At 51.4% G+C, this 52,588-nt stretch overlaps 1 protein-coding gene across 2 annotated transcripts; it reads left to right on the forward strand.

Annotated features, from left to right (window-relative positions):
* The first annotated feature begins 4,006 nt into the window (after positions 1-4,006).
* On the forward strand, positions 4,007-51,621 carry MAN1C1 (mannosidase alpha class 1C member 1). 2 transcript variants are annotated; one of them, XM_041463131.1, is made up of 13 exons: positions 4,007-4,343; positions 16,796-16,892; positions 34,143-34,258; positions 35,826-35,906; positions 37,775-37,869; positions 41,937-42,060; positions 44,014-44,107; positions 47,037-47,152; positions 47,329-47,548; positions 48,066-48,132; positions 49,001-49,173; positions 49,744-49,859; positions 50,257-51,621. In XM_041463131.1, exons 1-13 carry the CDS (start codon positions 4,299-4,301, stop codon positions 50,278-50,280), a joined length of 1,368 nt encoding a protein of 455 aa, XP_041319065.1. In that variant the 5' UTR covers positions 4,007-4,298; the 3' UTR covers positions 50,281-51,621. The 2 variants fall into 2 exon arrangements, with proteins under 2 accessions (XP_041319065.1, XP_041319064.1); XM_041463130.1 differs by lacking the exon at positions 48,066-48,132 and having other exon boundaries at positions 4,029-4,343.
* The last annotated feature ends 967 nt before the right edge of the window (positions 51,622-52,588 follow it).

Raw genomic sequence — 52,588 nt, forward strand, 5'->3', positions numbered from 1 at the left:
GTGTGTCCCCTCAGTCCTCACCTGCCATCGGCGGCCACATCTCCCCCTCAGTCAGTCCTTGCCTCCCCTCACAGCCACATTGCCCTCAGCAACCCTTGTCCCCTCTCATGGCCATGACGCTCCCCAGTTTTTGGGTCCATGTCCACTTCAGCCCTCACAGCCATGTCCCCCCTCAATCCGCTGTCACCTCCCCTCACAGCCGTGTCCCCCCTCAATCCGCTGTCACCTCCCCTCACAGCCATGTCCCCCCTCGTTGCTCCCACCCCTCACCTCCCCAGCCTCGCCCCCATTTCTCACACGAGCTCCCTTGCTCTTTTCCCAAGGAGGGTGGCAGGAATTGGGGTGTCCCTTTCCGGGGGACTGTCCCTGTCACTGAGCACACACCTCCACTCGCCCGGCGTGACTGAAATTTACGAAATTTAAATTTCAGCTTGGTTGTTTGGGGAGGAAAAAAGGGTTGTGGGGGGAAGAAATTTGCTTGGTGGGAAATGTCTTCGGTTGTGCAAAAGTCTGCATCTCTGAGGGGGCAGATTTGCACAAAAACCGGGAGATGACAGAACTTGGCTGGTCCAGGGGATGGAGGGACAGGATGCAGGAGTGGGAGGCTCTGTCCCTGCACGGGAATTGTCACCCGCTGCTGGGAGCTGACCCCTCTGACCGGGGTAGCCCCTCTGGGGGGCTGCCAGGGCGAGGGGAGGGTTTGGCCCCGTTCCTGCAGCTGGTGGAAGCCTGGCAGCCCCAGACACACGGAGCAGGCTGTGACCCACTTAACCAGGTTGGTGTGGGCTGCCATGGTGGCTGTCGGATCCCTCGCCGTGATGGATAACCAACTTGGAGGGAATTCTGCTCTCGCAAGAGGTGCCAATAAGTAAAAAGCACAGATTTAATTAAGCAGAGTATAAATTTCCTGGTCTGTGCTCTCGCAGAGGTGCAGGCATCCAGCGACGATGCTGCCCCGGATTGAAGAGAGAATCAAGTCAGGGAACAACACACCGAGGGCTTTCATCCTCTCCAACCTGCATCTGAAAAGCAGTTTTTAAAGCTCCCCTCCCGCTAGCTTTGTCAGGCACTAAAACAAAGGCTGCCCCGCTGGTGAAATTCCAATTCCTCTGCCAGGCAGCCGGGCACAGCACACCCAGGAGTGCTGGGTTCCTTTGTGACCCCGGGGGGATCCAGCCATCCTGTCCTGCTGCAGGGTGTTCGGAATGTTCCAGTGCCCAGCCCTCACGTGTGCCTGGCTCTCTGCAGATTCCCACCTCCAAGGTGTGCCAGGGAGCACGACACACCCGGGAATAACCCAGCTTCCACTCTGTGCAAACAAACCAAATTGAAAAATCAAATTTAGGGGGAGCGAGTGGCATTCAGTCCTTCATTTGGAGTTAATTATTTTTTAAATATAGCATTATTTCAAGCTGTATGGATTCAGCCCCATCTGTTTCTAACAGCCATAATCAGTGCTGGGTAGCAGAGTTAGAGTTTTCAAGGATGAGAATCCATAAATATTAGTTTTATGCTGACAGCTAATTACTCTTCAAACAGAGCCCTTATTTCTTAAAAGTGCCTACGCTTCTATTTATTCAGAGAGAAAGAAACAAATATGGTGCTGAGATATGAGGCTGAACACGCAAAACAAGGGAGGGTGGTGCAGCCAGGGGAAGAGATAAGGTGTGTCTCTTTTTGTTCCTCAAAAAGACAAGAGGAAAACAAACCAGGAAGGTTAGAAGACAAATGCTGCATAAAAAGAAACAGATGGAGAAAAAAAGAATTGCAAGGAAGAAGTGATGATACAGCCTTTGGATTAGCAAATATTGCTCGCATGATGTGAGATGCCAGCAGGGCAGGTGGTGGCTGCTCTGAGTTGCTTTTCCCTCCTTCCTCCAGAGCTTTCATTGCTAGAAGGAGTCCCCAGCTGTCCTTGCACTGGCAGTTTTGTTCTTTTCTCTGCCTTCCCCTCTGTAACAGCGAGGATGGGTGTGGATGGCATTTGTGGATCTTTTTCCCCCACCTGCCTGCCAGATGAAAGCCAGGAGTTAAAACTGGTGCATGACCAAAGATGCCCAGAGGTGATGCCCAGCCTAGAGAAAACTTTCTGTATCTAGAAATCTTTCTGTTTTCCCCAGGACCCTCCAGTCTGAGGAATTCCAGCCAGGTGTCCATTCTTTCCCACCACCTCTGAGCTGCCTGATCTTCAGCTGAAGAAGAGACAGTGCCATGGCTTTCCTGGCAGCCCATGTAGCCCTGCTAGACCTTTCCTACTTAAAAAACAGAGTTTAGAGTGGGAAGCCCCACGGCCTCTCCCATTTTATTGCTGTTTGGGAAAGCCTTTGGGGCGTGAGGAGCACTGGGGCTGTTTGCAGAGTGAGGAGCCAGGCTGGGCTGGACCTGCTGGGCTGATGTGTGTGTGCAGGCACCTTCACCTATAAAGACAAGTCCAGGGTCACTTAACAGTTGTTTTCTTGGAAATAAAAAAAAAAGAGAGCAGCTGTATTGCACAAATTTTGCTGCTAAAGGTCGTTGGAGAACAGTCTGGGAGCCACTGCTGTGTGTTCCTGTGGGCAGCCCAGGGCTGGGGCACTCTGACCTTTCCAGGAAAGCTGCAGGAAGCCAAATAAGAAATGTCCCCATGCTGCAGGTTGGGAAATTTTGGAAGGGATTATTCATCTCTTAATATGACCTCTGGAAAAGGTATTAGTTGTGTAATTGATCAGTCAGGCATGGCTTTGGGGATTAGCTGATTTTTTACATGTGCCAAATACAAATCAGTGATGCTCAGGATAAAAAAAGACAACTGGTTGTAGCTGGAGAGTGACTGCAGAAATTCCACGGTGGGATTCCATATTTATTTGCTCTCAACAATTTTCAGATCAAATTGGCTCAGGGAAAAGTCAAAATTATTTCCCCTCTAACTGCTGCCTCTGCAAACTCAGCCTCAGATCTGAGGAAATCAGACCGTGTGGTTCCTGCCTTCTGCATCATAACCAGTAATAAAGATTTTGCTGGTGGAGCTGAGCTGACAGTTTTGCTGATGATGGATAGAGCCAAACAGGCACTCCTGGATCTCAGGTGGGGGAGCACTGGGGAGACAGGGAAGAGCATTTCTTTAAAGTATTTTTATACCAACCACTGCTTAAAGACAACCACTGGAACCAGCCAGAGCAGAAAGTTCATCATTAAATACTTCCAGCTCAGTCACGGGATGTGAGGAAAATGTGAACAGAGGGAGAGATTTATTAATTTTTCTTCTCTTTTTTTGGGTGCAAAAGCACGTTTCCATGCCTGAGGTGTGGGAATGCCTGGTGCCTGAACCTGGCAGTGCCTTTTGTCCCTTTCAAATGAGGGAATGTGTCAAATCCAGGCAGGGATTGTCCCCTTGGGTCTGACACCTGCATTCATTTCCTCTGGATTAATGATACCAAAGCCTGTTTGTTTCACAGTGCAGTTCTCTTCATCCTGGCTTTTCCTCCCATCTCCACCTCCACCTGTCTGTCCCCTGTCCTCTTCTAACACAGCTCTAAAGATGTATTTGCTCTCAAAAATCAGCCCCTGGGGGGATGGAGGCACCAACTCACGCAGTTATCCTGCATCACTCTGCACATCGGCAGGTGGATCCGTCTTTGGAACACAAATATCTTGACAGTTTATCACTAAAAGATAATTAGGAAGAGACAGGAATGTTATCAGGAGCTCAGCCTCTGCTGAAAGCCCCTTGCTGAAGGTTGCTGAGTTCCCTTTGTGTGGTTTTTGACTGTTGTGACTGCAGTGAAAAAACTGCCCATTTTTGGGGCAGGGCTGGGGAAATGCTGCAGGTTCTCCTGATTATATATATATTTTTTTTTTTTTTTTTTGCCACAGCTCTGACCCCTGCCAGGAGAAGTCTCAGCTCTGGTGCTGGTTGCCTGTGGTACAGCTGTGTGGGTTTGGGTGTTCTGGAGCTCTCGGGTGCCCTGGGGGTGAGCTGTGATCACCACTTTGCCACAAGCAAGGCTCAGAGCAGCTCTCAGGCTGAGCCGGGCTGTGAATCCCATCATTGTTCATTTCTGACCATCTCCTTTCCACATCCAGCAGGGAAAAATTTGTCAGCCCTCTCCCTTTGCCTGCACTGTGCAACTTTCTGTCCGTACATTTGGAGCAGATGCCTTCCAGTGCTGTGATGTGGGGCCGAGCAGCACTCCGCGCTGTAATCCATCCGCGGTGCTGTACGTGAGGAGCACCACGCACGGTTCAGCTGGAGATGCTCCTCCCGAGCACATCTCCTCACTGAGGCACGTGGGGAGGGTCTGATCCTGTGTGCTGGGCAGATGGAAGCCCAGGGACTTCCAACAGACTTGCTCTGGCTGCTGGGGGTAAGGAAACCAGTTCTCTGTAAAATATTTACTACGGTGAAGCGGAATTGTGATCTCAAACCAGTCAGATGTGCTGTGATTGTAATTCTTTCTCTGGGGTAGAAATACCTCTGCAAGAGAGAATTTCTCTGCAGTTTGAAGCACGGGCTGGCTCCAGCCTTGCTGGAATTTTCCTTTGCTCCACACTCCTCATGCATTTATTTACTGAACCTGTGAAAGGGGTACTGTAGTGTAAATCCCACACATGGTACATGCAGTGAGTTTTTTGCTTCAGCAGCCTCCGGTGGATTCATGCAAACAGAATTTAGACCTGACCTCCAGCCTGTTTTAGCTGTGGGGGATACAGTTAATTGACTAAAAATGTATTTGTTCTGTTGGTGGAGTGCAGAGGCACAGGAATGTGAGCGTGCTGTGATCAGTGCTGCAGAGCTGTGTGCCTCAGCTCGCTCTGACCCAGCTCTCCCGAGCTGAGGGCACTCTGGAATTTGGGAGTGCTCTGCAATTTGCAGTCATTTGCTCTTCTCTCCCCAAGTCTAGCAGTGAAAGCACTTGTTCCACAACAACTAAATTTGATGCTAGACTGGTTTCTGAACTGCCACTTAGAGCCAGCACACGGCTCCAGCTCTGCAGAGCTGTTGGCTGCGGGTGATGAGTGACTGCGAGTGCTGGGCGTGGGGAAATGACTTTCTAGGATGCCCACAGATGTGCTGAAGGCCCTGCACTCTCCTGAATCACTTCAGGAAATGCACATCAGCTCCTTGAAATTCTTTGGACGGGCAGAGGGGGTTAGGGCAGGGGGATAGAGCCTGGCTGTGAGCTGTCAGTAATCCTGCTGTAACCTCCCTGCTCCTCCATCAGTCTGGGGCATGTGCACTTCCAGCTCTTCAAATATTTACTAAAAAGCAGTCACCTGCGTTAAGATTTCATCTTCCCAGCCAAAATTTTTATGGACTCATGATTAACTTTTAATCAATGATTAAATCTGCCCCTTAATGGGAGAAAGATTTTCGTGCTGAGTGTTCTTTCCTTTGGTTCTATATGCAAGGCTTTGCCAGATGAGGCTAATCCATCATGTTTGGTTTACTCTGTGATTCTGTTATTGTACAGATTGTTTATCATTTTGATGTTTTTGAATATGTTCTCCAGTATTGAAAACAATTGAGATTTTAGATGGGGCAGCTGAGAGGGAGAAAGGGAAATGTACCTTAGTACTAAATGAAAGACTGACCTGAATATAAAACTGACGTGGAGCTGTCAGAAGGAGAAGGCAGGAAGGAAAATTCACTCCAGTGGTGGCAAGAGGAGCTGGGAGCATTCTGATTTTTAAACTTAAGGAAGAGACTACATTTACATTCCCCAGAAAAATGCTTTTCAGTGGATGCTGTGAGTGGATTTGGCATGAGGAGCACACGCTGCCATGATTGCCGTCTTTACTCTCGCTCCCCTGGCACTTGAGTTCATCATCTGACACCACATTTTGGAAGGGCTCCAGAGGAGCTGTCGTGGGCAGTGGTGTCTGTGAGCTGCACATAATGTGAGGGCTTTGTGCACGATGCACTCAGAGCATGGCAGGAGGCAGAGCACACTGGGAGCTGTGCTGGAGCACTGGATAATCAACATCCCCTCGTTATGGGACAGGAGGGCACGCATTGGTACCCTGGCTAACGGGGCACAGCACCCTCTGGTAATTAAAGCAGGACACTTTGTGTCCTGTTCCTGAGGGCAGATCCATCGTGGCACCTCTGTGAAATGGGCACACGCTGCTTGAGCCCTAATCCAGCAGGAAAATGTGCAGCAGAGCTGTTCCTCCTGGGCACTCCAGCACTCCCCGGGAGGACGCTGGAGCGTGGGTAAAGCACGAGGCTGCACTAACCTGAAGTGACTGCTGTGCTTGCCTTCTGCATCTCCTGCTGCTGACAGCAGGGCTGCAGGGTCCCCTGTGTGAGTGAAGTCCAAGGAGGGATCTCCAGCGGGTTTGGAAAGGGGAATTGTGTTCCTGAGGCTTCATCCCTGGGCTGAAAGGTAACGGAGTGCAGCTTTCTAGGAATGGGAGCCCTGTGTGCTGGAACCTGCTGAGGGCCATCAGGCAGCCTGGGGGTTCCCATCCTTGTGTCCCTCTGTGTCCCCCAGCCCTGCCCAGTGTCCCCTGTGTGGGGCACAGGCCCCCATCGTGACCCCAGTGCCTGTTCCTCAGTGGAGCAGCAGGAACCCTGCACTGGCCCCCTTCGTGGGGCACCCTGGGGGTCTCCCATGCTGGCAGCTTGCACTGAACTTTGGTTTCTCTGTGACCTCTCCCCTCTGTCAAAGCCAATTGCAGTTTTCCAGCTCAGGAGGTACCGGGGAGGACGGGCAGGCGACAGCGGAGCTGAAAACGGTTCCTGGGTTTATTTGAGCTAATTGTTCTAAAGGCTGGGATTGAGTGGGAGCCAGGAGCTCATTAGTTCTAATCTGGCCTCCAACACTTGCCTTGCGTGGCCCTAGAGCTGTTGTTAGATTTCCTCTCTTAGATATTGCAAGAATAAGGCTGCAAAGAATATTAAATGCAAGAGATGGAGAAATCCTGCAGCATCTCGTGCCAGCAGCACTAGCACAGGATGATGATATACAGTGAGTGTTCCTCCTAGAGAGTGTCCCTTCCCTTCAGAGGGACTCGGTGACAGAGCTCCTGCTGATTTATGGAGCAGGATGGCTCTGCAGACTGTCTGTGCTGAGAATTGGAGCCGTGTTAGCAAGGTCCGAGCAGCCGTGTTTAAAGCAGGGCTCTTGCTCTAATTGTGTTAGCATGATTTCCCTGGGCAGGGAGGGAAGTGCAGAACCGTGTACTTTGAGAAGTAACAAAGGATAATTATAAAATAATCGCGTTTCATCCATCCTGAAACCCTCCTGCTGCCTGCGTTAGCCAGCAGGATAAAATACAAATAAAATACTTCCAGTGGAAAAGGGATGTTTCTGGCTCTCCTTCCATCTGAGCCTCATTTTTCTCTGGAGTTTTCTAGGAAGGACACGTTTTTATGTTGGAATTCAGCGCTGATGAACCCAAACAAGCCCTTGGCTGATTTCTGGTGCTGTTTTGGCTTTCCTGAAGGCCTTTCTCCAGCACCAAGACCGTGTCAGGATTGCTGAACCACCGTGGCTGGGTCTGATTATCTTATCTCTCAAAGGTTTGTGCTGCTGAGCCCAAACAACCAGAACACTGTTGTTGCTGGCTGTGGCTCTGCCCACCCTCACTGGTGGCTGCACAGCAAAATAATTCAAAAGGCTGATTTCAGCTCTGGCTGGCAGAGGACAAAGCCATAGGCAGCTCTCTTCTCTTGGTTCTTTCATTTCTGCCTTTCAAAGGCTCAAATCAAGTTCTGAGTTGAGTGTTAGGGTGGGATTTGGCGAGTGGAGGCTCGTTCCTTGGGCCTGAGCAGCTCTGTGGGTGCCACTTGTGCATGACGTGGGGTCTGTGAGCAAGGAGCTGCTCCTGCCTCTAATTTTGATGAACCTTTATGGCTGTTTTCTGTAGTTTATTACCCAGATCCCCAAGGCTGCCATTCCCTGCTTTTCTCTGTCAGCAGTCCGTTAGTCAGTGCTGGTGATGGCAGTGCTGGAGCAGTGCCAGGGCCCAGCCTTGATCCCTCTGGGGCTGGGAGGTCAGGCCAGGGAGAGCCAGGCCCCTCATCCTGCCAGCTGAACCCTGACATTGTTCTCACATCCACCCCTCCAACCTCATTTTCATCAGAGATCCGGTGTTTGTAACCTGCTTTGTAATGATTTATTGTGGGCTCTGGGACTCTTGGAAGGGTTTATCAGCCTCTGGCTAATAAATTTGCTACTGTGGTCCAAGAATTTCTTGCACCACTTTTGTAAGGTGACAGCTCTGACACGTGGCTCTAGGAAGGCTCTGAGTGAGTTTCTCGTGTCTTTTATTAGCTATTACCTGTGATAAATTATTGGACTAATCTCAGCTGACTACTTAATACTTGAGAATTGCTCTGTTCCTCTCTTCAGAAGTTCCAATCACGAGGAACTCTGGAAAAGGGAGAGGACAGCAGTGCTCCAATCTGTCCCTCTGAGCAAGGACTACAAAGACAGATGGGGAGCAGGTGAACCAGCAAGAAATCATTAAACTAAACTCATCCTCCCAGATCTCTCCTGCTAAGCCATCCAAGTGTGAGATGAAGCACAAGGTGTGCTGGCAGTCCTCAGCCTCCCTCTTTCTCCTGTTCCAGCATTTGGACTGAGACAAAACCAGTTTCCAAACAGATGTTTCTCCTGCTCCCTAAATCCGTTCTCACGGTGCAGAACAGGAGTGATGCAGGATGACTCTTGGCCTGTATTTACATTTTTTTCCTTCCCTTCTTCCTTTCCTTCAGCTCTCCCATCTGCTTCTGCTGTGTTTTGGGCCCCTGAGCCATCCATGTGTCAGAAGCAATTCACACCTTGTGGGTGCTGGGGGAGAGGCAGCTCAGCTGCTGGGCCTGCACTGGGGGAGTGAGGCTGGAAGGGGGAGAGGCAGAGCGAGCTGAGCATCTGGGGGAGCCTGGCACGGGGCTGTTCCTTTTGTCTCTGGCAGATGTGGTGGGTGTGAGGCTGATCCTCACTTCGTGTCTCTGAGAATGCTTTGGAAACGTTCCCTTGGCTGAACGGAAGCTCTTGGCTGTGCAGCCTGGGCTGCTGGGGTGGGAGCCCCCCAGAAGCTCTGGTGCACCCATCCTGATCGCCATCCCACCCAGGACAGGCAGGGAGCTCCTGCTCTGGGCAGGGAGGCTCTGCTGCCTCGGGATGGCAGATCTGCACACAGATCTGCTCTGGAGCCTGTTTAACTCTTCCCAGCCCACTGAGGATTCCTGCCATGCTCGGGAGTACAAAGCCTCCTCTCCTCTCCTCTCCTCTCCTCTCCTCTTTTTGTTTCTTTTCATTATTGATCTGTTTGACATTTGTCCTACAGGCTGTCAAACAGACAGGCCCAATACATTCTAGAGACTTTTTCTTTTTTTTTATTTTCCTTGATAAAGAAAAGCAAAATATTTCCACACCTTTTCCTTTCCTTCCTTCTCCTTGCAGCATTTTGGTTTACTTATGGCTACAGCTCCTTTTGAGCATCCCCTTGGGCTGTGGCTCTCCAGAAATGAGAATTCTGTGCAGATGGTATCTGTAGGGGAAAGGAAAAAACCTTCCCTTGCCATAACGCAGGCCTGTAAAAACAATCCTGCTTCGTGTTTGTGTTTCCATCCACCTTCCCGTTCAGCGTGGGGGGATTTTGGGAGGAGCTGCTGGATTCTGCCTGGCTGTTCAGCTGTTGCTCATGCTCACCTGGAATGCTGGGCACTTTCAAGGAGAATTTGTAGTCTGTGTGTAATTAGGGATTTACAAAGCCGTGTGCTGTACATGCTTGAAGGGAAGTGGCTGAAATGGAAGAGCCCTCGAGGCAGCCTGCAGGAACGAGACAGTGCCCAAAATCTTAAGAGCTCAGGGAATTTCCTGCCTGGTTTGTGCTGCAGGCTCAACACCCAGGAGGGGACTCGGAGGTGACATTTGAAGGAGCAGCATTACTGGGGAAGTAATTTTTTCCCCACTTTCTTTCCTCAGAGTGTGCTGGAATGCAATAGTAGCCACTAAGAAAAGCCAGACTGTCCAGCCCGGAGTGAAATGGGCTTGAAAAAATGCAAGCAGCAGTGTCACACAATGGGTGCTGGTGGCTTTCTGGTCCTCCTGCTGTCCTGTGAGCCTGCAGCCCTGGCAGGAATTCTCACCCTCACATTTAACAGGGTCAGCTCCCCTGGCCAGGTGCCTGCAGCCCTGGCAGGAATTGTGTCTCACCCTCACATTTAACAGGGTCAGCTCCCCTGGCCAGGTCTAACCTGGAGCGGGATTGCCTTTTTCTGCCGTCCACCTAAACCCAGTGGCAGCAGTGCCTGAGTGCTGACAGGCTTAGGACAGAAGGAATATTTATTGTGTTTATTGCTGGTGTGGCTGTGCAGTGCCAGCCTGGCCGTGCTCTGGAATATCCTGAGTCTGATCAGCCCTAGGGGCTCACAGGGAACACGAAGCTGAGGTGTCAGGGTGGCCAGGAACACAAATTCCTTTTATTCCCATCAGAATTTCCCCCAAGCTTTGATTCTGGGAAGCGAAGGAAGAGGAGGCTGCAGTTTGCCTCATCTCTCCATTAAATCACCCCGTGCTTTGGTCTAGACTTGCAAATTTGTTCTCCAAGCCATTGTCAGCCTCTTCCAGGCCAGCATCTCATTACAGAGCTAACTGCAAAATCAACTGCTCTTGCTGACATGTTTCCTGATTTAGATGCAGCTGGATCCAGCTGGGGTTTAGTGCCTCAGATAGCCCTAGAAGGGTTTTATTTTTTCCCCTCTTGACACAGTTAAATCTAGTTGCATTAGGAATTTAATTAGGTGTTAGTTTAATTGTGGTTTGAGCTGTTTTCTCCCATTCAGCTTTGCTAGCAGGGACTAAGTTAGGGAGAATCTTGACTTCTATTTCTGTCCTTGCCACTAACACTGACAACCTTGGGCTGCTCTGTGCTGGGCTTTTTTCTGTCCTCCCAGTCCTGCTTTTCCCTGATTGTGCTGGGCAGGGAGTGCTTGGCTCTGCAGGTCTGTGCTGGAGAACTCACTGTGACCTGGCTGCCTGGGAACAGCAAGGAGAGCTTAAAACTTACTTTTTTTTATACTGTGACTTGCTGGAAATTGATTTCTTCTGACTTTCTAAAGAATTCCCCCATTGTTCCAGTGATGGAGATCATTTTTCTGAGCAATGTCTTTGGCTGTTGTGCAAGGGAGGGTGAGCTATGGTAGCAGCTGATGGCAGAAAAATCCACCCATGCAGCTTTGAGAAGGAGCTGCCTGGAGTTTGCCAGAAAGAAATTGAAGCAAAGCCCCACTCACCTGTTGCTGGAATTGCTCTGTTACATTTACTTCCAGATAAAGCTGCCTGTAGCAAGCAATTCCTCTATCTGCCATCTCCCACTGAGCTCTCAGCTGATGTGTTTGCAGGCAGGAGCTGACAGGGATGGAAATTTTGGGTGAGAATCCTCCAGGAAGAGTGGAGCCCCAAGGAGGAGTTCTGTGCCCAGGCTGCTGCTTTAGATGTGAAAAATGAGCCTTTGTCTTGTGTTTAAGGGGAACCTGAGCAGAGCAGTGGCAGGTTTCAGAAAGGTGAGGCTTTCCTGAGCTTTGGGGGTCATTCCAAAGGGGAATCTGCTTTTGAGGGAGCTGGTTGGTGACAGGAGCCAGCCCTCCTGTGAGCCTGGAAAGGGTAAAACCCCAGTGCTCTGGGGACACCTTCCACTGTCCCAGGCCGCTCCAAGCCCTGTCCAACCTGGCCTTGGGCATTTCCAGGGATGCAGGGGCAGCCACAGCTGCTCTGGGCACCCTGATGGACCAAGTGAGCTCAGGCTCAATGTCCAGTGCACCCTGGACATTGCTGTGCACCCTGGATATTTCTGTGTCCAGTGCCCTCTGGACATTGCTGTGTCCAGTTCCCTCTGGATATTTCTGTGTCCAGTGCCTCCTGGATATTTCCACCCTGCCCATTCTCTGGGAGGAAAGGGCTGAGTGTGTTTTAGCTGGAGGAGCTGAGGAGCAGTGGAAGCTGCCCAAGGATGTGTCAGCCACCAGCGGAGAGGAAATCCTGCTGGAGTTGGGCTTGTGCTCTCCTGGCTTTCCTTTGGAGTGACAGGCTCAGGTTTTACCCCTTTGCCATCAGTTAAAGGGATGAGTTTGATTGAAGGTGGGAGGAGAGAGGGGATGTTGGATGACCACATCCCAAGGTGCTGGCAGCGTTTGAGGGCCCATGAAATGGAAATCTCTGCAGTTCCTGAGTGCTCCATTCCAGCAGGACAGAACATGGCTGCTGGAACACAGGCAGGTTAGCCAGCCTGCCTTTCAATTGCTGGAGTTCCTGTTGGGATCTATTGGATTTCCTGTAATCTTTAATTATAAGGTGTAATTACTTTAGGATGGATTATCAATGCTGGTGTCCATCTGCGGGAGTTGCTTGGTAACGTCCCTGGAGCTGCAGCTCCTCCTGCTCTGCACTTCCAGGCTTTTAGAGGCAGCCAGAGGAAGGCTCTGGATATCAGTGTCTGCCTAAATGGAACATCTCCACGCACTGGAGTGAGCACACAGCCTTTTTGTTATCATTTTGCTGTTACATAAAAGCATTACCGGGGACACGGGCCCAGAGAAGTAACCTGAGAAGTTGCTCAGCTTTCTATTAAAGGTTTTCAAATGAATTCCAGCCTTTTTATAGCATTCTGCCCTGCTGTTTGCCTGGATATTTATATCTCCATGTGATAATACTAAAGGCAGCAACACAAAGTAAACATGATGCTGTTTCATTACCTTTTCTGCAGATCCTGAATTATACAGGTTTATGCAAGTCTGATAAGGGAAAAATGCATCCATTATTCCAAACAGAAATGAGTTATCCCAATGTATTCAGGCAGACTTCTTCCTACAAGACTGACAGTTCCTCTTTTTCTTTTCTTTCTTTTCATCTGGCAAATTATGTTTTATACAGCAGGAGAAAATAAATGGCATTATTGCAGCTTAAAGAGCCAAAGTGGCACAGAGCTACTGTGGGGCAGCAAGGAGGTTAAAAGTGGGAAAGAACTGGTCCTGCTTTGGAAACTGTCAGCACAAATAATCTGCTTCCAGCTGCAGGAAAAGGAAGAGAGGTGGGGAAAAAACAAGTTAGGAATACAATAGGGAAATAAATATTAAAATTACACTCACCCCCCTGCCCTCCTTTTTTTTTTTTTTTTAAACTCAAACTGGAAATTTCTTTGATATTTTATAGGGAAATGTTTGAAGGGAAGTTGAAGGAAGGAGGCAAAAGAGCCACGGAAGTGGTTATCTTGTGAAGATAATGGCTTTGTGTAATGTTCCTTGGAAGTGCTTGAAAGGGGTTGATTGGTTGGTATATTTAGATTTCATCTTTTAAGCATTTACTAATTATCCCAGTCTAGATGGATAAAACTAATCAAATAGCTGTTTGGGAATGCTCTGCTTTGGAAATCTTCCCTGTTAACAAAAGGAGGGCAAGTGATGGTGGGGGGAGCTTTTTCTTCTTTTCTTCCCCTCTCATCTCTCTGCTTTTTGCAAGTCCATAAACCCAGAGATTTGGAGTGGTTCAGTTGTTAAATGTGCTAAAGATTTGCACATCTCTTCAAAGTGAAAACACTTTCTTGGTCAAGTTTTTATCCCGAGACCCATTTCCTCATTACCTGGATCACAGCATCCTCTAAATGCTTTTTATTCTGCTGCTGCCTCTGTGAAAAACACAGGTGGGCTGAAAGCCAGGTCCTTTTTGGGTTTGGATGGAGCAAAGCACAGGAAAAGAGAGGGATCTAAAAGGTGAAAACGATAGTGCAGGTTTGCAGAGGTCAGTTTTGTCATTTCTAGTTGATTTTAATCCAGACTTGTCTGGCTGGGCAGCTGAAACTCTCCGGAGTAACAAGTGACTTACAGGTGAAAGGAAAGGCAAGAGCAATGTGACAAATTAAGTTATAAATTTGGAAGTCTCTGCTATAAATCAGTGGAGACCCAGATTGCTTAGAATGCCAGGCCCAAATAGATAATTGTCTATTAGGTGGCAGATGGCTCACTGGTGAGAACAAAATCTGAAATTATGGATCTATTTCCATAATTTTTTGTGGTTCCGGTGCCATTTTTCAAATGCAAAATGGCACAATGTTAACACTGATGTATTGTGATGTGTCAGGACCAGAATCCATAAAATATTCACTTCTAATCCTGGTGGCTCATCAGAAATGGGCCTGGAACACCTCACCTCACACATTCCCCTCCCTCCTGCACCTCCATCCCTTCCCTTCCAGATGGAATTTGGAATCTCTGCTCAGAGGATGTGGAGCCTCCACTTTCAGGACCTTGCTGCATCCCTCCTCAGCTGCTTTGGAAGCTGAGGTGCTAAATTTGGACTGGAGAGGCAGCTGCAGGGAGCCAGAACGGGCAGAGTGGTGCAGATGCTTTTTTGGCTCTTCACCTTTTCCAGTTGCTGCTTTTTGGAGCCGTCAGTGGAGGGAGGCAAGCTCTGGGATGCTGGGAGATGAAAGGCTGCCACGTTCTGCATCCTGCCTCCCAAATCTGCAGGGTTTGAAGGCAGCCAGCTCAGTGTGCTCCACCTAAAGGGAGCCTGGCAGCTCGGTGAGGCAGCGCTGCCATCCCCTGATGATCGGCAGAGTTTGGGACAGAAATTTGTGCTGGGGAACTTCTCCCAGCAGTGTGAGAAAGGCAGCTGAAGTGGCTGGAGAGGCAGATGAGGGATGCAGTGTTGGCTCCATCAGCACTTGGAGCCCTGGGGGAAGTGGGGCACTTTGGGGAGCCTCAGGCTGTCCCTCCTTGATGAGGAGACAGGAAAAGAGGAGATTTGCGCTGTGGGAGATGTGGCTGTTGGAGGCTGAGGGGAATGGCTGGTTTTCCATGCCCTCCCTGGGATGGGGTGTCTGCAGGCTCTGGGTCCCAGGGAGCTGTGCCAGCACAGCTGGGTTCACCCTGGACCTTCTGCAGTGGAGGGGTTAAGGAAGTTGAGGGAAGGAAATAAATTAAAATGTCATACTCAGCTTAAAATGAAGCCGGGCCAGGATTACAGCGTCAGGAGTTTTAGGGGACAAAACAGAGTCATTTCCACATCCTCTGCGTGTCCAGGCTCCCTGTGTGCCAGGAGGGTGGGTCCCCCTTCCCCAGCCCCGATTGAGGGGGGCCCAGGAGGTGCCTGGCTCCTTCCTTTTGGTGCAGGAGCCCTGCTGTGGGCACGCTGCCTTGACAAACAGCATCCTTCCTGCTGCCAGCTTCAGCAGCAAGCTCTGACACATCCAACTGCTCTGCACTGCCCAGAGAGAGGCCAGAGCTCCTCAAAGATTCACCCTGTTGTGTTCATGGAGAGTGAGAGCTTCCCATTTAGAACCTGCTGCCACTGGAAAAAAAAACAACAAAACAAACCAAAAAGAGATTTGACCATGGAAAGTGAACACCCTGAGTCATATGCCTGGGACATGTTTGAGTGCATTTTGTGGAGGGTTTTTTCCCCCTCCTTGGGTCATTATTTAGTTTCCTCAGCAGAGCTCTCCACTGACTAATTCATCCCACACCGAGTTTTTAAACCCCAAATTGCCTTTATTTGTTTGTCCAGCATTCCATCTCCTGGTGGTGTTGGAGCCTGAGTGTTAGCAATCAGTTCAGCAAATGTTTATCCTCCTCCATCTGAACAGCTCCAGGAAACTTTACTTTGGAAGCTCGATGTTTAAAAAGGAGAGGGGAATCTGGGGATGTGGCTTTTTGCTAATTAAAGAGGATACCGCCAGGGGCTTGTGATGTTGGGTTTGTGAAACACACAGCTGGAGGGAAGAGCAAGAGCTGAGATGACAGGAGGAATTTCAGCCCAAGGTAACCTGATGATTCTGATCCTGAAACAGAGCGGCCAGGAGCGCTCTGTGGAGGAAGGGTTTCGTTTAAACTGTCATTTTCCCTCAAAAGTCTGGTCTGAGGGAAGCGTTTCAGCGCTCTCTTATCTTTGTTGGAGAACATGGCTGATTCTCTGAGGCCCCTTCTTCCCCTTTGTTATCCTTTTCTGCCAGGGATTGAATCAAAGGATGTTCAGGTCAGTGCGATGCTGGGGCTGGAGCTGCTCAGGGCCAGGCTGGGGGGGTAGAAAAGGCAGCTTTTTCCAACTCCTTGGAAGCTGACAAGTCCCAGTCTCTCCCAGGTGAAGAAAGGACACTTGCTTGTTTAATTTTTCCTCCCAGAGGGGCAGGAGGACAGAAGAGGCTGCGCTGGGATGTGTGTGTGTGTGTGTTGGAACTTGCACAAGCACTGCCCTGCAGCCCTCAGGGTGCTGGGCCTGGGCAGGACAGCTCAAACATCCCAAAAGGAATTGTTTGAGTTGGAAGGGGTTGCTCAGAAATCACCCAGCCCCTGTGCAGAGCTCTCTGAAGAAAGCACTGTGGAGTTCTGATGGAAGATAACAAAATGTCATGGATTTGGTCTTTGTGAATGTATTCTGTCAATTAACAGAATGAAAACCTCTGTGCAGTCCCTAAGATCACTTTTTCCCTGTACTTAGTCACAGATCAGCTTTGGCCTTACATTCTTAGCCCATTTTAACAAGCATTCTGAAATACTGCTGCTCTCTGAAAAAGGTTGGAAATTCAGAGATGGAGACAGCTTTCTACAAACCCCACGTGGTTTGCAGGGCCAAGGTGAAACGTGGGCTTTTGGTGGGAGATGTGCCAGGTTCTTCCCCAGAAATGAGGAGCTGGAGACTCACCCCACCTCTGGATGCAGCCCCACTCCTCGTGTTCAGTGGGAATTAAGATTTTACAATTAACGGACCACGGGTTTAGCAGTGAGTGGGAAACTGCCACAGATTCCCAGAGCTCAGCTTTGGAAACTCTCCCTTCTGCTGACTGTTCTCACTGCCTTTTCCCCTCCCAGATGATGAAGTTTGCCTGGGATAACTACAAGCAGTACGCAATGGGGAAGAACGAGCTGCGCCCGCTGACCAAGAACGGCCACATCGGGAACATGTTCGGTGAGTGGGGCTCAGCTGGCTGCAATTCCACTTTTCCTGAGCTTTGGAATTCACATGGCCAGGGCAGGGAGGTGTCTGTCACAGCTTTGACCTCGTCCCTTGCTGTTGGTGAGATGCAAGGCTTTGAGTCCGTGTGCTGTGGTGTCCTCATCCCTTCAGGCAGCTCCCTGTGCACAGCCAGCACCAAATGTGCTTGGCAGGGTGCTAAAATGAAAGTGTCTTTATTAAAACATGAAGCCAGCCCAGAGCTGACAATGCTGCTATTTGTCTGGGCTTGTAGGCTTGAGGACCTGACCAAATTGAGCATCTTCTCTCTCGTTTTTCCACTGTTGAGCAAGATGTGAATTCCATGAAATATTGAGTGAATCAATATTAAAAGCTCTTTATACTCTGTGCTAACTGGCTTGTATAATTTTACTCTTTAGCAGATTACCTTTTTTTTATGTGAGCCACTTCCAGTGCTATTCCCCTGCTCATTCTGGTGGGATACTTGTTGTGGGTTTGGGGTATTTGTTGGCTTTTGGGGATATAAATTGTCCTTTTGCTGCTCTGCCCTCAGAGCATTTCCCTGTTTGGCTCCCTGAGCTCCTGCCTGTGCCATGAGGAGCCCTTCCTTTCCCTTCCCATCCCTGGGGAATTCCTGCTGTGCAGAGGGCTCTGGGCTCCTTTCCAAGGGATCTGTGCATAGATTATCTCCTGGAGCTCTCACCCAGCTCGGGGCAGAGCAGAGTTCCACCATGGGCTGGTTGCCTCAGTGCAGAGGGTGGGACTGAGGCTTTGCAGAACACTCCCATCCTGTTTTGCACTCTGTAGGTGCCCAGGTCCTTCTCCACGTCAGCTCCAGGACCTGGGGGGGAACTTCCAGCCTTTTGCTTTGTGTGGACCCCAGCCCTAATCCTGCTCAGCTTTGGGGGCTGAGGTGTGGGGAAGGGAAATGTGAAGGTGGAAATGGCATCAGGTGTCTCTGACACCATCAGCCTGGAGAAGAGAAGGTTTGGGGTGACCTGATTGTGGCCTTCCAGGACCTGAAGGGAGGACAAGAAAGATGGAGAGACCATTTACAAGGGTCTGGAGTGACAGGAGTGGCTTCAAAGGGACACAGAGCAGGCTTAGATGGGACATCAGGGACAGGTTCTTTGCTGTGGGAGTGGTGAGGGCACATCTGACTCACGGCTGGCTGTGCAGGGCTGGGCTGCAAGGAAGCCCCATTAACCCCATTAACCCCATTAACCCGGGGATTGAGGCTCAGGGAAGGAGCTTTGGGATTGTCACAGGCTGGCTGTGAGCAGCCACTGCCCCTGGCCAGCCCCTCTCTGCCAGGAGCACTGATTTGGGTGGCTTTTGCTCTTTCAACCCCCTCCAGCAACAGCCAGGTTCTTGACTTGAGGATCTGCGTGGAGTTCAGAGCAAGCTGAAGCATTTTGCTGCTCTTCCACTCTGGCAAGCTTGTCAAAATTTCTCAAGGAGTGTGCCAGTAAACAGACAAAAATATTGAAAGCTTTAAAATGCATTTATCCTGCTAAAACAATTGACAGTACTTATGCTTGTTTGCAGTGTGCCTGTGAGCACTCTCAAGAAAAATGCTTTGGAGCACGAGGATTTGCAGACAATTGCAGAAAAGCAGCTACATGCTACATTTCAGCCTTTTAATAGGCTTTTCCTCCTCCTAGCTGTGCCTCTAAAGGAGGGCAGCATCAGGCAATCCCTTGGTGCAGCCCTCTGTCCCTCTGGCCTTCGGGGACTCTGAGAAACGAGGACAGGGCACTGTGGCCCTGCATTGCTGCCCATTCCCCCTCCTGCCACATCAATGCCTTTTTATCCCAAACTCCAGATGGAAAGGAGGCAAACTGGGTGCTCTCCAGGCTGGAAATGTCAATATTAAGCTGAGATTTCTCCGCAGCTGCTTCCACGTGGGAGGGGAGGAACCTCTTTGGGGCTATTTTCGAGTGTGTTTGCATGCATGGGAAGCAATCAAGTTCCTGAAGGGTGATACATACGTTTTGCTGTTGTGGATGTGCTGCTGCTCACTTGGAGCCTCCAGTTTGGCAGCCTCAGCCTGGGGGGAGCTGCTCTGGATCAAATATTCCCTCTAGTTCAAGTAGAAATAAAAATGAGCTCTGAATTCTGCTCCTAGAGAGTGTCCTGCTTCTCCTGACAGCCAGGAGAGAGCATCCCTCCCCACTTTCCTGCCCAGGTAGGAAAACTTGGATCCCCAGCCTCATTAATCTCTCCAGAGATCCAACCTTGCCACTTCCCAGGTGTTTTCCAGCATTTCCCCTCTCCTGGACTGTGATCTGGAGACTGGTCTCACGTTCCTGCTGGTGCTTGGTGTTCTCCAGCTCCTGTTTCTCTCATCAAGCCTCTCCCACGTTTCTGGCCGGAGTTTATTTGCACAGAACTCCTGTGATTGCTGTCATTTACAATCACTGCAGCTCGAGAGCCCTTTCCTTAAACCCACAAGCTGTGCTCCTTTCATCAGCATTAATTATTCATCAGTGATGCTTGTGATAAGAAGTGCCACGCTGAACAGCCCAGCCCGTGCCCTCCAGTGGGGTAAACACGGTTTAGGCTTTCAGATGTGGGATGATTTCCCTGGAATTGGTGCCATGGGAGCGGGCACGGTGCCCCACAGAGGGTGGGGGGTGATCTCTGCAGGAACAAACCCCAAATCACGAGGTTCCAGAGGCCCCAGGTGCTCCTAAAGGCTGCACAGCTGGGGGGTTCAGGGTTGTCTGCAGGATTTCTCAAGGAAGAGCTGCAGGATGCCAGGCACTGATCAATCCAGGCCCCAAACGAGCTGCTTTAGGAACATTTCAGGAAAATGGCACAGCTGAGCTTGAGGCTGAGGCTGAGACTGGAGATCTGCAGGTACAAATTCTGCTCCCAGTGCTGATGCAGTTATTTTAACCCTTCTCAACCACCTCAGCACTGCTGCCTTGGGTGCTGTAGGGATGAAATTCAGCGATGTTTGCAGAGCTTGGCTCCCTGGGCTGCTGGAGAGGGCAGCAGCTCTGTGTCTCACAGCCCCTGAAATGCACCTGTCACCGTGAGCTCCAGAGCACTGCATTATTATTCTGCCCGCTCCCCAGCTCTGTCAGAGCCACTTATTTTTCTGACAAAATGTTTTTAAAATCCTGATAGCTTTACAGAGCTTCTGTGGCTACGGGAGAGTGAGCTGGCATCTCGTTCTGCTCGTGCATCAGCTGAATTGTCAGTTACATTTTGATTGCACAGTCTTTTAACAATGATAAGGTGAGAAGCCTGATTTTCAGATATCTCTTGAAGTGTGCAGTGCTGGCAGAAGGAGAATCTTTCTTTGACTTATACCCTGAGCCAATTTGCTCTGAAATCAGTGACAGCAAGTAAATATGGAACCCTGCTGTGCTGTTAGGCGTTTCTCACCACCTAAATGCACGTTGGTTTATTAATTTTAGTTCAAAAATAGCAAGCCTTAACCAGGTTTCTCCCCTTTTTTCCTCTTTCCCCACTCGATATCGTGCCTGAAATCATGAATTGCCTCGTTGCAGCCATTGCTCCTCTCAGCATATGCTGAATTTCTGCAGCGTGGCGAGGCTGTGTGGCTTCAGCTGATGGCAGTCCAAGTGACAACTGTCACAGCCAGGACACTGCCAGGCCAGCAGCAGGGGTGGCACAGCTCTGCCAGCAGCTGGACTGAAAGGACAGCAGGTGTTTACACCTCATCCTGCAGCAGGGCTCTCGTCTTGCTCCACGTTTGCCTGCCTGGTGACCGGGCCCAGGGTGGAGAAATTCCTGGAAAATCCGTGGCTGTGTTTGTGTGCTGGGCTCAGACTTTGGCCTGAGCTGTTTGCTTTGAGGACAGGAGGTCACTGGCCTCAGCTGCCTGGAAATGGGGCTGCTTTGGCTCTAAGGATAAAAAAAGGGGATGAAATGGCTGGGGAAGAAAAGCAGTGACCGCAGGGATATGTCCAGAGAGGCCTCTGGAAAGGACCCAGCTGCTTGTCCTGAGGTCCAGAACCTTGAGGTTGTTCTGCCTGGCAAATCCCAGCAGACTTGGTCTCTGCCCTGTGGCACTGTGACCTGCCAGGCTCAGATCTGGATGGAGATTCCAGGAATCCCACTGGAAATCTCAGGATTTAACACCCCCAAGCTCCTGTGACAGCAGCTTTTAACAGCAGCAGCTCTGGGGCTGCCAGCTCAGCAGCTGGACCCCAAAATCTCCAATGCCAGGGTTAGTGCCCCCAGTCTGGCCAGCTGAGCCAAACGTTTCCCAAAGAGAACATTTGGGGAGCAAATTTGGGGAACAAATCCCAAACATTTCCCTGGATGCTTCCTTCATCCAGGATTTAGCAGGCAGCAAACACACCCAGCTCACTTAGAAGCAACAGGAGTTGGTCTGTGAATATGTAACAGAGATAATTGAATGAAAATATTAATTCAGCAACATCCCAGCTACCAGAAGAGAAATGGGAGCCTCCAATTGTGCAATCACTTACTGCACCTTTTCTCTTCTGTCTCTGGGTCTCTTTCCCTGTGATCACAAAATTGCAAAACCCTGGAGAGTCCTTTTATGTGATTAAAATAATAATAATAATAATAATGGCCCTCTTAATTTCTATGCTGAATTATGCCTGCTGCCTATTGCACATGACATTGGATGCTTGGCTCCGTGGGCTCTTTAAGGAGAAAAATACCTTGTAATGAAGATGTTGCTGGAACTCTGTTGCTCCCTGGCATCATCATCTTTTTTGTCTTTTTCACGTGTGATGTTCCCCAGATGGATCATTTTCAGGAGGGCATTTTGAGTTGACTTTGGCTTTTGATGTCAGTGAAATCTGCAGCAACAAACTTATTTCCTGGCAGCAGGAAGCAGGGAATCAGGATGTCCTCCAAATCCCAAACTCGCGTGTTGGAGCCGACATTAATCCCTGTTGTGGGGTTTTGTCCCTGTTTTGAGATCACTCCCAAGCTAATTAATCCTTCAGGAGATCTGTCCCCACTCCACTCTCACCTTGGGTCCTGCTGGCAGTGGTGGATCAAACTTCAGGGCTCTGCTGGACCCTAAACCCCTCCTGAACAGGGGTTTAAGCTGATTACAGTGGCTCAGCTGACTTCTCAGCTTGAAATATTCATTTAAAAAGTTTAACCAGAAAAAATCCCCAATGTCTCAAGAGCGGCCTCCAGCTCTCCTCAAACACCTTGGCATCAAACCCTGGCTCTGGGGCTGGCCAGGGCAGAGTGGGTTCATCTTTGATTTACATCTCAGCAGAGAAATAAAGTCAGGAAGGAGGACGGGGTGGAGAGGCTGGGATGGGAGAGCCAGGCTGGGGCAGCTGGGCTCTCTGGACAGCCCAGCCTGGACCAGCAGCAAACTGGGCGAGCTCCACCTTATCTCCCCAACCCCATTCATCATCCCAGCTTCCTCACCAGCTTCCTGAACTTTCCACTGACCCCAAACTGAGGCTGGAGCTTAATGAGGCCTGGAAGTAGCAGAGAGTGCCGTGGGATTTGTCAGAAGTGCTTCGCGCAGCAAAACGGGGGAGAAGGAAACAAAACGAGAAGTAGAAAAACAGCCATTAGAGGAGCAAATGGGAGCAGAAAAAGGGAGAAAATTGCGTTGAGCTGGGAGTGGAGAGGGTTCTGTGGAGCCTCTGTGGGCTGCTGAGAGAGGAACAGGCAGAGATGAGGAGGAAGCCACACGTGAGCAGCCCCGTGGCACAGCACGCGGGGAACAATCAGGCTGGAGCTATTTTTTAATCCTTTTTTCAGGCTCTGGGTGTATTTTAAAACACAGTGAGCTCGTCTTTAAGATTTTTCCTTCTTTCCTTTTCATATTTCCTTTAAGCACCCCATTATGGATGTTGCCTGTGCCTCATTCTGGACACTAATTATGCGGAAATAATTGTCTAATCTTCAGAGATATTGAGCGTGTGATTAAAAGGCAGCCAGCTGAGAGTGGGTGGAGTTGGACTGCTCACAGATCCAGCTCTGGATTAGGAGGCTTTGGTGGCAGCTCCACAGCAAAAGCTGAGTTGGAGGCTTGGCACTTCCAGCTGGTTTGAACAAACATCCAGCACCCGCTCCAGGGAGCTGGGCACAGCCTGGGAATCACTGGGAATGTGGGGTGGGATGGGAGGGGAGGGGATGGGATGGGATGGGATCCATGGGATGGGATCCATAGGATGGGATGGGATCCATAGGATGGGATCCATAGGATGGGATGGGATCCATGGGATGGGATGGGATCCATGGGATGGGATGGGATCCATAGGATGGGATGGGATAGGATCCATAGGATGGGATGGGCTGGGATGGGCTTTGAGGGCCCTTCCCACCCAATCCAGTCCGGGGTTCCCTAGGGAGGTAAATGCCACCCCTGGGGCTCCTGGCTGCCCTGCCTGGGCTGAAGGTGGCTCTGGCCACTGCTTGCAGTCAGATTGTTGCTGAGGTTTTTGCCAGAATCACAGAATTAAGGTTGGAAAAGACCTTTAAATCCAAGCACTGCCCCAGCACCAGCCCTGTGTTCACCACTCCCCCACATCCACACGTTCCTGAGCACTTCCAGGAACTCCAGCACCTCCCTGAGCAGCCAGTTCCAATGCTTGACCACCCATTCAGGGAAGAAATGTTCCCTCTATCCAACCTAAACCTCCCCTGGCACAACTTGAGGCCGTTTCTTGTCCTGTCCCTGTTCCCTGGGAGCAGAGCCTGAACCCCTCTGGCTCCAGCTTTATTCCAGGAGGAGTTTGCAGCCACAGCCCCCCCTGCACTACCAGCAACTACATAAAATCCAGAGCAGGTTAAGAATATTTTGAAAATACATTTTTAGCCATGCCTTTTAATGTTGGAAATATCTTGAGACTCGTGGGTTTCTTACCTTTATTTCTCTGTATTGTTTATTCAGAGGAGATGGAAACTGTACAGCAAAAAAAAAAAAAAAAACAAAACAACATTTACTTTGGTTTTAATTCACTCATTTCCTACTCCTGAAACTTCTGAAGAGATTAAGCAGGTTCCAAACTGGCTTTGCTGTGTTGGATTTCAGATTTAGAACTTAACTGCTTTATCAAATCATTTTGTGCTGCTGCTGAGGTTTCTTTCCACCCTCATTATGTATCTCATTGGATATTCATCTGGATTAGTGTTAGATTTTGACATTTTTCTATTCACCTCCAGGAGATCATATATCAAATGGGTCCTGCTACTGAATTTCTTCCTCTGTAATTTCTCCAGGTGCTTGTTTCTGATTTTTTTTTTTTTTTTCATCTCTGCTGCCTTTTTGGGGCAGAGGAGTCCCTTATCTCACTTAATCAGTGGGTTTAACTTCCTCCCACAGGACATCAGCTTTCAGACTTGTCACTGCTGGGGGCTGGCTCTGTGTGCTCAGAATGCTGTGGCAGGCATTTGTCACTCCAAGACCTTTCTGCTTTCACAAAGTGCTTCCTTTTAGCCTCCCAGGATTGTTCCTGTCTCTAGAGAGGATTTTTTTGGAGGTTCAAGGAAATCCCTCAGCCTTTGCTTGAGGCATCAGTGTGAAACACGGTGAGGGGTTTATTTTTTCTGGACTGACTAAAATTGTTCATCCTTCTTGTGATGTTTTATTCCCAACACCACTTCTGCACCCTAACACACTTTATATGCAGCTCCAAAAGGGGGAGAAAAAGGGAAGAAAAGTTCAGTGCAGGAAAATAAAAGCGTTTCAAGAGAAAGTTCTAAAGGCAGAGGTTGTTTCCTACTAATTTCAACACACCCAGAATTTACCTCTCAGGTACAAAGACAGGGTTAAGAACACCAAATTTATTCCTTTATTCCTGTTTCTCTGCACAGTGCTTTCCTCTGAACCCGGGATTGCTCTGGGCTGGTTTCCTCACAGAGCTGGGGGTTCTGGATTCTGAAGTGGGGGATCCCAGCATTCAGGGGTGGGTTACAGCAGGTTTACAGCTCTGGTTCATCTCCATTTCCAAGCTCCAGTCTGTGCTGTGTCTGCCAGGAAGAGAGGGAATTCAGGAACAAAGGACCTGAGCATCAAGGTCTGCCCGTGCAGGAGTGCAGAGCTTTCATGGACTTCTCCTTCAGGCAGCTGGAAGTGGAAGTCACCTTCAGGCATTAAAATTGACACCTTTAGCCCAGACTAGAACATTCCTTCTCTCTTGGCAGGCTCCATCCTGGTTGCTGTGGGAACCAGCATTTTTAATTTCCTGACTTTTGTGTGTACATCCCAAATGGTAGCTGTGATGTTCTCTGTCTCTAAGGGAGCTCTGGGGAAGGTTTGCAGGTGATGGAGCCATCAGGAAACGTTTCCTGGAGCTCTTCCTTCCCTCAGGATCACTCTGCTGCCTCTCCAGGGCATCTTTTGGAGACCTGCAATTCCCACTCATCCCAGGGAGCAGCAAAACACAGAAAGCAGCAGCCAGGAGCCTTTCAGTGCTTCCCTTCCTGAGGCTGGAAGGTCCTGGCAGGCAGTTCTGCCTCGGTGCTTTAAAGCTGCTCCTGGTGCCTGACCCCTCTCTCCTGCAGAGTTCAGCTGGGACTCCTTGGCCTTTCCCTGGGGATGTGCTGAGTGCTTTTACCCTCTCCTTCTTTGCAGCATCTCAAAAACCTTGTCAAGTTTCCTCCAGCCTTCTTCCCTGGAGGCTGAGCAGCCTCAGACCTAGCCAGCTTTAATTGCAGGGCACATTCCTCCTGCTGAGCCCTCTGGAGTCTCCAAATGCTGCTGGAAGGAGACTCTGTGCCCTTTCTTGTGTGAGACATTACTGCTCTTCCTGGGGTGGGCTTTGCTGCTTTTCCCAACATTCCAAGGTCTTGGTTTGAGCTGGAGATCGTCGGTCTGAGCTGGAAATCCTTGATTTGGGCTGGAAATTGTTTATTTGAGCTGGAAATTGTTGGTTTGAGCTGGAAATTGTTGCTCTGAGCTGGAAATCATTGGTCTGAGTTGGAGATCATTGGTCTGAGCTGGAAATCCTTTATTCGAGCTGGAAGTTGTTTATTTGAGCTGGAAATTGTTGATTTGAGCTGGAAATCGGTGGTCTGAGCTGGAAATCCTTTATTTGGGCTGGAAATTGTTGATCTGAGCTGGAAATTGTTGGTTTGTACTGGAAATTGTTGCTCTGAGCTGGAAATCATTGATTTTAGCTAGAGATCATTGGTCTGAGCTGGAAATCCTTGATTTGGGCTGGAAATTGTTGATTTGAGCTAGAAATTGTTGATTTGATCTGGAAATCATTAGTTTGAGCTGGAAATTGTTGCTCTGAGCTGGAAATCATTGATTTTAGCTAGAGATCATTGGTCTGAGCCCCTAACTCTGCAAGAGAGCTGGAAGTTGTTGATTTGAGCTGGAAATGGTTGATTTGAGCTGGAGATCGTTGGTGTGAGCTGGAGATCGTTGGTGTGAGCTGCATTTCCTGGGCTGCAGCCTGGCCAGGCTTTGCAGAGTGCTGCCTCACCATTTATTCCTTCTGCTTCATGGCTCGTTGTGCTTCCCCCGGGGCAGAGCGCGCCGTGCGGCCTCATTGAATTGCATCCCGCTTGCTCCTGACTATTTTCCCAATTTGCTGAGATTATTTTGATATCTAATCCTGTCAAGCAGCATGCTGGAGAGCATTTGGAGGCTTTCAGCTGGGGTCTTGTTGGTGTGACTTTAACAATATGGGAGAGAAAGGGAAGAACAGGGACAGATGGTCCCAAGTGATGGAGTTACGTGGCTTAATGTGTTTGTGCTGGTGGTAATGGACCATTTGCATTCTCCTGACCCACTGCATTCACAGAGAAAATGTGTTCAGATTCTTCCTTCGATGGTTATGAGGGTTCCAAGCTCAGCTCATGAGTTCTCAGCAGGAACAGCACAATTAATGTGTTTATTCATTCTGAGGCAAAGGGTGGTTTGGTTTCTTCATCTCTGAATTCTCTCCCACCTGGGCTGATGTTAAGGGCCAGATCATTTCTGGGAGGTGATGTTTGCTGGGCTGGGCTGTGGAGAAAACCACGACAGGGATGAGTGGTTTTACAGCCCCAGCTCCAACGTGGTGCCTGTTCTGCAGAGCCCATCCAGATCTGAGGGAAAACCACTGTCAGGAGTTCCAGGCTGTGCTGTCACAACACATCTGCCACTTTTGAGAAGTGTGTTTGAGAGGCAGAAGGGCACCTTCTTCTGATTGTTGTAATGAAGCATCTCCCCTTTGAATTCTGAGGTGAATTAGCAGCTCTGCTCATTAACTGCTACCTGTGGCTCTGGCAGAGCAGGATAATAGTTGCAGGTAGGACGTGTGTGTTTGCTTTAATGGGCCTGTTGGGACCCCTCACATTAAATGCTGCAGGTCCTCGAGGAGGTCTGTGGAGGAGCAATAAATTGAATATAATCAGATTACCTTTAACCACTCCAAAATTAATTTCAGACATCCAGAACAGGGAGGCACCAGCAGTGCTTTGCCCCAGCTGTTGTGTTGTGCTTAACCTCCTTGAACTGCTCCTCCCTGAAGTGCTCGTGCCTTGTCAAATGACCCATCTTTGTCAGAAGCAATTACCTCTGCCTGGCCAGCATCTGAGCCCCGCTGCCCAAAAGCAGGAGGGAAGCTCTTTCCCAGAGGAGCATTTGAACGATTATCACTTCCAATTTCCTGCTGAGCCCTCCCTGGCCCGCAGAGCTGCCCGTGTGTCAGGGAGACAGACGGGAGGCACTGGGGAGTGGGTTTGAGGTGTCTCTGCTGGATCAGGATTGTGTTCCCAGCCTCAGGCAAGCCTCCCCTCCTCCCTGGCGCTTTGGAACAGTTTGATTCGAGCTCCAGGAGGTGTTGGAGTCGTGCAGGGATGAACCAGAGCTGCTTGTTGGAGGATCACTAAATGTTGAAAGATGGTTGGAGGAACTGGGGAAAAGAGGATTAAACTAGGGAGTGCTGCCAAGTATTAAATATTTAAGAATCAGCTGGCAATAGGTGCTTGTCATGTGTCTGCTCTCCCATTCCTCTGAAGGAAGGAACTTATCTGAGGGGCTGGTGCTCTGACAAGTGATTCAGTTTTGTGCTGAACACCTTTTTCTCCTTTTTCCCAGTGCTTAATAAGGATATTGCTAACCTGTTCCCCCCAGACTCTGCCTTCTTCCACACCCCTAAATGAGCCCAAGCTCTCTTTTGTGTCTCCCACCCATCACTGGATCAGGGCAGAGCTGCCACTGCTGCTGCAGCTTGAACGATAGCCTTAATTCTCCAGGGGAAATTGATATTTGAAAAACATGAGTGGTTCGTAATCCAAAAAAGCCATTTCTTCCCCAGCTGGAACGCACTCTCTATTAAATTTGATCATAGCAGCCTAAAAGGCAGCACTTGAAGCTGCCTGTCTGGTGCCAGCTTTACCTGTGCAGCGCAGATGCTGAGGCTGCTCCGTGCCTCAGGTGGAGCTGGCACTCATTAGCACTTCCCAGGAAGCTGGAAGATCTCTCCTGATGACAACAAAAAGCAGACTGAGCTGTGCTGTGAGCCAGATGTTTGGGTGATTTCCCTCGTGCCAGCCTTCAGAGTTGCTCGGCCGTAGGTGGGAGGCTCAGCCCGGGTTGGCAGATGGAGATTTTGGGGCTCTGCTCCCTCCCAGCCTCATGCAGAGCGATTGCTCTGCTGCTCCTGAGCATCTTCCAGGCAGTGCTCAGCCCTCTGACCTTCCCTGACCTGGGGGAGCTGTGACTTTACCACCCTGCATCCACGGGACGGGGCTGGAGCTGCTTTGGGTGTGAAGCTCAGAGGGGATGTGGGTGATGTCCTGTGGCTGATAAATGCATGGAATTCCAGTGGATTCCTCTGGAGCTGCATGGAAATCCACATCCCCAGGGCCAGGATTGATAGCTGAACAGGTTGGTAACCTGCAAAGCAGGGCCAGCATGCTGGGAATGCTGAATCTGCCAGGGTGCTGAAGGGGGAGAGACCAGAACAGAGACTGGAATTGGGGGGAAATCGTGTTTTGGGCTGATGGGGGCTGGTTTGTTGGGGTGTGGGGTGGGGGCTGGCACAGGGTGTGACCCCGAGACCCCCATGGATGGCAGCTCCCAGCTCAGGGACAGGGACAGAGCTGCTGTGACCCCGCAGGGCTCTGCCCAGTGGTCTTTGCTGCCCATCAGGGCATGGAGAGCACTCAGGGGGTGACCCCTTGACCAAAACCTGGAGAGGAGAGTGAGGAAGATTAATGTGAGGAAGATGGGAAAATAACCTTGGCCATGGAGTGGTTTTTGATGAGGTCCCTGAAGTGTAGGTGCAGTGGTTTATTTGGAAAGCAAAGAAAAATGAGGTTGCTCAAAAGCTAATGGACTTTTTTTTTCCCCCTAACTCTGCAAGAGAATGTGCTGATACAAAAAGAAATAGATCTTTTCTAATTCTTGGGCTACTTCTTTGTCCTCTCCATCTCTCGCTTCTGCTACCTTGTTGCTCAGATGTAATTTGTTTAGCTTGCCTTAAATAAAGGGAATGTAGTTACTCTGTGTTACAGCTATCAGGTTCCCAGACAAAAACTCAATAAATAAGGCACTGCCAGGGCTGTAGCTCAGGTCTGGTGTTTCTGCCTTCATCTGCAGTAGGTACCACTCACAGGCAGCTGAAGGACTGTAAAAGTTAAATTGTGGATTTAACTGAGACATTTTCTTTCTCCCTGAAAAGCAAACCCATTTCCCAGTTCCATGTGGATTCTCTGTTTAATTTCTGTCAGCTGGACCAGTGGTACCAGCCCTGTCCTGGGGGTCCCTGGCACCTGATCCTTGCAATGGGAGCAGAGTGATTTTCCACTGGAGAGCATCTCCTGGAGCTGGAGTTCATCTTCAGTGCCCATCCCTGGGGTGAGGTGGGAGGGCTGGAGGAAATGTTAAGAAATAAAGAGGTGGGGAGTGTTCCTGCACCATTGCAGAGGGGAACTGGGTGGATGGCTGCTGCAAAGTGCTTGGGAAGAGCAGAGACACCAGGTGGGATCTGCCGGATGAATTAATTCTTATTTCTCTAACCATCACATTCTCTTGCTTTAAACCCTCTTTCTTTGCATGCTTTGGGGGAAATTCCTCCTGCTTTTTTGGCTGGCAGGAGAAGCTCAAGCCCAGAGCAGGCAGGGAGCTCTGGGCTAAGCCCAGGTCCCAGCTCAGGAGCTGCAGGCTCCCAGGCTCCGCTTGTGCCTGACCTGGAGCGCTCCGCACAGGGACTGGCAAATCTTGGCTGCAGGGCAGATTTCTCGAGGAGCTGCAGTGATTTTCACAGTTTATTTGGTTGCCAAGATAATCCCGAGCTGTGTAAAACGTCTCTGTGTGGATTTCTCCCAGAATTGGACAGTGTGCCACCAGCCAGGAGCTGTGTGCTGACGCGGTCCCAGGCAGCTCCCAGGCTTCTCACACACATTTGGGATAAATGTCAGGAGTTCAGGCTGCTCTCCAAGCCCTGTCGTGGGGAAAAAGGACCAGAAAGAACAGGAAAAGCAGCACTTGGAGATGGTAATTTTTCAGACTGCTGCTGTAACAGGGCACTGATTTTAATTGAAGCCTTCAGAGCAGTAGAAGCAGGGGAAGGGATCTCGTGTTTCCCCCCCGTACCCCAGGAGGTGAAGGTAAACAGCCAGTGACAATCAGAGCCCCTTGTGCCTTGGCACTTAACAAGTTCATCGTGTTTCACAGAAACTGCATCCTAATTTTTATTCCAAACAAGATTTCAGCACTAATTTCTGTTTTGACAAATACAATCTGACATAAGAACAGTGGGAGTCAAGACCTTTCATTTTTGATCTGGGTTTACATTGCGCTGATCTAAATTCCTCCCCCTTCTGCTCTTGCTTTTCAGTTGTAAACTCCGTTATTAAAGTTAGCAAAGAGCTGTTTGAAACCCCCTGTTCTGTGGCATTTAAACAGTCCTGCTGCATGCAAGATTAAGTCTGATATCTTCCTAATGGCTCGTGCTGTTCATCTGAGGCCTTGGCACAAAGCGTCGCTGCACGGATTCTGAAATGGCTTTGTTGGAGACGAAGGATTTGGTTTCTGTTCACTGAGTCCCTTCACCAAGTGGCAGCACCAGGCCCCCTGGGGCTGAGGGCATTAGAGATGAGGTTCCCCAAGCCCTGTGCCTGCTGCAGGGCTCTGGCAGGGCTGGCTGGGGTCAGGGTGGGCTTCCATCCCTCCCTGGTGGTAGCAGTCGCAGGGGAACGTGGCTCTAAGCAGGGGGGACACAGCACAAGGAGTTTTCCAGTGGAAGGTTGGAATTGGATGATCTTTAAGGCCCCTTCCAACCCAAACCAGCCTGTGAAAGGATAATTTCATTTGAGCTGAACCCTGGCATCAGGGAGTGCTGGAAAGCTGCTGGAGATCCTGGTGAGGATGCTCCCACCTCCTGCTGCTTGGGAATCCTGGCACTGTGTTCACCTTCCCAAAGGCACACCCTGAACTCCTCCTTGGTCCTTGGACCCCAAAGCAAAGCTGGTGGGACAGGAGAGTCCAGCCTGTGCTTTGGGGGCCTTTGCAGGGTCCTTGTTCTCCATGCCCAGGTACAGAGAGTGTGGTGGATTCAGGAGAGCCTTTGGGAGGAGCTCTCCTTCCTGAGGAAAGGCTATTTCAGACCCCACTCACAGCTACTTGGCTGCTGAAGCATCACTTTGGTGCCTTTTTTTAAGGCTCTCAAGGGACAGACTTGCAGCTGGGAGCCCTTCAAGTCTGTCTGGGCAGTGATGCTCCACCTGAATGGTGGCTATTTTGGGAAGAGGGAAGGCAGTGCTCTCCATCCCTCCCATCACAGCTGCTCCTCTTCAGAAAATCAACTTCTGCTAAGCTCTGGGTGCTGGATGAGTGCTGGGCTTGGGTCACTTGTTGAGGTGTTGGGAGAGGCAGGTGCAGGTGAGTCTGGGCTAAAAAAAAAAAAAAAAAACCAAAAGAAATTAAGAAAAGAAGAAACAAAACGAGTCAAAACCCCTGAGAGCCACCAGTGCCAGCTCCTCTCCAGCAGCACCTTTCCCCAGATGGTGTCAGTGAAGTCAGTGTTGGCTGGTGCTCCCTGTGGCAGGGCTCAGCTCCTGGGCTGGGTGGCAGCAGGAACAGAGCAGCCTTGTTGCCCACACTCCTCTCTCCATTCTTCTGCTGCACAAAAGAGCAAATCCAGGGTGGCACAGGCCCTCCTTCAGCTCAGGGAGAGATGAACCTTTGTCTGCTGCCATCAGCTGCTGCATCACTCAGGGACAGCCCTGTCACCAGAGCTGCTGTGACACCCAGGAATGCCCCCAGACCCCTGAGGTGCCTGTTCTCTCCCTGCTGAAGGTGTCCCCAGCCCAGCCAGGCTGGAGCAGGATCAGGAGGGGTTTTCATTGCACACTTGGGTTTGTGGGGTCCTGCTCTAAAGCCACTGCTCCCAGCCCTGGGAGCTTCCAGGAGGGTTTCTGTCACGGGTTTCTTGTGAGGGTTTCTTGGTTCCTACTTTAAAACTCCCTGAGAGCAAGAACAGTCAGGCTGAAACCAGCAATTTGGAGATGAGGGTGTCAGCAAGAGTCAGAAGTGACAGAGAGGGGCTGGATTTGGTTTGGAGCTGCCTCCCCTTTGATTGCAGCCCTCCCACCCTAATGTGCAGGTGCGGGGAGGTGCTGATGGGGTAACAAAGCTGGCAGGAGGTGTCACCCCCGTGCCAGCTGGGTGTGTTTGTGCTGGGGTGTGCACACACCAAATTCTCACACTGCCCCTGCAGCTCCCTCCTGCTCTGAGGCAGCCAAGGCCGAGCAGGAAGGAGGGAAGATGCTCCCCTGGCACAGAAACCACGGGTGCCCTCTGTCCTGGCGAGGGACAGGCACAGCCCTGGCTTGCTGAGGAGGGGCAGGAGCTGCCTTTTCATCCCTCTCCTGGGGCTGGAGCTGGCACAGCCCCTCCTGGCGTGGGGAGGGCTCTGGGGCTGCAGGACAGGAGCCACTGAGCAGCTGCAGCTGCTGCAAAGCTGGTGCAGGAGAAAGGGAACACACAGCCCCAGGTTCTTCTGATGCAGAGAGTGAGGGAAGATTTAAAACAAATGTTTAATGTGACACAAAGACAGAGCAGCAGGGGAGCGAGGTTTGCCCTCTGCTTTGTCAAACACAGGCAGGAGAGCTGAGCCACTCCAAGCAGAGAGTTCCCAGTCCCCAGAGCCATTCCCCAAGTTAAAACCCTGACTTGCTAAAAACATAAAAGGCTCTGTCAATTCCAGCAATATTCCTCACTTCAATTAATCATCCCAGAGTTTGTTGTCTCTTTGTCTCCATTTAGCTTGAGCAAATCCAACTTTCCTCATTGTCTCTCTGCAGATTATGAAAAGCTTTTGTTGATTATATCATCAAATTAAGGCGAGCCCAGCAGTGTGATTTTCCTCTCAGAATATCACAGCAACAGCTGTGCCTCAGGTGCCACTGCCCTTCCTTCCCTGTTTAAAATGCTCTCCCTGCTTCCCTGTCACGTCTCTGCTTGCTAACAGGAAAGTGTATAAAAATCACATAATCATTAATATTGAAGAATCATTAGGGCTGATGAAAGCAGCCCTGCCTGCCACGGCGTTGTTTTCCATGCTCAGTGCTTTTGGCAAACATTCCAGGCCCACATCAGCCCAGCTGATTTTCAGAGCCCACCGGTTGATCCAGTGGCTGTTTGACTCCATCCAGCCATTGCTCCTGGAGATGGCTCCAGTGAGAAGGTCATTTCCCAGGCCTGCAGGAGTAAATGGATTCCTGGAGGCTGTTTCTGCCTCCCTCCTCTCCCACAGCCCCTGCTTTTGATGCAGACAGCATCCGAAAGGCAGCAATCCGTAGTGGAGCAGGAAAGTCCTGCTTGGGTTTTTATTAAAGCAATGATGTGCTGGCTGCCTGAAAAGTGTCAAAACTGCAATCTTGTAGCATCAACAGAATAAGGCAGGATACTTCCCTGGGGGAGAGGAACGCTGAGAGGAGGAAGGAGCCTGGAATGGGTGGATCTGAGCACTTCTCTGGGCTGCAGGGATGATGCTCATCAGTCACAGTCCCCGTGTCCCTTGGTGAGAGCACAAATATTGCTGAGCCACCCTGGCCAGGTAGGACTGGGAACAAGGCCAAGGCTTGCACTTGTGGCTGGGGGCTTCAGGTGAGGACCCTGAGCTGTTCCTTGGGGCAGTTCTTCCAGAACTCATCATTCTTTCAGGCCTTTGGAGATTGGGGTCCAGTTGTGGGTGCAGAGCTGAGCAGCCCTGGGGGAAGGTGCCACCCCCAGCACTGGGAGCTGCTGCCTGTGCCAGCCCCCCAGGCTGACTCAGAGCTGTGCTTTCATCCCTCTCTTGTGTTTTTGCCACACAGGAGGCCTTCGAGGAGCAACTGTGATCGATGCCTTAGACACCCTCTACATCATGGAGCTCGAGGAGGAATTCCAAGAAGCCAAGCAGTGGGTGGAGAAGAGCTTTGACTTGAACGTGGTGAGTCAGCTGCTGGGAATGCCTGCCTGTGCCACCTAAACTGCCAGTCCTGATCTCAATCTTCCCCTTCGGGGAGAGAAAGCACAGCTCTGTAGGGGAAGAAACCACTCAGCTGATTTTCTTTGCAAGGCCAAAGGGAGCAGTGCAGTGATTCACCCCAATTTTCTGCTGGTTCCAGCAGGGGCAGCAGCTCAGCCTCACCGTGTCTGGCTGACAAGAAGGTTCAGTGTTTAATGGTTCTTGTGTTCTGGGCTGGGCTATGGAAACAGACACTCACTCTTAGACAGCCCAGGGAAATGTTGCTCATCAAAGAACAAGTTCTGTTTGGTCTCAGGTAAATGTCTGCCTGTGATAAAACGAGATTTCCTCATTAAATTTCCTTATTAAATTAGATTAAGGTTGTAAACCCAGCTCCCCTTGTCTGGGTTCTCTGTTGGTGTCACTGCTGGGATCTGTGTGACACCTCAGCAGCAGAGAGGGAGCACAGAGGAGCCAGGGTTTGTCAGGAAGGGCATCACCTCTGAAAACAGCCAGGGCTGCTTCTCCCTGGGGCTGCTGGAGCTGTCCTGGACACGAGGGGCTGTGCTGGGGCTCTGGAGCAGCACAGCAGTGCTGGCAGCCAAAGGGTGCTGTCCCTCCTCTGTCCCAGCTCCTGCATCCCTCATCCCCAGCTGATGGCATCTCATCAGTGGCACACACAGAGAATGTGAAAACCAAAGTGCAGCTTCAACTTGTATTTGTTTAATGCCAGTCTAGTTGTTGTGAGGAATGGTTCTCCCACGGGAACAATGCCTGCAGCTGCCTTTGTAGAGAAGCATCATTTGGGAGGGCACCACTGGCATTCTTGGATTCATAAAAGGCAGCCCACATCTGATAAATTTGGTGAATGGTCTCAGTCCGTTACTGAATCGATAAACGAGGGACAAAATCAACTGGGAGATAATTTATCTGGATTTCATAAAAGCTTTTAATCTTGGCCTGCAGAATAGATTGATCTGTAAAGACAAGAGTGAATGCTATGGATTGATCCGTGGAGTCAGGGAGCACAGCAAGGGAGGCAGGGGGAAATTAATTCAATATTGCCTCTGCACAAGGAGCCCTCACAGTCCAGAAAGGCAGGACAGGGACTGCAGGACCCACAAGCTCTGCTTGAAACCGAGTGCTGTGATCTGTCTGGAGTTGTGTCGGGGGAAGTTTGGGCTGGATTTTGGCCAAAGGCTCTTCCCCAGAGGGTGCTGGGCACTGCCCAGGCTCCCCAGGGAATGGGCACAGAGCTGTCAGAGCTCCAGGACAGCACTCCAGGGATGCCCCGGGTGGGGTTGTTGGGGTGTCTGGGCAGACCAGGATGATGCTGGTGGGTCCCTTCCAGCTCAGGAGGTTCTGTGCCTGTGTGACCTGCCCTGCCTGACCCAGGTGCTGCCTCAGGTGATAAATGGGGCAGTTTGGGTTTCTCTTCCCTCCAGGCTCCCCCTGTCCCTGCAGAGCAAACGAAGAGCTGAGAGATGGGCACAAAGTGCTGGGAGATGGGGGCTGTGCTGCACTCAGGGCTGTCCTTGTGTCTTTGCAGAATGGAGAAGCTTCCCTGTTCGAGGTGAACATCCGCTACATCGGAGGGCTCCTGGCCACCTACTACCTGACTGGAGAGGAGGTTTGTCCCCACAGTGTCCCCCAGCCCCAGGAACCAGCTGAGAGCTCTGCCCTCAGCACCAGATAACCCCCCCTTAACAACAGGCTAAACCCATCCTTCTTGTGAATATGGAAATGCCACTAACGTTCCTTTAATTAAGCCTGGAATAATTACCTTGCACACACCGTGCATGGCTCATTTGCCAGAGATCTTTCCTCCTGTGGGCAATTCCAGCAAGACACGTTTGCAGTTGGACACATTGCTCCCCGGGGAAATGCCATTTGCAACAGGATCTTTGTGCTTGTTCCTCTCTCTTCCAAGTGGGGTGAGATTTCATCAGACATCATCCCAGATCCTGCCTCGGGCTCAGGAGGGCAGCTGAGAGGGGCAGGTGCTCCCCACTCAGCTGCACATCCCCGTGGAGCAGGAATTCCTGAGCTGGAGTGCCCTGGGATGCAGAACTTGGTGTCCCAGCCCCTGAGGTGGATGCTGGAGCCCTGGGTGAAGCAGGAGATCTCATTTCCACTGCCCTCCCTCCTCCCACAATGCCATAATCTGTTTGATGGTGTGCCTGCGCTGGAATTCTACATCTGTAGGGAGATGAGGAGATTATTCCTCTGCCCTGGGAGTCTTTGGTGAGCTGAAACTCTGGTTCAGGGGGAGTTCTGTGAGGACTGGCCCTAAATGAGAGCTCAGCTCTGCTGCTGCCCCAGCACAGAGGGTGGGATGGCTCCTGCACAGTGACACCGTTGATCCAGGAGCAGCTCTCTTACTTCAGCTGCATTTTAAATGTGTCCCAGGAATGACTTCCCTCTGGGATTCCCCTCCAGGGAAAACTCTCAAAGACTCAGTGCCCCGACTCAGAGCCTGCCTCAGTGACAACTTCAACAGGTTTCAGATCAACAGAGCAAAAAGAAACCACATTAAACCATAAAACTCCAGCAGTGACCTCTTGAAGTGCCATCAGCAGCTGGGGCAGTGCCTGTCACTTACCCAGTCAGTGTCACTGAAAGGCAAAAGCCAGTTCCTGTCTCTTGCTTTTCCCTTCTGAGGCAGCCCCCTGTTTCCTTGTGGGAGTATCAAAGGTCTGTGAGCCCACAGGAGAGCTCAGGTTTCCTCAGTGCTGTATTTTCAGAGCAATGAATTCCTGCTTTCTGAGAGCCACCACCACAGGGCTAGAGGTAAAAGGCTTGTGCTTTATCTCCTAAGTCACTTAGAGGCTTCTCTTGATCAGGACTAATCTCTGCAGCGAAGATTAGTGCTGGTATCAGTCTGTCCCAAAATAATTGTGCGTGCTTGCTTTGTGCTGCAAGGCACCATAAGCTGCAATTTGACTGGAGAGCCCAAAACTGAGGCATTACCAGTGGAAAAGGAGCAGCTTAGCCATGAAACCACCAATCCTTCTTGGCCAGGAGCTGCAAGGAGGAGATGGTTGGTTGGAAATCGTGGTTTTTACAACAGGAGATGAAAACAAAACCTGGGCAAGCCCACGTTGTGAATCTAGCCGTGCTTCAGCCCAGAAGGATTTCTTCTGATTTTAACTCCGTGATTGCAGCTCCTTGTGTTCTCTGCCACCCTGGGAATGGGAAGGGTTTGGAGAGCACTCTGGATCAGCTCAGATCACAGGGTGCTGTTGTGAGCTGCTCTGCTCCAGGCTGAGGCTTTGGCAGGGGACTGGGTGCTGGTTTAGTGCAGATTTGAGAGGAAATTTAGAGATTTTCAGTGAGACTTTTGGTTCAGATTTTTTGTGCAGGGGAGCCAGGGCACAGCACACATGGAGCAGGGGTTCTGCAGCACCTCCAGTGTTTTATGTGTGTGTGTTTGGAAAAGGTGATGGGGGGAATCCTCTGGGACTCGTTCCATCAAATATTTATCCTCCCTTTTAACAGGTGTTCAAGAGCAAAGCCCTGGAACTTGGAGAGAAACTTCTGCCAGCCTTCAACACCCCCACTGGAATCCCACGTGGAGTCATCAACCTGGGCAGGCAAGGCACACATCCTGAGCAGCATTCCCCTTAGTTCTGGGAGTGGGAAGGACCAGGAGCAGCAGCAGCTCCTCAGAGCTGGCCCCTCTAGAGCAGATTCCTCGAGGTCACTTGCTTTGCCAGCTCAGCCTTGGCACAGATTGCAGGTGACTCAGGTCAAACCCAGCTGTGTTTTATTAATTTGGGGCTGGCCACAGTTTCTTCCTCTGCCTCCTGACAGGGCTCCCTGCTGCAAGAGCATTTTCCTCACTCTCATCTTCTGTGAAATGTGATCTTCTAGTCTGCTCACAGCATGGATTTTTGCAGTGTGCCCAGCTAGATGCATGTGAATTCATCCAGGAAAAATGGATTAAAAAAAGTGGAAAAACTGAGGAAGGGAGTGGATGGGACTGGCTGCCAGTTTTGGTGCTGGAAAAGGGGAGAACACAGCACAGCCCTCAGCCAAGCCCTGTCCTTCCTCAGAGCCCAGAATTTAGGTTGGTGATGTTCTCACGGCCAGGGAGGCAGCTGAGTTCAGTAAATCCCTGCAAAAGGTCTGGCAGCAAACAGAGCAGAGCTGGGGCTGCCCTGCTGCTCCTGGCTCTCCTGGCAGACAATTCCCTGCCAGCCAGCCAGGGATTTTGGATTTGCTGGTTCTGATGCATCCAAACAAATCCACAGGTGAGAGCTGCAGGAAATGTGGGTTAACAAAGCCTTTCATCCTCACCTCTTGCAGAACCCCCAAAGTCATTTTCCAGCCCTTAGCCCAAATCTCCTCCTTGGCTCTGCAAGCAAAAGACTTCCAAATATTTGGCTCAAATATCACTGTCACCCCTCAGTTGTCTGATGTGCTCCCGATCCCAGGGAAAATTGGAGCCACCAGCAGCACTGTAATTGTCCTTTTTTACAGCACAGACATCCTGCTTCCTCTGTGGCTGATAAAGGCTCTGCATAGACTAACCTTTCACAGAAATGCCAAACCCTCCCCTGCCCTTTGTGAAGACAATTGAAGCAGCCTCTGTCTTCCCAGACATTCCCAAAATGTTTTGCTGGTGACCTTGAGTGAGAGCAGAGAAAATCGACAGAACACCCAGGCCACAGCCAGAGCCCCAGTGCTGCCTGGAGCTCTGGGGCTGCAGTGGCAGCTGCTTTAGGAGCAGGCATGGAGGGAGCTGCATCCACAGCCCGAGCTGCTGCAGGAGCACGAGGAGCAGCCAAAGGCTGAAAACCCCCAGGGAATGGGAATTACTCAGTGTGCAAGTGGAAGCAGAGGAGGGCGAGGTGAGGCTGTGAGACCACACTGACCCAAACATCAGGGCCAGAACAAAGCCCAGAAGAGTTTTGCAAGGAGGAATTCTCTCTCCAATTCTGCTTTTGCAAGGATGTGCTAATTCCAGAGAGACCTCAGCATCCCAAAAGGAGGAGGGTCCTGCAGCGTGTGTGGGCCTCTGTTGGTGGCAGCTTGGGGGGTGGGTTAAGAAGGATGTTCAGAAATTTGAAACCATAAAAACCCCCTTGGCATTGAGACAATTCTGCACATTCATTTTTGAGGGCCCAAGCACAGCCAGCCCCCCCAGCTCTGCCATACCCAGCTGCCTTTATCTCTTGCTGTCACCTTTTCCTCTGGGGTCCCCTCTCTGCTGATGAGCTTCCTGCGGCTGCCTGCTGTCCCCTGGCTGTCTGTCCCACCTCACAGTGCCTGCTGTCCCTGGCTCTCTCCCCCATCTCACAGCGCCTGCTGTCCCTGTCTCTGTCCCGTCTCACAGTGCCTGCTGTCCCTGGCTCTCTCCCCCATCTCACAGCGCCTGCTGTCCCTGTCTCTGTCCCGTCTCACAGTGCCTGCTGTCCCTGGCTCTCTCCCCCATCTCACAGCGCCTGCTGTCCCTGTCTCTGTCCCGTCTCACAGTGCCTGCTGTCCCTGGCTCTCTCCCCCATCTCACAGCGCCTGCTGTCCCTGTCTCTGTCCCGTCTCACAGTGCCTGCTGTCCCTGGCTCTCTCCCCCATCTCACAGCGCCTGCTGTCCCTGTCTCTGTCCCGTCTCACAGTGCCTGCTGTCCCTGTCTCTGTCCCGTCTCACAGTGCCTGCTGTCCCCTGTCTGTCTGTCCCATCTCACAATACCTGCTGTCCCTGTCTCTGTCCCACCTCACACTGCCTGCTTTCCATCCTGCTGCTCCAGCTGCCACGCCGCCCTGGAGTGTCTGCGTGCTGCAGCTGCTGCTCTGTGCTCTGCTCTGTGAGCTCTCCCTGGGCTGCAGCCCCTTCCTTCACACATCCCTAAACCCTCTGTACCTCCAGATTTTCCCTCAGCATCATCCCCTGACCTCTCTCACTGGTTTTGCTGTTTTGGATCCCCGTGGGGGAAGGCAGTAATTCGACATTTCAGACCAGCTTATCTGGGAGATAAGGAGGTTCTGGGTACGTTCCTTTCTCTTGGAGGCCAAGGTCCTTTGAACAGCAGCTTCCTCTGAGCTGCTGGAGGCAGAGCAGCTGTGAAGGCCAGTTTGTAAGGCTGACAAAAGCTTTTCCTGCAGGGGCTCACTGCAGGCTGCCCTCTCAGCCAGGGACACGCTGCAAAGGGCTCTGCTTCCTCCTGTGCTGCCTGCCCCAAGGCTCAGGCACAGCCCGTGCTGTGGTTTTGGGGAGGGCAGGGCTGGGATGGTCTCTGTGACCCCACAGAGCTGCTGTGACAACAAACACGGCGCCACTTGGCAGCTGCAGCCCTGCTGAGCTGAGCCGAGCCGAGCCAAGCTGAGCTGAGCCGAGCTGAGCTGAGCTGAGCCAAGCTGAGCCAAGCTGAGCCAACCTGAGCTGAGCTGAGCTGAGCCGAGCCGAGCCGAGCTGAGCTGAGCTGAGCTGAGCTGAGCTGAGCCGAGCTGAGCCGAGCCAAGCTGAGCCGAGCCGAGCCAAGCTGAGCTGAGCTGAGCTGAGCTGAGCCTGTCTAGGGCTCTCCTTGCAGGCAAACAGCCAGCCCGGGACCTGCCACGTTTTCCTCTCCATCACAACGAGGCAAACTTCTTTTTTTTTTTTCTTTTCGTGCTCAGAAGGATCATTAGTTTTAACCTCCTGTAAACAACAAACCCTTCTCTCTCCCAGCCAAGCTTCCCGGCGCCATCTAGTGTCACCCCCACCCTTCCCTGTCCCTGGAGCTGTCCCCTCCCCGGCTTCACTGCCAGGAGATGGAAAACTGGAGCCACCACACCTCTGAGGTGGATAACCCACAGGGGCTGCCGTGGTTATATCCAACCCTGCATCCCCCAGGGCATTGTCCTGCCTGGAGGGTCCCAGACACACCCAGAGCCCCGGGGTACCACAAGGATATTTATTTTATCCCACAATATCTGTGGGGAAGGGTGGCAGTGCTCCTCCAAAGCTGTTTGTCAGCTGAGCTCTTCAGGAGGGCTTCCTCTCCCACAAAGAAATGCAGTTTATGTTAGCCCAGTCCTAAAGAATCTCTGGAAGAGCACAGCTCAGTGCCACTGGAACTGCTGCTGAAAATCTGTGTCCTAAATGTGTGTGTGTGTCCTAAATCTGTGTGTGTGTGTGCTAAATCTGTGTGTGTCCCAAATCTGTGTGTACCCCAAATCTGTGTGTGTGTCCTAAATCTGTGTGTGTGTCCCAAATCTGTCTGTATCCTAAATGTGTGTATGTGTCTAAATCTGTGTGTGTGTCCCAAATCTGTCTGTATCCTAAATGTGTGTATGTGTCTAAATCTGTGTGTGTGTCCCAAATCTGTGTGTGTGTCCTAAATCTGTGTGTATCCTAAATGTGTGTATGTGTGTCCTAAATCTGTGTGTGTGTGTGTCCTAAATGTGTGTGTGTGTGTGTGTCCCAAATCTGTGTGTGTGTGTGTGTCTAAATCTGTGAGTGTGTTCCCTAAATCTGTGTGTGTGTGTGCCCTAAATCTGTGTGTGTGTGTGTCCCAAATCTGTGTGTGTGTCCCAAATCTGTGTGTGTGTCCCAAATCTGTGTGTGTGTCCTTTCCTTGCCCCAAATGACACCTGGCAGAGGCAGGGCTGCCCTGCCCAGGCCACCCCAGGCTCTGGCTGTGTTTCCTGGCACTGAGGGCTCTCTTTCCTCTCCCTGCAGTGGCATGAGCTGGAGCTGGGGCTGGGCATCTGCTGGAAGCAGCATCCTGGCAGAATTTGGGACCCTGCACCTGGAGTTCCTGCACCTCTCCCAGCTCTCTGGCAACCCAGTGTTTGCAGAAAAGGCAAGTGACCCCAGCCTGGGCTGCCATGGCTTGGCCTCTTTGTCCCCCTGGGGTGTTTTTCCCGGTGTGATTTTACCCAGAGGACGGCACAGCCAAGGTGCAGCCATCGGGGGATGCAGATCCCTCAGGAGCCTGCTCTGAGGGACACAGATTGTCCCAGGCAGAACCCAAACTGCCCCCGTGAGCCCAAGGGAAATGGGGCTGGCCCAGAGTGCCACAAACAGGCAGGATTGCCAAAAAAACTCAAAAATTCTGCTTTTCCAGGGTGTGTCCAGTGCAGCTCTGTCAGCTGTGAAACAAGGAGGGGATTTGAAGGAGAGACAGGGAAAAAAAGAGGAGGAAGAAGCTGGGAGAGCAAAGTGGAGCTGGGATGGAGTGGATGGAAAGCAGGGAGGGTGGGATGAGCAATGAGAGTCAGAGGAGGGAAGAGCAGAGGGTGAAGGGAAACAGGAAAGCCAGGAAACTCTGTGGGAAGATGAAGAGAGGCTGGTGATGTGAAATAGAGACAAGGCTGAGGTTCCTGAGGACAGGGATGATGACAAATTGCTCCCAGGGAGGGGGAGCTGAGGAGAGGCCAGGAAAGGGAGCAGTGCTGTGGAGAGAAAATGTGTGAGCAAATGAAGGGAGGGAGAGATGAGGATGCACTGCTAAAAACCAGAATTGCAGCCTCATTCTGGGTTCAAACCATGGCATTTTGAGCCAGGGTCAAACCTCTGTCCCCAGCCTCAGAGATTTTTCCTCTTCTCCTCCTAAGCCCGGGAGGGAAAAGGGCAAAACCTTTCTGAGAGACTCTCCTGGGCTGATGTGTGCACAGCAAATGGATCACAGCCACCCTGAGAGGGAAAACGTGGGATGCTGTGGGCTCTGACAGCCCAGCCTGAGGGAAATTCCTGCAGGGGAGCAGATCAACTCATGAGCCCCCAGCTTGGGACTGGGGTGATTTTAGCAGCAATTAAAGCCCATCTGTGTCTTTTATTCAAACCTGTCATTAATATGCCAAGCTCCTAAACTCCAGTAAATATTATAGAGCCTGACAACTTCCTTGGAAGCACTGGCTTAAGGCTGTAGCCAGCTTTTGGCATGCAAATTGTCTGATTTTGTAAAAGGTTTAGGGCAAATTAGCTGCTCTGTAGGTTATAATAGAATATTTATGCTGCATGGAATTTAACTGGGTCCCTTAAGGGAAAGGCCTGTTGGATTTAATGGGGGTGAAACCAAGGGAGGCTTTAGAGAGTTAAGTGCTGGTTGTTCTGGGGTATTAAAGGAACTGTCTGTTGTTGAAATTAAAGGCCCCAATTCATCACATTAAGTGACCACATGGTGAATTTAAGTGCTGTGTGAGTCACTCATCCCTGCCACTCCTTTCCCTTTGGATCACGTTAAAAATCACCCCTGGCATCGCTCACATCTCCCATTTCCACCCAGATCCCCAAGCACAGAATCAGATTTGGGTTTGGAAGGGACCTCAGGGCCCCTCCAGTGCCAGCCCTGCCATGGCAGGGACACCTTCCACTGTCCCAGGCTGCTCCCAGCCCTGTCCAGCCTGGCCTGGGCACTGCCAGGGATCCAGGGGCAGCCACAGCTGCTCTGGGCACCCTGTGCCAGGGCCTGCCCACCCTCCCAGGGAGGAATTCCTTCCCAACATCCCATCTAACCCTGGCCTCCTTTACCTTGAGGCCATTCCCCCTTGTCCTGTCACTCCACACCCTTGGGAAAAGTCTCTCTCCAGTTCCCTGTAGCCCCTTCAGGTACTGGAAGCACAAAGTGTCCCAGGATCCCTTCTGGACCATGGCAGTGAGTGCAGTGGGGTTTGCAGGGTTCCCAGGAGCATTTCTGAAATAAGGATTGGGCTGAGCCCCGCAGCATCTCCCTGCTGGGCTGGAGCAGGGCAGGGGCTGGGGAGGCAGGGAGGGGCAGCAGAGCATAACCCAGGCTGTCTGTGCTCTCTCACAGGTGATGAACATCCGCAGGGTGCTCAGCAGAGTGGAGAAGCCACAGGGCCTGTACCCCAACTTCCTGAGCCCGGTGACGGGGAGCTGGGTGCAGCGTAGGTATCCCTGCCTCCCTCCTGCCTGCAGGAGAAGCCTTCCCTCTTCCCCAGGGAGCAGCATCTGGCACAGCAGCCAGCCAGGCAGGCTGTGCTGCAGGAGATAAGCCAGGGGGCAGGGCAGGAATTGTGCCCTTATCCACAGCTGAGTGTCCCAGCTGAGTTTCCAGCTCCAGAGACAGAACTGGGGCCCTGCTGAGTGTCCCAGCTGAGTGTCCCAGCTCCAGAGAGAGAACTGGGGCGCTACTGAGGGTCCCAGCTCCAAAGAGAGAACTGGAGCCTTGCTGAGTGTCTCAGCTGAGTGTCCCAGCTGCAAAGAGAGAACTGGAGCCTTGCTGAGTGTCCCAGGTGAGTTTCCAGCTCCAGAGAGAGCATTGGAGCCTTCCCTGCACAGGAGCTCATCCCACAGGTGTTGGGGCCAGCCCAGCCTGGGATCCTGCAGTCAGCACAGGCAGCTGCATGGGAAGCACAGTGAGGTTCCAGAGTGGAGGAACCTCCTGCAGAGGCAGAGGGCTTGGAGGAGCTCTGGGTCCCCCCTGGATCCAGGGAGGAATTCTCCTGTGCATTCCTGTTCCTGTTACCATGGCAGCTCTGCAGAGCCACTTGGGAAGGAGGGATGAGATAAGAATGTTTGCTTCTCTCCTGTTGGGAAGCCAGCACTGGAGCAATAATCAGGGAAGGTCTTGGAGAGGGCAGGGGAATTGTGGAGGCACCCAGGGGAAGGTGACACACAGGCTGTGCCCCTCCTCAGAAGTTTGCCCTGTGGTGGGAGCAGGAGGAGCCACTTCTGCAGCTGTGCCCTGAGCTGTGACCTCCACTCTCTGCTCCACTATTGATCTGCTTGTTTTGGCTGCTGGATTTGATGTTGTCAAAGAAAAATCTCTTTCAGAGACTGGTTTGAGCCTGTCAGTGGGTGACATGTATTATCTAGGCAGGTTACTCTGAGTCTTGCATCTCCTGGTGTCCCCCTGCTTTGTTGCACTTTTTGCTGGGCTGGATCCAGACCTCTCCCAGTGCTGCTTTTGTGGCTCTGGTGGCAACAGGCAGGGACAGACCCTGGCTGTGAGCAATCCCTGACCTTTAACTGGCAGGGCTGGTCCCTGCACAGTGTCTGGGATGGCCACATTAAACCAGAGCTGCCCTTTGGTGCTGGAAGCAAGCCCTCATCTCTTCTGCCACAAATTTAATTCTGTTTTCTGTCTCAGATTTCTCTGCATTGCCTTGAACTTGCTGATGTAGAGAGGGGCCTGGTGGTGCTTTCCAGAGCACATTAAAAGCATCCTCTGCTTGCTCATGTGGGACAGGCAGCTGCCTGCCACAGGCCTGGAGATTTCCTGACTCCAGCCACACTTCCACAGGCTGTTTGTGGCACTTGCTCAGGATGTGACCTTGGGATCTGAGCCCATATTCCAGGGAGGGAGAAGAGTGATCAGCCCCTTCTGCATCCCCAGTGCTGCTGGGGAGAAACAGATGAGGGAGGCATCTGCAGCCTGCTCCCCGGAGAGGCCAGGCTCTCATTTTCTCTCCTGCCATTAAAGCTCTTTGCAGGAAGCTGTTTTCCTTGAAATTGCTGTGATTTCCTTAAAAGGTGTATCTTTGACCTGGCTGAAGGAGCAGATGCTGCCCGTGGAGAGGCTGTGCTGGCCCTGTGGGAGGGCAGCCCAGCCCTGCTGAAGGCAGGGATTTATTGATGCAGGTGCCTGGGAGGCAAACGCTGCCAGGGCTGCTGCCATATGGGAAGCAATTCCATAGCAGGGCTGCAGCTTTGGTGAGTTTATGAATGACACACTCAGGATCACAGAGCTGCTCTTTAAAGGCAGCCCGTGTTTGCAAATCCTCTGCCCTCTCTGCTTGCAGGGAAGCCGGGTGTTTAATCTCATTGTTTTGCTAGGGATTATTCCCTGGATCATTGGACACAGTGTGTCAGGGATGTTTGCTCTTCAGGTCAGGAAAATGATGCGTGGCTGTTGGTTTGTGCTGCTGGGAGGATTCGGCATTTGGAATGAGCCTCGGGACTTTATCTGTGTACAAGGAGAGGGGAAACAAAAATCTGAGCAGCTCTAACACCTGCTGCACGAGCTTGGCTGGGAAATGAGGGTGGGGCAGAGCCAGGACCCTGTTAATTAACAGGGATGGCTCAGGCCATTTGTCTTGCTCTCCTAAAAACGGGAGTGCTTGAGTGCTTTAAAGAGTGAGAAGGCTGCTGTTCCCCCTGTGGCAGAGTCTGGAGCTGTAAATGCATCCAGCAGCTCCCCCCAGGCCCATTTCACACTGCAATCCCTCAGCAGCTCCTGGAAGGTCAGAGCAGGGGGTGCTCTGAGCAGACAGCCCCAGAAATTTCATTGCTGCAGAGGAAAACGTGCAGTGCACATCCCTGTACCTGACTTTATCATTTTAATGTGCCAGCAACCCCCCGCCTTGCCCAGGGCTCAGAGTCCCTCCGTGAGGCAGGAATACAAATGGCAAAACCCAGGAGAGTGTCCACAGCCCCTTGCTGGCAGCTCTGTGGGATCCAAACACCTCTCCTTCCCTTCCTGAGGCAGGGAGACAGCTCCCAGGGGCTCCATCCAGATGGAAATCTATCAATACCCACCACTGCTTTTGGTTTATGAGGGTGGATTTATGATGATGGCTCCATAAACAGGAAGCATCTTCACGTTGCAGTATAAATAACTTGTAAAATAAGGCCTCTGAATGGTTCTGCTAAGGGATACTAATGCTCTGGAAAATGACAGAACATTTTTCTCCTGATTGCACTTTCCACCTTTCTTCCTTTCTGAAAAGCAATGCTGCAAGCTCTCCCCAGGAAGCTGGGAAGAGGAAGGAGAGAACAAGGGCATTAAATAGGACGTGATTGTTTCCCCTTTGTGAGGCAGCTGCTCACTGTCTGTCGTGAACCTGAAGCTCTTTCCTGGCTTTCCCACCACAGACCACGTCTCCATCGGGGGCCTCGGGGACAGCTTTTATGAATATCTCATCAAATCCTGGCTGATGTCAGACAAGAAGGACTCTGAAGCTAAAAAGATGTACGACGATGCCTTGGAGGTGAGGAGCCAGGTGCTGCTCTGTGGATTTTTGGAGGGGACGTGGTTCTTCAGAAGGGTTCAGACCTTCAGAATGAGTCTTTGGGTTTCCTGGGTACTCACTCCTGTCACTAACTAACACTGAGTAAGTTTTACTCACTGTCCACTCCCTTAAAATCCTGATTTTCATCCCTTTAGGCAATAGAAAAGCATTTGGTGAAGAAATCTGCAGGAGGCTTGACCTACATCGCGGAGTGGAGGGGTGGCATCCTGGATCACAAGATGGGCCACTTGGCCTGCTTCTCTGGGGGCATGATTGCCCTGGGGGCCGAGCACAGCACGGGGGAGAGGAGGCAGAGGCACATGGAGCTGGCAGCAGAGATCACCAGCACCTGCCACGAGTCCTACACACGCTCAGGTACCCGAGCCCACCGCCCCAGGAGGGTGGGCACTGCCTGGCACGGGGGGTTCTGTGCCTCAGCAGCACTGCAGCCCTGCTGTGGCTTCCCCTGGGCTTTCCTGGCATGTGTGGAAGGGACAGAAATGTGCTTTGTGCAGCAGAGGCAGCCGGGAGCTCCTGGGGCAGAGCTGGGAATGGAGCTGGGGCTGAATCCCAGCAGGGCTCCAGGCTGCCCTTGCTCATCCCTGTGCAGGCAGGAGGGGAGGGTTAGCAGGGGTTAACTGCAGGGTGGCTCTCTCTGGAGCACAGCAGCTGGGAAGCCCTGCAGGGCAGTGCTGCAGACCTGCAGCTGCTGGTGGAGCCAGGAGAATGGAGTTGCTGAGCCTCTCCAGCTGTGTGAGTCCTCGTTTCACAAGCTCAGGACAATTTCTTTGACCACCCAGAGCTGTGGAGAGCAGCGAGTGGAGATGAGTGAGGGACTGGCTTGGTTCTCTTCCTGCAGGAGCTGCTTTGGACACCCCTCCTTTCTTTGTAGGCATCCCTGCAGCTCCTGTGAGGCTGCAGGCAGCCAGGGCAGCTCTCCAGGACCTTGTCAGGCACAGGTCTGTCCACAACTGCATCCAAGGATTGTCCCACACCTTCCCCACACCAGCCAGCCCAGTTTGGTGCCCAGCATGTTTGCCCAACAAACTCCAAGCTAACCTGAAATGATGTTTGCAAATAACTCTTTTTCCCCAATGCAGCACTTACAGAACTAAACCAAGGCATCTGAACTAACAGTCCTGTGCCTGTGAGTGCCTGCAGCCAGTTTGCACCCTCAGAGAGGACAGCAGCAGGCTGCCCAGTGCTGCAGGGAGTGGCTGTGCACGGCCCCAGCTCCTGCCAACACTGCCAGGGCCCCACAGCCCCAGCAGGGCCCAGGGAAGGTCTGCAGGGTAATTAGAGGCAGATAATGACTCCCTGTGAAGCACTGGGGCAGACACAGCCAGAGGAATGTGGCACGATCACAGAATTATGGAGTGGTTTGGGCTGGAAGGGACCTTCAATTCCATCCCATCCCACCCCTGCCATGGCAGGGACACTCCCACTGTCCCAGGTGCTCCCAGCCCTGTCAGCCTTGGGCACTGCCAGGGATCCAGGGGCAGCCACAGCTGCTCTGGGCACCCTCATGAACAAATTTTTTTCCTGCAGGGAGAGGGTTGGTGTTGAAAGCAGGGATCTGAGTGCTGGATAGTGCTTGCAAGAGGCTGGCATTCCTGAGCACAGACCAACACACTCCTGGTGCTCTGTTTATCAAACCAGTGCAGTTGCTTTTGTCACCATCCCGATCCCTTCTCTCCAAAGGCACCGCTGAAGAAAAGGCTCAGCAAAGCCTTAGCCAAACCCTGGCATCCTGAGCAGCCTGAAGGCACCTGCTGGTGCCCTGCTGGTGCTGCCCTGGCAGTGACAGTGCTGTGTGCTTGTCCCCAGACACCAAGCTGGGTCCCGAGGCGTTCCGCTTCGACGCGGGGAGCGAGGCCACGGCCACGCGGCTCAGCGAGCGCTACTACATCCTGAGGCCCGAGGTGGTGGAGAGCTACATGTACCTCTGGAGGCTCACCCACCACCCCAAGTACAGGCACTGGGGCTGGGAGGTGGTCCAGGTAAGGCTGCAGAGGGCACAGAGCTCCGTGGGGTCCTGCATTCCTATGAAAATCTTCGCTTCGGTCGGTGGAAGGAGCGGAAATTATTGAAATTGTGTTAAACGCTGAGATACATCAGGAATGCTCAGGGCTGGGTTGGGTGGGGCTCTGGGAAGCTTGGTCTAGAGGGAGGTGACCCTGTCCATGGCAGGGGGGTGAAACTGGGTGATTTTTAAGGTTCCTTTCAACCCAGATTGTTCTCAAACCCACCAGCAATGGGGCAGGATCTGAAAGCCACGAGCAATGGGGCAGGAGTTCACAAAGTGCCTCAGGTCAGATAATCTCCACTGTGGATGTTTTCTTCTCCCTTGGGGGCTGCACTGCCATCAGTCCATCAGCCAGCTCGGGTGGCTGCTGTTTCCTTTGCTGTTCATTAGAGCCAGGCTGGTTCCCAGAGTGTGGAGCAACCCCCGAGTGAGGGACAGGAAACCTGGGGTTGGATTTGTAAACTGGTTTGGAATGCAGCTGCTGGTGCTGGAGGGGTCACCCCACGCTGCTGAGGGTGGCTGAGGGTTCTGTTCCCTCCCCCAGGCCCTGGAGAAGCACTGCAGGGTGGAAGCTGGCTTCTCTGGCATCCGAGACGTGTACACCACCACGCCCACCCACGACAACATGCAGCAGAGCTTCTTCCTCGCAGAGACTCTGAAGTAAGTCTGGGCTCACAGGGCCTTCCAGAGCAGCACAGCTCCTGCAGCAGCTGCTTAAGGAGCCTCAGATGATGAGGAGAAGTCTTCTCTTCCCAGGGGAGGTGTTCCCCCCAGGGCAGGGGGCTGGGACCAGAGGAGCTTCCAGGATCTTTCCATTCTGGGGGGAAACTGGGCAAGGCTGGAAATCTTTGGGAGTTTCCTGCTGCAGAACCTCTGCTGCCCGTGGCTCCCTGGAGGCTCCTGCTCAGGGGCTGGGTCTGAAGGGCTCTGCTGCGATCCAGAGTGTGGGAAGGGTGGGGATTTTCCAGGGAGGTGGGGATGTGTCAGATGCTGCTGCCTGTGCCTGCCTGGAGCCCTGCTGAGCTCCTCCAAGCCTGTCCCTGTCCTGTGGCTGCAGGTACCTCTATCTTCTGTTCTGTGAAGATGACGTGCTGTCCCTGGAGGATTGGGTGTTCAACACCGAGGCTCACCCCCTGCCCATCAACCACACGGACTTGAAAGCAGCAGGGCAGCCCTGAGGCCCTGCCCAGCTCCTGCTCCCCCAGCCTGGGCAGACTCTGCTTTTCCTTTCCATTGAAGGAATTCCTGTTGTTCCTGAAATGGTGTTTTGGGGCACTAGTCCAATTCCGGACAGTATTTTCTTGGGAAGATGAACCATGACTAAGCACCTTCTTTTCCTCTGTGAGGAGCTCTATTAGGCTGATGATGAGATGTTTATTCTGGGCCATACTGTACACAGTTCATAGACATTCCTTTATACAGAGAATTTATATGAAATCCACTGATTTTGCTTTCTAGTGGCCAAAGGACTGGAAGTTTGCCATAAAATAGAATTTACACACACACGAACACACACACATCCTCCTTTCCTTTCTCTGGTTCATTTCTGCCTTTTATCTGCTCTTGGATTTATCACCTTTCCAGTGAACAGTTCTCAGTATTCTGAGCTTTCTGCTGCTGGGCTCTGGGGCTCTTCAGGAGAACGAGGAAGGGGAGCTGTCCTTGCTGTGGGAGAGCAGGAATTCCTGGGGATGGCTGAGGAGCCAGCTGAGAGCTCAGGAGCGAAGGGAGGACACAAAAGGTGATGTTCTAGTGGGAAAAGAAGAGGATCAAACCCTCCACAGACAGGAGCAGCCTCAGGTTGGAATTTGCAGATTTCAGGGACTTGAACCACCCTGATCCCTGCTGGAGGGTAACTCAGGAGCAATCCAGGAGGCTCCTGGAGCGGGTTGGTGATGAATTCCCTCTCCAAGGGACACAGGAGCCAGCAGAGGGGCTCTGCTGAGCCCAGGATGAGATCCAAGATGAGATCCAAGGCTGCCCAGGTTGATGGTGAGTTGAGGATCCTGAGGGCAGCAGGGAGGGGGAAGCTCCAGCCTGGGCTGCAGCAGAGCAGACCTGGAGGTCTCCAGAGGGACAGGGACACAGCCCTGGGGCCCAGGTGGCCCTGCCTGAGCAGGGACTGGGACAGGGCCACCCCGAGGTCCCCTCCAGCCTCCGCCATTCTGTGACTCAACTGTAACTAAACCAAAACTTGGCTGCAAAATCCTTGCTCCTGATGTATTTTTATATACTTTTTTTCTGTGCTCTTAAAACACATTTACCACCCATCACATCTCATTTAACTTTCCTTTATCTTTTCTTTTTTTTTTGGTGTTTTTCTACTTTTATTTGGAACTAAATGTTATGAGTCACTTGTAATAATTTTATTGCTGTAATAGTCAGATCTGTGAAACAGAATAAAAGTCTTGTAAAATAAAAAGCCTGTTGGGGTTGATCCTGTAAAAGACCAGTTACTCCATGCTTGGAATGAGACAATACTGGATTTAAAGAGTGGATTCAAAGAGTTTTGTGCAGCAGAAGTTGATTTCTAGGGGAATCTAGGCAGTGTTTGACAGCAATTCCCAGCTCTCTTAAACTGCTGGATCTGGGATCAGCATTCCCTGTGATCACTGCAAAGCTCTGTGGCCCTGGAGGATGGAACATTTTTGTTCATCCTTGTGACAGCCTCGTGACAATTGCTTCATTCAGCAACTTGGGGGAAAATAAAGTTGCTTTGAGCAAGTTGTGAAAACACAAAATGTTGTTTCTAAATTCCTGCCTTTGTAATTCCCCGAGAGAAATAAGATTGTCAGATGGGGACTTAGCATTATCCCAGGGATAAAGCTGCTGCTGCTAAGCCTGGCCTAGAGGATGGGTATTGGTAAATAAACATCTTGGGAGTGAGCTGTGTTATCCAGGAGATTTGGGGATCGGGGAGCTCTTGTAGCTCAAAGGATTTTGATAATGGATTAAGGGAATTTCTTAAATAAGAATGACCTGCTCTTGGAGTAACATGGAACACTTTGCCTGGCAGAATTTAAACCCCCAAAATAAACAGTGTGGTTCTGGCTTCCTTTAGGAAAATGGTTGGTTCCCATTTCACACAGGTGAGGGGGAGCATCCCACACCCTTCCAGAGGAAGTTTCCTGCAGCTCGGGGGCCTCACCACAAACCAGGAGGTTCTGGCCAAGGGGAGATCTGGGATAGTTCTTCCTGCTGGGTGGAAATCTTCCCTGTTATTGTTTTTTTAGGATTCCCTTTGATCCAGGTGTGCCTGGGTGGGCCCCACAGCAGGTGTGTGGATATTTAACATTCTTCCTGAGTCTGTAATCCCAGGACCCAGCAGTGGAGAGCCAGGCTGGGTTTGTTCTCTTCCAAGGAGCAGCAGCCACCCTGAATTATTTCAC

Source organism: Pyrgilauda ruficollis, unplaced genomic scaffold, assembly GCF_017590135.1.
Source record: "Pyrgilauda ruficollis isolate IOZ18807 unplaced genomic scaffold, ASM1759013v1 scaffold162, whole genome shotgun sequence".
NCBI lineage: Eukaryota > Metazoa > Chordata > Aves > Passeriformes > Passeridae > Pyrgilauda > Pyrgilauda ruficollis.

What these genes read in the sequence shown, in the direction of transcription:
- MAN1C1 (XM_041463130.1), top strand. Translation starts at nt 4,299, where the DNA reads ATGGAAGCCCAGGGACTTCCAACAGACTTGCTCTGGCTGCTGGGG. An exon ending in GGAGTCATCAACCTGGGCAG is followed by an intron (nt 37,870 to 41,936) that starts GCAAGGCACACA and finishes CTCTCCCTGCAG; the next exon opens with TGGCATGAGCTGGAGCTGGG. An exon ending in GACGGGGAGCTGGGTGCAGC is followed by an intron (nt 44,108 to 47,036) that starts GTAGGTATCCCT and finishes TTCCCACCACAG; the next exon opens with ACCACGTCTCCATCGGGGGC.